This window comes from Gossypium hirsutum, chromosome D01 (assembly GCF_007990345.1).
Source record: "Gossypium hirsutum isolate 1008001.06 chromosome D01, Gossypium_hirsutum_v2.1, whole genome shotgun sequence".
NCBI classification, from domain to species: Eukaryota; Viridiplantae; Streptophyta; class Magnoliopsida; order Malvales; family Malvaceae; genus Gossypium; species Gossypium hirsutum.
In genome coordinates this window covers 14,569,741-14,641,829 of record NC_053437.1, presented here as the reverse complement: position 1 = coordinate 14,641,829, position 72,089 = coordinate 14,569,741, and the positions used below count along the sequence as shown (strand labels likewise).

Sequence of the window (72,089 nt, the reverse complement as noted above, 5' to 3'; positions counted from 1 at the left end):
ACTTGCGGAACAAGTAAAATCACTTCTATTGTTGAAGACTTTCAATTACACCAAGACTCTTATAGAATTATTATCCTATACTGATTTTTAGCTTTAGTTTATAGAAAAGTGATTAGATTATGACTCTTATGTAAGCAAAACTTAAGTAGTATATAAACTTAAGTTTTGTCTAAGTTAAAGAGATATTGAGAGTAACCGAGAGATGAGTTTGAGAGAGCATAAATTTGTTCAAGTTAGGAATGTATATGTGTGCATTGTTTTTGTAAGCAATCAAGAGTCCCTTAAGTTGCAAAACTAAACTTTAGAAGGGAAGTTTAGTGTGAGAGTGATCTAGTCTTTGTACAATGGTAAGGTTGCTAAATCAGTGAGAGTTAGCTCAGTGTTAGGACTTAAATCACTAGTTGTATTGTAAGAAAGATAATTGATCATTCCTCTGGCAAGGCCCCGTAGACATAGTCTGAGGTCAAACTGCATACACAATCTCAGTATTCATCTTTACGTTTTCGCACTTTTGATTTCGTGATTGAAACAATGGCCAAAGTTCCAAATACTATTTTAGCCATAATTTCTATTTGCAATGCAAGTACCCCCACTTTCTACATACCTATTGGATATATGTTGTTATTAGTATTATTAGTTTCAAATCATATGATTCATTTGTTATTAAATGTTATTTGTAAATGAACACATATATTTTAAATATGTGATATCCACACACATACATGTATAATAAAATTACTAATCATTCATATTTCATTTACGAAAACAAAAAATTTTGCCTTTAAAAGCTGAAGAGAAGAGTTTATTATTATATTATTTTGAAAAGAAATATATATTTGTTGTTGTTATGAGTGTCTTCAAGAATTTGACAAATTCATAATTTCAAAAAACATTTATATAAAAGCCGCAAAGTTCGGACCGCATTCCTAGTTCATGTGAAATAGATTTGAAGTTTAAATGGTATATATAAAATTAAGGCAAATTTCATGAATTGAAATTAATAATCTGTTAATTAAATTCGAGTGTATAGATCTGCATCACCTCTGAACTTTTTCTAACATCTGAAATCTGGATTTTTTTTTTTTTTGAAGTTCATTTCTGTAAATCTTGAAATGTGTATCTAGTTTTAATCTTGAGTGGACAATGTCAGTTACGGCGACGGAGACAAATAAAATCACCCTTCTAACGGCGGATGAAGAGGAATTCGTAGTGGATGAAGCCATAGCGATGGAGTTCGGCACGGTGAAGATGTACTACGAAGACAATCCAGACTCGTGCGATGAAGCCATTCCACTCCCTAACGTGACATCCAAATACCTGGCAAAAGTGATCGAATACTACAAGTGGCATGTAGAGCATCGAGCGAAGAAAGCACCGAAACCTGTAAAAATCAAATTCTTACAGTACGAAGAGGAGGAAGACGAGGAAGCTAAGGCGTTTGATAAAGCGCTGTTCAATACGCTGGACAACGAGGGAATGAAACAGATGATAATGGCGGCTAACTATCTGGATGCAAAAGATCTGCTTGAAATGCTGACGCAAGCAGTGGCGGATAGGATAAAAAAATAAGAGTGTGGAATATGTGAGGAAGTTTTTCGGGATCGAGAACGATTATACGCCGGAGGAAGAGGCGGAGCTTAGGAAGCAGAATGAATGGGCCTTCGAAGATTTGGATCCTGACGATGATTGATTTAGGAATGGGTTTTTACTCTTCTAACAAAATAATTACGATTATAAGCCATCATTTATGGTTTTTTGGATAAAATAAAATAATTTATCTATTCGGCCTTGTGAGTGCCTAGAAAGGACGAACTAATTTTGGAGGACATACTAACCAAATTTAAATTTATCCTCCTCACAAGATTTTATCTCCTTTTAATAAGTTCCTCTTGATTCGGAATATAACAATGGTGAGCAAAATCTGATTCAATTTGAAAAACTTGATAAAAAAATTTAAATTTTGAATTAAATAATTCGAGTTAATCGAATTATTCGGATCAATTCGAATAAAAAATTAAATTTCTAATACTCACCCCTAATAATGAATGCATCTTGCAGGATGAGTACCACTTAGACTTCATTTTGCAAAGTATGTTCATTTATGTTTGAGGATGTTGGTTCGAATTTGTGAAGGCATATATGTTGATGGTAAAACTTTAAGGGACCTACCAATATTTAAAGAGGACAATCCCAAATTATACAATCACGACAAGACATAATGGGTTGGGTCAGGCTGTGACAATTTTGTATTTTAATATGATATGTTTTATTAAGAACTAGATTTAATATTCCGCATAATGGTAAGTTTAACTCTTAAAGTTTATCCCTTTTCTTACTTTGATTTTAATTCCTTTCTTCTTTCAATCACTTTGATCCTCAAGTTCTAAAATTTAGTTAAATAACTCTTTTATTTACGAAAAAAACTAGCTAATCTATTAAAATTGTTTAAGGTATAATGATAAATTCAACCATTAATATTTATCTCTTTTTTCATTTTGGTCCTAATTCTTTTTTGTCATTTTGGCTCTCAACCTTCAAATTTTAAACAAATTGCTTTTATTTGGTTGGAAAAGTTTATTGAAATGTTAAAATTTTAATGAAAACGACTAGGTAGCCCACAAGGCAATTCGTGTGTGCTTTAAAAAAATTCAAAAAAGTTTATAAAATTTGCGTAAACTAAACTAGTAGTCACCCAACTATCAATGAATTTCTTTTTTGGTCACCTAACTATGGAAAGTTACAAAATGATCACCCAACTATTAGTAAATTCTTTTTTTAGCCACCAACTATGAAAAGTTACAAAATAGTTATCCAATTATTCAATTTTATCTTTTCCAGTCATCAACCCGCTAATGGTGGCAACTTTTAAAATTGGAATGATAGCAACTTTAACCTTCAACTTTGTCACATCCAAAAATTGGGCCTAGAAGTTTCGTTTTAGTAAATCGGGTTTAGTTTATTTGGGCCGAAATTAGTTCTCGATACCAAATGCTTCAGTGAGGTTTAGAAAATATTTTTCTAACGGGTTTAAAAGAGAAATCAATTTTGAAAAGTGGTTTAGAGGACTAAATTGTAAAAAAAGGAAAAATTAAAAGTATTCCTAAAGTTATTATACCTTTTTTTTAAATCAACCTATTTTCCCTCGAATGAAGCACAGACACTCACGTACTCTCCTTCAAACTCCTACTATGACTTGAAAATCCTTCACTCACCCAAACACTTTGATAGCCTATAAAAACAAAATCTTTCATTATAATTTTACTCATCTTTTAAACAACAAAAACTCTTTCAAAGTTTTCAAGAGCCTTCATCGATTTTCAAGTCTGTTTTTATCGGGTTTTCATAACAAGCGAACACCAGGTCACCATTCCCTAGTGCGAGATAAGGTTATGTTCTGCTTAGTATTTCTGGCGAGATCTAGCTTTCTAAAAACATGTTTTAAACTCATTGAAACAATGTTCATGTTTTAACTAAAATTGAGGTCATCAATGGTGGAATCTGGATTTTTGAATTAATCTGCTAGTTTAAAGAAATTTCCAACTTGTTCTGAAGAGTTTAGAAGTTGAGAACTGATAGCAAGCTATAAGAACAAGTCAATCTAATAGGTTTGCCAAATTGGAAAAGTATAGGTTTAAACGAGCTAGGCTTATTTCTATGTTTTATTTTATTTTTAATGTGTTTAACATGTATGTGTTGTGTGGATTATGTAACACCCTAAACCTGCCCAGACGTTATGGCCGGATCTAGCGATGTCACATGATAGGTTGTTTGAAAACCATGTCAATACGTTAAAACCATTTCCATTGAATTTCTTATCTTAATATCTTATTAGTTCCAAAATTGTGCTGCTCATTTAATCGATAGGTTCAAAACGTTATTCATTTGCGGAAGCTTTTAAAACAAATTAAACAATCATGCGTTTAGGAAAAAATTATTTGTTTCTTTTGAAAACCGAGGTTTCCTACTACTAGCAGTTGTAATCCATAAAGTAAAGATAATTAAAACCCATAACCAAAGTCTGAAAGTCCAATTACAACCTAAAAACTTAGCCAGTAAAAATAGAATAGAAATAAAACCAATTATCGTAAATATGGGTTAAAAACCATGAAAGTCTAAAACCGTGGTCACCGCCAAGTCCTCCGCCGCACCGATCAGTCTAGATCTGGGGATTACCTGTGCACATTTAAACAAAAGGGGTGAGTTTATGAAAACTCGGTGTGTAATCCCAGAGAAAACAAACAATAGCAAATCACACTGCACAATTAAAGCAGTCTTGGGCCTAAGCCTTTTTTCAGTATCAGTAACAGTTTGGGTCTTAGCCCATCTCAATACAGTATCAAATATGCAATAGGGCCTTAGTCCATCATAGTATTAATAGCAGTCATGCAATATTCAATAACAAAGTCCTACCCAACCAGCCTCTACACACTATCTCTGTCTAACCCTACACTCCATGTGGGGATCAAATTAACCCACCCATCCCTACACTCCAAGTAGTACCGAATGCGGCACAAAACAGTAATTTGCAGCTGAGCTGCCAGTATGTTAGGCTTAAGAGCCTTTCAGTACACTTCCTCCAAATATAATTAACCCAACCCCATGCAATGCAACATACAAGTCATGACATGCTATCTCAGGACATCAGTACATATAACCAGTTCAGTATACAAGTATACTACCATCATGCTCAACACATATATAAATCAAATAGTCAGTTCGTACAATTAGGGGTCTAAGTGATGCTTACCGACCCTACAGTAGGTTCATAGTCGACTTGGGTGACCCGTGCAACCTTAGCAATCAATTCAGTGAAAATGGGCTCACATGCCTATGTGGTTTGCCCGTGTAGGCCCACTCGGCCCAAATTGGCCTTGGCCGCGTGGTCCATTTTTAATGTAACCCATGCTAGCTAAATATTCATATATGTTTTCACTATTTACTTATATGTTCCTTCAAAGTTGTCTACTTGAGTCATTGTTACTAAACTATTTATATCTTGAGCTACAGAATTCCAAATTAAGGTCTACTTGATGTCTTTGAAACTAAACTCAAATACCTTTCTATCATAAAATTTTTAGAATTTTTGGTTCAACCACAGTAAAATCTTCAATCTTACCCATGTTTTGTTGTCTGACAGCTTCGACATTTCTTTAGTAAAAATTAATTATCTCTTATTACAAAATTTGGGTGATTTTACCATTTGTTTCTATTGAAAATAGACTCATTAATAATTTAAACGTATAAATTTTAACCCCCCAATTATTTTTCTCCAATTTTTGATGATTTTCCAAAGTCAGAACAAGGGAACCCAAATTCATTCTGACCTTCTCTCTCAAAACTTATTATATCTCAAGATTTACAATTCCATTACTTACACTGTTTCTTCTATGAGAAACTAGACTCAATAAGCTTTAATTCCATATTTTGTTCATCCTCTAATTAGATTTTAACAATTTATGGTGATTTTTCAAATTTAACCTACTGCTGCTGTCTAAACAACAAGTAATTTTAGCTTTTCACCAAATCTCATTTCCTGCATTTCGGGTACACACCTAGTTTTGTTTGATGCTAAAACAGTCCCCGAGCACTCCAAATCCTATAATTAAACAAATAACACTAATTTAATTTCACATAACGTGATCCCAAATCGAACTCGTATCGAGGTTTTAACCCATAAGCGACTAAACCTTACCTTCAAATGATGAACAGTAATTCCCACACAAACTAACAACATGTTTGGTTGGGTGTATTGGCTACTAATCGGTGGGCCCCACTTAAGCCCCCTTTATTCCCTTGTTTGGTTCATGGTAATGCTATTACGGGTGTAATACATTCCTGACCTAATCGGTGAAATCCACCGATTTGTAATACATCCCAAAGCTCAGTTTAGGTGCTGCTTCCTTTACCCTACCTGTTTTACCCTCCCGATTGGCTTCCCCATTGCGTCTCCACTTCCTTCCTTCTGCCTTCTACCGATTTGCTCAAGTTTCAACCGATTTGCTCCCTCTGTCTCTCAACCTTTTCTTTTCTTTTTCTTTACAACCAGTCAATGTCAGCTCGTCCATCGACCGCTTCGACAAAGAACAGAAGTGGAACAGTGAATTTTGTTTTTTAATTTCATTTTCCCTTCTGAATTATATTTCAGATTAAAACCTCGAAAACTTCAAGGATTTGATTTCAAATTCGAGATCATTCAATGGTTGCCCCTTTTCTTTCTACTCCTTTTCAACCCTACGTTTATCAGGTAATATTTTATTTTTTCGCAAAACTCTTTTTACTCTTGTATCGGTTTTCTGTTTGTTTCATGATAAATTTAAGGTAAAACTGAGGAGACTCAACCTTGTTTCTTTGCAACTGGCTTGCATTTCAATGGAATTTAGGTTATGTTATGCCATTTGATCTGTTATGTTTAACTCGCATCGTTGAGAAATAATGATTGAGGTTCCTTTAAATAGACTTGACTTTGATTTCACTGTTGAAGTTGATCCGTTTGTAATAAATTTTTATATCACGTTGTTTATTCCTAAGACTTCAGTGATCAAACTGTGAAAGTAGCTAGTATAAGTGTTGAATTCGGTGAACAACAAATATTTTGTGAGCTTTAGTGGAAATTAGAATGTTAATCTTGTGTAGTCTAAATGCCTCAGCATGTGTGTGTAAATGTATCTTATATATATATCCATAATAGTCTCTTTTTGGTATAAAGTTGTGTAGAGTCAGCAAGATGCTGTGATCCCATTTCAAATATTGGGTGGTGAGGCTCAAATACTTCAGGTACTTCCATGTTCCAAGCTTTTATCTAGAATATTTCATTGAATTTATGCCTATGAGACCCCATGTCTAGGTTTTGAAACCTTTACTTATTTCAATCTTGGTATCGGTTCGTTCTTTTAGAAGATAATGTTGAAGCCTCAAGAAGAGGTTATCGCGAAACCTGGTAGGTGGTTGCTTTGCTCTCTGTTATATTCCTTAGTTTTGTTACTGCTACTCTAGTTTTATGCTTTATATGAAGCAGGGTCTTAAAATTACCGTGATAGACATTCATTGAAGTTTAAATTGGGTGAGTCTTTCAAGATGGTATATAACTGTGCTATTGGTTGCTTGGAGTTCAGATCTGTGTCCTACAATGTTATGACAATTTTATATTGCCAAGAATGTATTGTAGTACAAGTATAGTGGGCAGAGGTGTCAGAAGTTCAATAAAACCAAGAAGATATTTTACTAACAATTTAAACCATTTCTCTCTATCATACTGTTCTTCTTTATAGACACAATCATGATACTTCTATGAATTGGATTATCTGCTAAAGGCGGACAGCTTAGTCAATAAGATGATTCTCTTGCTACATTCTGTTAGTTGTTGTTTGTTATCTTGTTATCTTGTAGACTTTAAGTGCCTGTAACCCTTTTTCTTTTTGGTTTCTTGTTTGCTTTCAGTACGTAAATGCAATGGCTTAGAATGCTTTAAAGAACAATTCTAGGACATATACTTCCCTGATCACTAATAATCACCTTGATTCTATCTTCCAAGTATCCTTTTACACGCACTTGAGTCTGAATCCCAGTATATAAGAGTCAAAGGTCCAGGATACTTTGACCTGGACAAAGTATAAGATACTGGATCTGGTTTACATCAATGGTACATAGATGTATAATACATGAAAAATCCTCTAATACATGAGAAATCTTAGAAAAACATTAAACATACGTTGCCTGCTTTGCCAGCTACTGTCAAGATCAGCAACAGCAAAGCAACTGAAATGGAGATGGTTGTTCAGTTACAATTTTTGCTGTGTATTCAAGTCTTGCTTGCTGCTTTCTTTTCATTTCTTTTTGCTTCGATTTTTCATTGGTTTTGCTTTGCAAATCTGTTGATACTTGCAGCCAAATTTCCAACATAGAGTAACAAAAAGGTTCTGCTTTGGATTTCATAAAAGTATCCATAGGAGGACATGGTGGGCACCCGAATTCAGATATTAAGATTCATACTTTAATTCTTTTTTGACAGCTGACTTGTTATTGCTTGGTTTTAATTCATAGGATCAGTGATGGACATCATTCAGCTTCATTGTTTAGTTTCTGGCATTGGTGCTCATGACATAGGCAGAGTAAGTAGAGATTTGATCATCTTGTATCTCTATATTATTATTAAATTATATGTAATAATAATTATTTTTCTTTTTTAATCTATTATTTGTATTTGATAAATATTTTGATACTTAAAGATAATGGTGTACCAATTTTTGTATTAATATAAAAAATGTGAGTACTACATGGATCAAAAAATGATGAGATCGTTATAATTTAAAAAGGACATCAAACTTTAGTACCAATTCTTGTATTAATATCAATTATGATCTTTATTTAACGATTTTGATACTTTCAAAGATCTCGTTCAAATTTAAACATTATTAAAATAAATTGTGCTAACTCTAAGCTCAAATAAAAATTTGCATGAAGGAATGGTATATTCATGGTACCTAAAAAGATGGGGAAGTAACCAAGAGAACCACAAATGATGAAAGAGCAAAATAATAGCAATAAATGAAGACATGTGGGCATTGGCCTAGAATGGTACCCCCAAATTAATTGATGAAAAAAGAATTAAAAGAAATTTTTATCATAAATTTAATGACACAAAATTATAAGCAGATGCTGAAAAATAAACCATGGGTTCCCACAAACATCTATGTTTGTTGTATTAATCAATTCCTTTACCTACATTGTGGACTTTAGCTTTTTCTTCCCCTAATTTCAGCTTTTATTGCAGTTTGTACCAATTTTTTCATTCCAAAACCAATATAGCTCTTTGCCTCTTAATTCTCTAGCCCCTAACATGGACTACGTACATATATATATACATAAAACCTAGTTGCTCTCATTTTTAATTTGTTTGTTCTCTCAATTATTTTTATAAAATTTATATTTGATACATTGATTGTATATAAGATTATTTCATCTAACCTTTTCTTAATATAAGTTAATTATGTTTATCCAGAACATAATTCTCAAGTTATATTTTGATTTGAGTAATTTTATGAAATTATATATCATTATTAAATTAAATTTAATATTAATTATTTTAAATTGTATAAATTCATATAAGAAAATTTATTATCAAGAATTTTATGAAATTATATATTATTAAATTATACAAATTCATATAAGATAATTTATTAGTTATAATTATTTTAAATTTTATTAAATCATATATTTTAATTAAAATATATTTAATTTTAATTATTTAAAATTATCTTTTATAGTATAATATATTATGATTTGAGTAAATTCATATAAGAATATTAATTATTAAGAATTTTATTAAATTATATATTTTAATTATAATATATTTAATAATTATGTTAATTTATATTTTATAGTATCATATATTATGATTTGAGTAAATTCATATAAGAATATTGATTATTAAGAATTTTATTAAATTATATATTTTAATTAAAATATATTTAATTATAATTATGTTTAAATATGATTAAAATATTTATTACTGATAATAATAATCTTATTAAAATTTAAATAACAATAACAATAATCATTTACCAAAACAATTTTATGCTAAGGGTATTCTAGTCATTTTAGTTTTTTCCATTATGCTATTACACCTCTATTCCATTCAACCAAACACAAGATTACTATTACGCCTCTATTCCATTACATTCAACCAAACAGTGGATTAGCTATTACACCTCTAATCCAATACACCTCTAATCCCAATACACCTCTAATCCAATACACCTCTAATCCAATACAGCGAACCAAACGCACCCTAAGACTCTGATTGGTGATTACGAGCCCTTGAATCCTTCCGTAATTGGCATAAACAAAACACTTTAGAAGAAAGTTAAAAAACAAAGACAAATTACTTATCTAAAACTTACCGAACGATCGCAGACAAACGTAGAGCGACACGAGGCAGAGTGGGAAAAGAAAAATCAAGAAGATAAAGTGTGAAAGAGAGCAAAAATTCGGCAACAATGAAGAGAAAAACGACAAGAAGGTGGAGGGATTTTAGGGAAAGTAAAAAAAATGAACAGAATATTTGATAACCACCAATCCCTTATTTCTCTCCATCAAACTCCCCACTAAATCCACTACTCAGATTTTTAGTCCATCTCAAACTCTCCTGGATGCACGAGCAAAAATAATGCCCACGCCAAGATTCGAACACAGAACCTCCTTCACACCAACACTCCACTTATCCACCAAACCAGTAAGTCCTTTCTGTTAATTATTTGCCAACTTTTACTTAAAAGCCTACTAACCAAAGATATTATTCATAAAAATACCAAAATTTACCCAAGTCCTGGCTAGAACTTGGGACCTCCCAAACACACTCAGAACACATAGCCACTAAAGAAAACAGATATTTTGTGTCACACATTCACAATACTTAAAATTAAAATTTTGGGGCATTACATATTATATGTGTGAAGTTGTGAACCCAACAGAGCCATCAACAAGCAAAGTAAAGGGCATGGAGAAGCTTGTATACAATTTTACGAACCCGACATGTGAGTGTTTTGGGGTTGTCATTAGTATGTGTGAACCATAGTTTTATGGTGAGTTCGCCAAGTGTAAGTTATATGTGTTTGCGATAAGTGTGAATATGAATGGATTATGATATGTGAAAGCATGATTTGTGCATTGCGAGCTATATATGGCACGTGATTGAGTAAATATGATAAGAACTGCTTATACATGTATATTTGACTTTGTGATCTCTGAAACCTTTGGATACCATTGGCATGCCATAGGATTTGTGAGTACTCACCTATATGCTTTGTGATTTGGGTATTGAGGCCCTGAGGATATATAGGGTGTGAATGGAGAGTGTTTACTTTATATGACATTTATGGGATATATAAGGTGTGTTTAGAGAGTTTTTAATTTTATGCTACACTTACGGAGAAATAAATGAATCTTTGATTTTCGGGGTGTGATGAAGATCTTCTTATCAAATGTGTGGTTTTTAAGTCCACTTTTATGTTTCAAGTCATCAAAGAAATATTTATACGCAAACTATGTATATGCGAACCCTTATATGTATGGGAGATAAATGTATGAATGTAATGGTGAATTCATTGTGTGACTTATGTTTTGTATATGCTATATGGTTCTTTAGAACATTCACCGAACTCGTAAGAGCTCACACACTATTTACTAAACACTGCAGGCAGTTAGATCACACGGTGTGTAGCGACAAAACAAGTGGTCCAAGCGAGACATAAAAACTGAATAAGTGGTACAAATGAACTCTTAACTTAAAGGCAATATGGGATTCTGCTTGGGGTTAGAGATATCTTTCTATCTGTTGGCTTCGTTGGTTGTTTTAAGACTTAGTTATTTATGTTTTTCAAGCTTGCAAACCAATAGAACAATATATATACCTAACTGTTAAGTATGTTAATTCATTGTTAGTATGAATATAATTCGAAGCCATGTTTGATGTTTTCTTAATTTACGAGTTCATGTTTAAGTATTTAATTTCTAATCAGAAGGTTTACCATAAGTTAGAGCCTAAGATAATAAAAAATGATTAATTTATATAGAGTTCGCCAAAGTTGCTACGAAGTGACAAAGTTGTCAAACTGTGCAATACGTGAACCCTAACATTTAACGAATAGCTACTTGCGAGCCCTTAATAATTTATGATATGCAGAATAGAACCCTACAAAACGAGTTTGCAGAATCTAAATATAAAGGGGTCGTTCGCTAGACCTACCCTATTTAAAGAGACTTATTCCGCAAAAACTTATAAATCGTGAGCTATGTAAGTTGCGAGCCCTAAAATTAAGTTACTGTGCGTTAGTAGTCTTCTGCATGTTTATGTGCTCGCTTGAGTTCTCTTTTTGTTTACATGACATGCTGTTGTGACATGCGAACCAAGGCCTGTGTAAGTTAAGTATTGTGAGTTTACATTTTTCTTGTTTAATTCACATGGTATGTAACAACCCATCAGACGAAGTCTCTATATCTAGTTACTTTTCATAGTGCTATGGTACTTAGCGTAGTCTCTAAGTAAGAAATGTATAAATTTTAACTAAGTGTAAGAATCTTATGGATGCGCCATTTGACGAATTTTGTGTCCTAGCATGGTCTAAGCAGTGGCGAACTGTTTTATTAAGTATACGCCATCTCAGATATTTAGGCAAATGAGGCTAGTTATAGTTAATAGATTTGTTTATTATTTTTATGAAGGGAATTAGTTAGCCTCCTGAGAATTGGTTAGAATGGAACTAAGTTATTGTAGTTGATAAGACCTAAATGATGATAAGCACACTTAATCACATGAATCAAAGCTGTTAGTGGAATAAAATGGTCTTTCCACTAAACCTTGTCTTTGTGATTAGGTATAAAAGGATAATAGTGACTTCACAGGTAATCTTTACATTTTCTTACTTTCATCTTCTTGATTTTCTCTGCTCTCTCTGAAACTTAAAGTCCAAAAACCTATCTAAAAGTTGTGTTCGCTGTACTCAGCCAACTCCTTCATTGTTTCCTTTTAAGCTTCCTGGTAAATACCGATGAACCTAGGTTATGGTCATGGTTATTTACGTGTTTTTAGCTCTGCATGTTTAGGTGTTAGATCATTATGTAAAGAAAGAAACTTTAGGATTCTAGGTTAAATGTAATGTTTCTTGCATGCATGTTTGGATTCAGTGGTGTAGGGATTTGATAAGTTTAAATTATTTATATTTTAGCTCAAGATACTCTTAAAAGTTCAAGTGACAGGGCAAAGGTCTGACTATCTAGACTTTGTTGTATTTTTCTGGTGAGTTCCTTCTTACTTCCATGTGTGGGGCATTCATGTTTATGTTTCGTTAAGGTAAGTACTTACACTGCAATAAGGTGCAATGTGTATATGAAGAATGGGTGTTCAGAGTTGTCAAACTGAGTCTATTATGTCAGTGTCGAAGTGTAAAGGTTATTTTTCATGTTTAAGCCACTACATTTTGTTTCTAACAAAAAGGATATATTCATGGTGTTGCCTTTAATGGATTGTACATTGAACTAGAAGATTGCGATACATGAAAAATGGTAGTGTAGCCTTTAGTAGGGCAAATGTATATTGCAAACCAGATTGGCAGAACATGAAAAAATGGAACACCAATGAAGTGAATAATATGAATCTGATTATGGATCTAGGTACATGGCTAACATGAAAAAGGATGGTTTGTATGGTCATATGGGCGTATTGTAGACGCCAAAGGTAAAGGAAATTAGTGTATAGTCTATCTGTGCATGGTACTTACCATCCGGAGAACTGTAATTGTAACAGCCCAGTTTAGACACTAGTCGGACAGTGTTTTTGGGACCACAAATTCAAGTTAAAAAATATTTTAATATTATTTTCCATGCTTTTAGTATGTGAATTGACATGTGTGAAATTTTCGTGATTTAATTTATCCGTTTGTGTGTTTAATTAGTAAAAAGGGCTAAATTGCATAAAAAGTAAAAGTGGCATTCTCATTGTTAAAGTGTTAATTTGTTATGATTTGATTTATGGAAAGTCCTTAAATGGTTATTATACCATTATGAGGTTAGTGGACATTTACGTCCATGAGTTAGGTGACTTATATTATCATTTTTAGTAAGGTTACAATAGTAAATAGTAAATAGCTTGTAATTAAATAAAATAAAACATAATATGGCCATGCAAATAGCCTTATTTTGCCGAAACTTGAGAAAGAAAAGAGAACTTTGGAGCTTTGTATTTTCGACACTTTGAAGATTAAAATTAGGTATGTTCTTTGTTTGATTTTCGATAATATTTACGTTTTTGAGATCGTTGCTTTGTATATTACCTAGCTCATGTTTTAATTTTTGGAATTAATGATGATTTCGAGAAGTGTCATTGTTGATAATATGATGAAATTTTTGTTTGATGATGACAAATAAATCTTTGATGTTTGATTATCATGTTTAATTAAGTAATTTTTTTTATAAAAATCCAAATTAGGGATTTGTTTGTAAAATTTGAAAATTTAGGGGCTTGAATGTGAAATAAAAGAAATATATGGATTGCTATGGACCTTAGGAAGATCTGGCTAAGGCATGGTGTTGATGAATTTTGTGTATTTTGTGTTTTGTGAAATAGGGACTAAATTGAGAAAATATAAAATATTAGGGGCTAAAATGCAAAATTCCCAAATTATGTAATTTTGAATGAATTTGAGTGAATATGGTATTAAACAAGTTAAATTTGTATTAAATTAGATCAAGAAAAGAAGAAAGCGAATTTGGATCAGGGGAAATCAAAAGTTGTCGAATAGTCGTCTCGATCAGTTCGTAAGTAAATTATTGAAGTTAAATTTACTGTATTTATTTTATGTATAGTCGAATCTAAATGTTTATGTGTACCCTATTATGCCGAATTGTATTTGACAAATGATGATTAATTATGAGTTTTAATTGGTTGATTTACGACGTCCGAAAGTCATACGAACTACAGAAATGCTGAAATGTGACATCGTGTAAGACCACATCTAGGACGTTGGCCTCGATTTGAGATTTATGTGTAAGACCATGTCTGGAACATTGGGGTCGTATATGATTATGTGTAAGACCCTATCTGGGACAGTGGCATCGTTGTTTGATTACATGTAAGACCACGTCTGGGATATTGGCATTGTACGAGCTTTTTGAGCCGATCGAGTATCATTTCTCTGAATCTGAAAGATATAAGGGGAAATCCTATGGTAAAATCGAATGTGAGTTTGAGTTAAATAATTCAGGTATGTTAAGTTATACGAAATTGAAAGTAAAGGTAGGTAGTATATATAACATGAAAAGATGAATTAATCGTATAAAAATGATTTTATATGTATGTGTACATGAATAGTAGAATTCAGCCTACTGGTGTAATTTTATGAGTTCTTTGAAAATTATGTGATTACAACTTATTAAGTTATTTAACCTTATTGTGTGCTTGTTCATTTATTTTTTTATAGATTTTCGAATCTTGTTACAAGTTCGGGAGTCATCAAGGAAGTCCGTCACACTATCGATCTCTATCTCTGTATTTTGAAATTTTGAAATTTTGAACATATGGCATGTATAGGCTAGTATTCGTCTTGTTTAGTCATAAAGTGTGTATATATAATTAGCCATGCGAAAATGACTTAATCTTGATATTAATACTTATGTGTTCGGTTATGGTATTAGTATATTATGAAAATATATTTCATGGTATTTATATATGTGTGGTATTTGATTATATAGATTTGTTATAATGTTTAAGCTTGTGCATTATGGCTAGAATATGAACCTATTATGAAAGTAGGTTATTGGTATATATATATGTATGAGATGTGAAAATAAATTTTGAATAGTGGATAATTGTATAATTTAGCTTAGTAATATAGTAATGATAGATATGTAATGGATGATCATGCATATATTATATAGGTTTGGAAAAAAAAAGTGAATTTTTAGGTATAGTTCATGATGAAAATGACATGATTTATTTTTGGAGGATTAATTGTGATGATCAAATATGTGGTTAAGGGATTGGCTATGTGTACGAAATTTTTAAGCATGTGATTTAGGTGTACTTAAAGTATTAGATATATATTCGAAATGGTTCAAAATAGCATGGTCTCTTGTGCATAAAATTGTATTGAGAAAAATGTATGATTTGGTATTATAATTTGAGGTATAATTATCTTGGAAATAGTTTGGGGAGTTAGTATATAATGTGTATGCAAATTCGAATATTCAGTAGTGAAAATAAATGTATAAACTAGTAATGTAATCATTTATGGTTGGTTTACTATGAATAGGTTGTGAGGGTATGATATGTTTCAATATGATTGATTGAAATTTGCTCAAAATATTGTGGATATATGCGCATAACCTCATGATGAGTGAAGTGGTAAATTTGGCCTTATTGTAATGGTTATATATATGGTATGGCTTGATTATGGAATTTGTAAATGAAGTATACTATGATTTGTAGTACGTGTTATAATTTGGTTTATATTATTTGGGTAAATTGAGTGTAAGACTATGATGATTAAAATTTCATACTGGTCCACTAGTTGAGGTTGTTTAGGCCGAATATGTTGGGTCTATATGCTGTGTGATATTGCATAGTAGTATAATCTGTATGGTATAAGTTTTATAAATAAAAGCAAATGAGATGAATTTAGGAGTTTTATGCTCTGAAATTTGAATGGGATAAATGTATTGATGTGGTTAATTTACGAAACATGAATTGTAATGAATGCTTGTTATGAGCTGTAATATGTTCGGTAATACCTCGTAACCCTAATCCGACGACGAATTCAGATTAGAGGTGTTACAGTAATACTGTGTTTGAAACTTTGACTGGCTATGTGGTGAAATACCATTATCTATGTGAGATAACTCATTAAGTTCTTTTGAACTTACCTAGTTTCCTTTCCTTTTCAATCTTGCTATTGAATAAAGGACATTTGTAACACTCCTAACCCGTATCCGTCGCTGAAATAGGGTTAAGGAGCATTACCATAAAATTTTAACTTAAAACATTCAATCACAATCATTTATAAAAGACATCATATTCCATTCAAACACATGCATAATGTCCCTTTTTTGAGCCTTTGAGGCCTTAGAAACACTTTAGAAACGATTCGGGACTAAATCAAAAACATTTAGAACTTCATGGCAAAAGATAGAAAAATTTCATACTACAGGGGTCACACTACTGAGACATATGCCCGTGTCTCAGGCCGTATAGGTATTCGAAGTAGAGACACACGACCGTATCCCAACCAATGTCTGTGCCTGTGTAACTCTCTGACTTAGGTCACACGGCCAAGCCACACGCCCATGTGCCAGGCCGTGTAACTCTCGAAATACAACTTATAAAAACCTACAGGGGACACAAGGTCGTGTTGCGTGACTGTGTGTCACACATGGTTGAGACACACGCTCGTGTCTTAGGCAGTGTGGATGAGAAATAGGTCAATTTCAAGCCATTTTATTCACCCTAAACATGCTCACACATACAAACCATTTGTACCTATTTCAAACATTCAAAAATGTACCTAAAACATGCATGATGTAGTTAAATCAAAATGGGATCTATCCATACAACCAATATGTCTTAAAGGCACCTCAAACACAACAATCAAATTTGACTAAACATTTGCTAAATTTAGCCATAAATCAATCAACCAATTGAACAAATTATATACTAAATTTACCATAATGTTCACATATCATTTTTGTACTCATAACCACCAATATGACCATTCACACAACTCAATCAATACCTTAGCAACTTAGCCATATGCCAACCACAACCAAAGCTACCAAAACTAGCCATTTAACAACTCAATGCACTATCTCATTCCATACCAAACCAACATTTCATAGCATACCTTTATATTCGTCATTTCAACTACCATCATTTAAGTACTTAGATACCAAACTAACAACCATTAAAGTTCCTTACATACATGTCAACATAACAGTTATTTCATCACTTAAAATAGCATATTTACAAGTCAAACATAATGAATAATTTCATCAAACAAAGACACCTATACATGCCATTATAACCATGACTCAAAATTATGAAAATCTACGGATATAGCCGATGGATAGTGTGATGGATCTCCAACTAGCTTCCAACCCGATTGAGCTTTCGATAATCTGTAAAGTAAAGGAGAATAACTACGTAAGCAATGAATGCTTAGTAAGTTCGTATAAACTTTAAGCATAATATTCCATTTCAATAATAAACTTTATAGAATAAACATAAATCTATGCCAATGTCATAAGATTCATAAATCGATATGATCATTAACTCACAAATGAGTAAGTTCACTAATGTCATATATATTTATCATTCATATCATGATAGGATTTTATGGGACTTAATAGATAATCATCAACCTTTTTATAAGATTATACACTTTTCAATTTACTCTCTTTTCATTCTGTTCCCAATGCTTATCATAAACCTAAGCAACATTATCAATTCCCGACTTAGTGTATTTATCCATGTTATAGGTATATTCATCCATAGCATACATCAATTTCCACATATAATACATCATTCAAACTCATTACTTCATTTTTCCTCAAATTTCATTTCAACTATGAATTTACCATTTCATTACCTTTCTTCTCCGATTTCATATGCATAACACACAAGTTATAAGCTTAACATCAACCATGACTACAAGCTAGTGCATTTAAACATAGCTCTTTTTGAATCAACCATTGCATAAGAAATTACATACTTGGATTTATTCCACCTTTTCACGGACATAAGTACGTTAGCAATTGAGCACTTACCGTTTCAATGTATTTCATTAAGGTTAAACATGATATAATTCAATCACCAACTTGGCACAAGCCTAAGCACCAACAACAACACATGTTAGCATAATTGAATATAATTCATGTGAACTTAACATAAATAACCATTATACTTGAGCATGATCTAATTGGATTTATCATCCTTCATAACATATCATGTTTTTTATTTATCACCATTCCAATAAATTTCATACACACATGCCTTGGTTCATATTAAACACTTACCATAACCACAAGCTAATGATTAAACACATAACTTAGCGATATCATCACATGGTAAGATATAGAACATAAACATAGAATCTCTTAAATCATACCTTTCATATTCATGAATATTCATACTTTAATCATTGGTACATCATACCTTTCCATATTTGTCATAGTGAAGTCAATCGGAACCCTTACCGGAGCTTACACAAAGTGTGGTAAATGATGGTTGAGGCCATCCCTTTTCTATAATTGATGAATATTGTGAAGACGGTTGAAACCCTGGTACACGTTTCCTTTGTGCCATAGTCCAACTATGGTCTTACATATGCATTATCATGGCCCTGCCATGGTCTTACATTCGTAGTGCCATAACCCAGTTATGGTCTTATCATCAGAATGCCATAGCCCAACTATGATCTTACATATAAACACTGTCATGGTCCAACCATGGTCTTACGTCCATAGTGCCAAAACCTAGATATGATATTATCATTAGAATGCCTTAGCCCAGCTATGACCTTACATATAAACACTGCCATGGTCCAACCATGGTCTTACGTTTGAATAATTGTCATAGCCTCGCTATGGTCTTACGAGCGAATGCAACCTATCTTCATTAATATCAGAAATTATCATTTTCATAACTTTTTACAATTGCTGTTCTATCAAAAAATCAATTTAATATTAGTAATTTTATATCATTTAAACTTTAATATTCATAAACACTTAGAAATATAATTGAGTTCATATTAATTAAATTACAAAACTAATTTGCAACAATGGCTCCAAGTTTCTCAATCAATGATCAACGTAATATCAATTCATTATTTTTGTTTTCAATTACACACATCAATATAATCTAATACTATGCAATTAGATTCATATATTTCACTTAAATATAAACTAAAATTAAACCGAACGAACTTACTTGGCTAAATTGTAGAAATGACAAAGTACATGGTGCATTTTGGTAGTTTTCCATTCTTCTCTATTTTCCACTCAATCTTGATCTAAATTAAGTATTTCATTCAATCTATTAATTTAGACAGTAAAACAATATATTTTATGCAATTTAGTCACTTTTGACATTTTTACAAAATTGCCCTTAACATTTTACTTTTGACATGCAAATTAACCATTTTTAATGCCAATTCACATCAGTTGAATATTCACGGCACACAAAATATCCCATATTTACAATAATTTCACATCAAATCTTTGTATTTTTACTCTTTCAATAATTTAGTCCTTAATCGATAAATTCATCAAAATTACTTAATAAAATACTTATAAATAACAACTAATACTTCAAATTCATCATTTAATAACTAAAATCACATAGATTAATCAATGACAACATTCAATATCTTTAACAGTTTCAAAATCGAAGGTACGGCCTAACTGGACCTAGTTGCAATGATCTCAAAAACATAAAAATTAAAAGAAACTGGTGAAAAACGGACTCACATTCATCAATTGAAGCTTGACCAAAGCTTGGAGCTTATCCCTCTTTTTGTTTTGACTAACAATGGTGAAGAAGATGAATGAATCATCTTTTAATTTCTTTTTATTATTTTATTAACATTATAACATAATATAATGCTTTTATAAATTAATAAACATTAGTTTTTTTAACTAAATAACCCCACTAACCGTCCAACACCTTTTAAAAATGGTATATTTACTATAATGGGCTTATTTGCCCGGGCCCAAGACAAATAAAATCCAAAAAATATATAAATTAAAAGTCCAAATTACAAAACAAAAGAGCAGGCCCAAGACCAATATGGCCCAAAATAACCAAAAAACCCTAGCCCACGACACAAACAAAATTTTCAGAAAAAAAAACCCTAGTTGTAGCCGCGCCACTGCTATCATGCCACATAAAAAAAACACAAATCTTTTACCTTGATCGTCGTCACTTCTCCCTCCGTTCTGGAAGACCGACGAACCCTTGGGGGTTCGCCGAATGGTCGCGACAAAAGTGGGTAGAAACGAGGGGTTCTTTTGTTTCTTTTTTAATTTTGAAGGCTTTTTTGGGCATTTCAAACCCAGATTTGGGTTCTACTCGAAAAAAGGGACAAAAACGGGGTCTTGGAATTTTTCGACCTCTGTGGACGGTAGAGCCATCATCGGTGACCTACGGCGGTGGTTCGCCAGAGCTATGGCCGGCCAAAAGGGATTTTGAGAAAAAAAAAAGAGTTTTTTTTTTAAAGTAAAGGGGTGAAATGTTTTTTTTTAAATATTTAACTTATATAACCATAGTGAAACGGCGTTGTTTCACTCAACCCCCCAAACGCCCAAGACGGTGTCGTTTTGGGTGGCCAACCCGAAACCCAACCTGCAAGCAGATAGGAACCGCTTGTTTTCAACAGAAATGGGCTATTTGCTGCTTCAATCCTTCCGCCTTTTTTACACTTTTCAATCCAGCCCTATCCACATTTTATATATTTAAAATCTTTCTGCATAATGTTATTTTCATTTCATTTCGGTCCATTACGAAACGGCGCACTCTAAGGACTGGGAATAATTTCCCATTTAGTCCTTGTCCCTTTGCGCGCGTTTTATTTAGGCCCTAATTTTCTTTTTCTTTTTAGATTTGGCCATTCAATTTTATTTCATTTTTAATTCGGTCCCTTGACTTGCCAAAGGAAACGGCACGCATAAGGACAAGGGATATTTTCCCTTTCAGTCCCCATTCTTTTTAGCGCGTTGTATTTTGATCCTTGTTAGCCTTTTTTTTATTTACAATTTGTACCCTTTAATTTCACTTAAATTTCAATTCAATCCTTTATTTATTTAATTTCTCCTTGTACTAATTTTTTTATTATTTTATTAGTTGTTTATTTACCTATTTATTATTATTGCCTTGTTTTTATTTAAAATTCATATTATCCATATTTGTTTTATATATTCATTTATTTATTATTCTTTACTTTTTAAATATCTAAATTTAATCTTATTTATATCAGCTTTATCTATTTATCTATTTACTTATTATTCTATTACCTTTTAAATACTTAAATTGAATGTTATTTATATGTGTTTTATCTGTTTATTTGTTTGTTCGTTTTTTCTTTTACTTTTTAAACATTTAAATTTGATGTTATTTATTATTTATTTTATTTATTTATTTATTATTCTTTCACTTCTTTTTATACTATTTATACTCCATTTTCATTAAGCACTTTCATTTTCATTTTTTTTTTGAGCTTCTTTATTTATTTTGTTGTTAATGCCACAAACTAATTTTCTTATTATTGCTATGTTGATATTATTATTACCATACCATTTATCCATTTATTTTTTATTTATCATTCTAATATAATTGCTACCCATATAATCATTTTAAACTACCTCATTATCGTTATGTCATACATTAGGCTTAAGTACCTATTCATTTGTATATTATACCCGAATAAGCTAAAATGCCCATCTCTATAAGCATCATGTTCGTTTTTTGCACGATGAATAAGAAGGAAATTTTTAAACCGAAACGACGTTCATTATTTTTGGAATTAGAAAAGTCATGCTCCCAACTTACGGAATATGTCTTTTTTCTAAAACCGAGATAATTGAATATATTTTAAAATAAATTTTTAGCGTTTATTCTCGTTTTCGGGAATTTAAGGCATTGTATCCTAACTTATGGGACACAATCCTTCCTTCTCGATTAACTTGAAATAACCCTTTCTTTCGAAATTGATTTAGTTAAGCAATGTTTTAATAAGGGATCGTATTTTGAACTCTCTTCAAATTCTCAATTCATGGCACAAGACACTAAGTAATCAATTAGGTACCAATTTTGGGCGTTACGAGGGTACTAACTCTTCCTCGTGCGTAATCGACTCCCAAACTCATTTCCTGAATTTTGTAGAAAAAAAATCTTTGTTTTAGTAGATCAAACCGTTTATTAAAACAATCAATTTACAAGGTGACCCAATCACACCTCATGAAAAAGAATTGGACGCAACTCCCATTTTTCATTTTTTTAAAAATAAAAGTCGATTTAAAAAAAAAAGGCTTCGACATTTACCATTCAAGTCCACTTACCTTTATTTAACAAACCATTTAATCACTCTAATCAAATATTGATCACATTTTACACTTTTTACGATTTAGTCTTTTTTACTTAATTAACCATCGAAACATTAAATTTTTTCAACAAAACTTTAATACAACCTTAATGACACTCTATAAATATTTATAAAAATATTTACGGATCAATTTATAGAAACGAGGTTCCGATACCTCATTTTCTAAAATCACTTGACCTTAAGGTCTTACCACTTGAACTTAATAAATCGCTTATATAACATAAATTATCAAATCAAAAACCTTTTTAAAACCATATTTAACTCGTAAATATTAAATAACAATATTTACAAATTTACTCGTCGAATTTGGTTACCCTTAAACTACTATTTCCGACACGATTGAAAAACGGGCTGTTACAACATTCTATTAGACTACGCTAAAGGACACATGTTGCTGTGAGACTCCTGTAATTTTGTATTGTACATAACATGAAAGGTGTGATGTGAATAGGTTTATTTTGAGAAGAAATCAGTATAACAAACATTTACTTATCAAGATATCTTTTTTGAATATCTATTGTAACTGGAATGATTTGAAAATGATATGTCTGGTTCAATGAAGGTGATTTCCGAAATGGCTATTTCTGAAATTTTTATATAGTTTTGAAAACAACTCACACCACAAGTTTTGTTAATTACATGCCACAATAGGTTTTATGAGTAGTAACACGATATATTTGGATCCTTCATAAGGGTTAAGTTTGGCGTGTTGCACGATATGTTGGTGTGTTGGAGGTTCGGACGGAGATGGAACGGAGAGTCACTCTGGTGACTAATGTGACATTCCGGATTTAGGTCGAACCATCCTAGTTGAGTATGGGGTGTTACAAATTTAGTCTTGATTCTAAAAAATTTTAACCCTCAATATTTATGCATCGTGGGTCTTTTTTTCAGTTTTTCTTTTCTTTTTGACATTAAGTGTTAACTTTTAAAAAGAATGAGAAAAGATGAAAATTATTATCTTAAATTTTTCGGTGTTGCTGTTTTTTTATATTTTTAGTCAAGTTTAAATAAGTAGTTTTTTTTTAGCTTTTTAGGTGAAAGGGTCACAAAGAAAAGCAAAACTACAAAAAATACCAAATTACGATGTGTAAATGTTTAGGGTTAAATTTTTTCAGAATCTAGACTAAATTGACACAATATATAAATATTGAGAATTAAAATTGTTGTCACGCCAATTTTAAAACCTACCACCATTAGCTTAGTGGTGTCAAAAAAAAGCAACAACAACATTGAATAGTTGGGTGATTGTTTTGTAAGTTTTCATAGTTGGATGACTAAAAAATAAATTCACTAATAGTTAGGTGACTATTAGTGTAGTTTACCCAAAAAAATTAATAAAAAGTTCATACTTTTTTTAAAAAAAATCGTCCACATTGACAATGAAGTATACAGGGAATGCCACACAGACTACCATGTCAATGTCCTTAAAATTTTAACAGTTCAATCAATTTTTCCGCCTAAAGAAAAGCAATTTGACTAAACTTTAAAGGTTGAGGACCAAAGTGATCAAAAAAATTAGGGCCAGAGTAAAAAAAGGTAAACATTATAGGCTAAATTTATCATTATGTCAAGTTTTAATGACACTAACATGACATCTTACATGGTAGTTCATATTACTTCATAGAAAAAATTAAAAATACAAGTTTGTTTTCATTAAAATCAAGTAAATTATTCATATCAGTATGAAGTACATATGGACTGTCATGTGAGTTATCACATTAGCATCCTCAAAATTAATAGTTTAGTTAGCTTTTACATAAAAATAATAATTTGACTAAAATTTAAAGGTTAAGTATCAAAGTGATAAGAAAATAATCAAGACCAAAGTGACAAAAAAAACGTTAAGAGGCTAAATTCTATATAAAGAAAAAACTAAAAACAAATTGAAGCTTAAAATGCTTTCTAACCTATACTATATATAAAATGGATGATCGAGTTAGTGTCACAAGTCAACTCGATACCAATTCAGCTATGAAATTACTAAAATAACCTTACTTTAAAGTGTAATTAATATTATTATAACAGTATTTTCATCTTTTCATACTTTTATATAATCTTCAAATAAAACAGTTGGAAAACATTATTTGAGAACTGAACACGAGACCAACAAATTCTCATGAAAAAAAACCCCTTACCACTCTACTACTAACCATTTGTTAAATTTTTTTTATAAATATAAAATATTTTTATTTACCCAGAATTGATAAAATCTAGTTCTATATAAAACATATTACAAAATTTATTCCATATGTCGCATTAGTCGTTGTATACGTGTGTGTATATAAACTCAAATTTTCATATATAGTAACGTCATTAGTTTTAATTATTTACCATTAATTTGACTAATGACAATATTGATATGCACTCGTTTTAGTTAAATTTCTCATTTTAGACACCCATTTATTTAAACAAAAACATTTTAATGAGTAATGATTGAATAAAATATAATTTTAAAATTTACTTCAATTATAATAAAAAATTCATTTTAGTAATTTATTTAAATGAAAATAATTTAATGAACTATGATTGAATTTAAAATAAGTTTAAAATTTTAAGATTTACTTCAATTAGAGTATAATTTCACTAAAATCTTATTTCATATTAATTATGACAATTCTAGATCTCATTTTGCATTTGAAAACTTGGATAAAAATATAATAAAATAATAAATGCATTATTAATATTAACCAAAGTAGGAATAAAAAATATAATAATTAACCAAAGTATGATATTATTTTAATTAAAATTTACTTGGTATATAAATGTCGAATGATTTATGTGTTTTTAATCAATTTTCCAATGGATAAATAGATAATTTTCAAATTACAGAATATTTTTCCCAAAAGCTTAGTAGGAATTCAAATATGTCTGTAGTATTTTCTTGGAGCATAAAAATATTTTTTTTTCCTTCAATTTTATAAAAAAATTCATCTTTTAGTTTTTTATTTATTTTTTTTATAAAATTTAAAAATATTAAAATATATTTTTGTTATAAAATATTTTTATATTTTTTTTAAAAAATTACTTAATTATTAACATGACCATTCACTTATATACTACATCAATAAATTTAACCAACATTAATTTTTTTTTATTACTTTTGAATGAAACGGTTAATTTAAAAGTTAAAAAGATTAAAAAAAAATTTTAAATAGTAATATTATATAACCAAATAAGTGATATTTTTCTTTGAACCCGGAAAAGCACGAAATAAATTTCGATCGTCTCTAGGGCAGTACCAAGCTTTACCAATTACAACTAACAAGCGTCTTCAATAAAACCCTTTGGGAACTATACCCGCTCAAGCAAAGCTAATAATCTAATGGCCAGGAACATGCTTCTTTCAAGCAAACATCATAAACCAACAGCAAATGACATGTTAAAGCTGCCATTGATTGAAACTGGCATCATCAACTCTCAATGTTACAGCTTGTGCCTAACCTACCGCTACAACAACCTAACTATAGATAAAGCAGTGTTTGATTTAATTGCTTGGAAATTTCACTGCTGCGAACCGGTTACAATGCATCAGGCGAATCAAGAATCGCTTGGCTGCTGTTCAGATTGCTGCTGCTGTGGCTGACCCTGAGGCCATGGCATGAAAGCCATGGGCGGTCGAGGCTGCTGGCCAGGATACAATGCAGCTTGATCAATTGGCTTTCCCATTATCATCCCTGGGGATCCCACAGGGTGCTGTGGGACATAGTAATAAGGAATATCAGCAGGTGAACCAACTAAAGGAATAGTAGCCTTGGTGACCCCAAGTCCTTCCTCTTTCAACTCATCCCTTGGAATAATATCAACCAAGAAATCAAAGACATCAGTCCTCGAAATAGCGGCTGCTATATCATTCTTCTGTAGTGTCCTCCTTTTGTTCTCTTCTGTATGGATCCAAGAGCGTAAAGTCAGTTCCAAGATGAACATCTCGCAAGCTTTTGCAAAAATTACAGGAGCCTCCGCTGATATCATCCGCACATCTTTGTCTGCTTTCATTATCTTTTTTATCCGAGCAAGTGGGAGACTGTGATTCTTGAAATCTGCTGTTTGCTCAATTTCATGCATTTGGTTAGCCCAGAACATTTGAAGCTGCTGCTGTTGGTGGTGGAAGTGCTGAGCTTGTTGGTAGGCAAGTTGATGTGGAGAACTAGAGAAAGTAGCAGGAGGCTGAGTTTGTATAGGGACAGCTACTCCTGTAGTGCCAGAAGCGACCATGGAAGCAGTTTGGTAAGCAGTAGAATAGCCTATCTGCCCAGCACCAGGTACAACTCCCATCACAGGCTGTTGCTGCTGCTGCTGTGTTTTTTCCCGTTGATCCATGATTTAAAAAAGAACCCTTTGATCTTCTTCTATCTTCTCATTACCCCACACTGTTACAAATAAATATAGATTAAAACAGGTATCCCTTTAACATAAGCAAGTAGCTTGACCTGAAACTTCCTTCGTTATTGTAAATCATTTAACCAACTTATTCACAGGCATAGACCTACTCACTAACAACTACATAGAAGAAAAGCTTTTTAGAATGCTGATAATTTGATTCCACTATTTGTTAACAATTATACTTTCTTGTCCAAATGTTAGCTCTAGCAACCACATACAAGAAACTAGTCAGTAGTTTACGGCAAATGAAGCTTTCTCTTCAAATGTCCTGCATTATGTAACAGCAACAAAATACCATCTCGTAGCAAGTTGAATGAATTTGTAAGAGCAACAAAATTCCATCTTATAGCCAATCCATTTATTGACAAGTTGCAGTCTCAAGAAAAGGGAAAAAAAAATCTAAACCCAGAGGAAAAGTAATTTTTAAGATAATGTGGGACACTTACCCTTGAAAAGAAAATAAAGCAGATAACCAAACACTTGAATGCCACTAATTTATTCCAACCTGCACAGATAATTGATTAGTTAAAGTACTTTTAACAAAACCCTGAAATACAAACTACCCATCTAATCTACAACATGCAATTGACATGCATGACTAGCCTAATTACAATCAAGTAATTGCTTTTTTAATTCATAGCAGAGAAAAAAAAACAATTAATTAAAATCCCAAAACTTTACTTCTTTTTTCATGCCTATACAACACTAAATTTTTAGAAAGAAAACCATACATGCATGGAAAGGAAGTAACTTCAAAGACATTTCACCCCAAATAATAACACTAACTGCTTTGCTTGATTCCTAAGAACTGAGAACAAGCTTCTTCTTTTCAAGTGAAAATAAAAGGAAAAGAAAAAGGTTTTAGAACAAACCGAGTTTGGTTTAGTCGTCTGAAACCCAAACTAATACAAAAGATATCCAAACCCAAAATAGAAATTTTCTATATGATCCTTTCCCACCAACCAAACAGGAAAGTAAAACCCCTAGAAAACCAAAAAAAATAAAAATAAAAACATTCATAAAATTTACCTTTGATCTACCTTCCCTTCAGCAGTTGAATCTTCTCAAGAACCAATAAAAAAGAAAAAAGAAGAGAGAGAAAGGGAGGGACTGAGAGAGCTTCAATTTGAATAGCTATAAAAGATAAAAACTTTAATTTTGAAAGAGAAAGAGTTCTCTGGAGGTATCTAACAAGCGAACACGTGTCGGTGCCAGGACTGAGTTTCATTTGATTCCATGTGGCAAATAGCAAGTGGACAAAAAGGTCAGAGGAGGAGGCTCACGTCTTCCACCGCTGACGTAACGAGGAAATGACTGCAAATGTAAAGGGGAGGGTTGTTCTGACAATACATGTCAAAATGGGAGGGTATTTAAGAAAAGGCTTAATTATAAATTGGCCCCTGAAATATATCTTTTTGTTCAATTAGGTACTTAAAGTTACAAAACATTCTAGTTTTCAAGCCAAAAATAAACCGCCTTTAAAAAAAGTAGGATGCCATGTATGTAACTTTTAAATTTAACCATTGCAAAAATTAATATTAGAATTACATATTAATTTATAATGAATTTTAAGTTGCAGTGGAAAAAAATTAAGGTTTCAAACCTAGGGTCTTTTCCTTCTGTCCTTAATTCAAATCTTCTATTTTATTTCAATTTTGATTCCAAAAGCAACAAAATATTTACCAAAAGCAGGCAAAAATATTTGAAATTTAATTTCAATATCTGAAAATATAATGTTAGAACAACAAATGTGATGCCTAAGTTAATCTTAACCCCAAAGAGTGCTTTATGAATCAAATAATCAAAACGTCTTTTCTAATGAATAATAAAGATCTTTTTATATAGGCTACAAAATGAAAATCTCATGATTATAATAAAACAAAGTAATCTTAGTTGAACTAACTTTTTAAGCAATTTAAAAGACTTAAAATCTCCTAAATTTTGAAATGAATAAATACAAAAAAATATAAAACTTAATAAATAAAATATTGGGCTTATATACCATCAAAATTAAGACTCAAAATTGAATCCAATATGATTTAAAAGTAAACCAAATCCAAAATTCGTAATTCTCGTAACAAACACGTCCAAAATTTTTTGCTTATGCAATCTTCACTAAAATGGCCATAACATGAGTTTCTGAACTCAAAATAAGGTGATTCAAAGTATGTTTCGAAGACAAAATGTAGTTCTTTCATTAATTAGAAGGTATGTTAACCCAAAAAGGCCTAGATTCCATCCAAAAATGCGTCGTAGGTCAATTGATTTTTCATACTTGAAAATTAATAGCTTTAGTGAATTAAATTTAACAATTTCACCCCATCCGTGCATGTATCAAAGATTGTGGTATTTGTTTTCTTCACACTCCAATGTACTACGATCCGACAACGTAATACAGCTTAATATTAGTTAAACATTTAGACAACTAATGAGCAACATTTGCTTCTATTTTGCTTTGCGTGCAAAAACCATATGAAAACAATTATATAAAGTATATTAATGTAATCAATGAATTTTTTTTATTAACTAATTTGTTCAAAAAAATTTACAAGTTTACAAATGAATATACTACACTCAGGGCACCAGATCCAACACCAGCAACCATTTTTCCTTCTCAAGCGCAATGGAGCATTATCCTTCTTCCCTCCCTCAACAACAGAATCGCTAGCCTCTTCTTCACAGGTGGAAGACTTCATGATCTACTTTCAAACAGGAGAAATAAAGAAAAAAAATTTAAAAAAAAAAGATAAACTTGTTTACTTGAGACTAACAGGGTGAAAATTAACTACTCACAAACAAAAATAGAAACAATGAAATAAAGTTACAAGAAAATGCAGAGACTACCAACAAAGATGAATAGCAAAAATAAAGTAATAAAAACAAACAAAGGGATTTTATAGGATATAGGAATGTAACAGCTCGTTTTTAGTGAAATCAAAATAGTGGTTTCGGGACCACAAATTCGAGTCCAAAAGAAAAATTATTTTAATATTATTTCATGGTCTGCATTACGATAGAAATGTCGTATGAAAATTTCATAAAGAATTTTTACTGATTTTATGCCTAATCTGATAAAAAGGACCAAATTGCATAAAATGCAAAAATTGAATATGGAATTCAAAATTTGAGGTCCTTATATTACAAATAGACCATTTAGAGGAGTTAGTAGATAACTATAATGATTCATTATTGGAAATTTAAGAAAAGAAAAGGATGAAATTTGAAAGTAAAAATAATTAAAGATGATAAGTAATAAAATAAAACAAAATATCATTATATTATTATCTTTCTTAAAATAAAAGACATGGAAACCCTAGTTTGAAGCTTGAAGATAGGCAAGCATATTTTGGCTCAATTAGGTGAGTATTCAAGTCTCGTTTTTAATGATTCTTATGTTTCCGAGATCGTAATAGCTTAATCTAGTTATCTCGAGGATTAATTTGCAAAGTTATCAAAGTACTAGGGTTTTGCCATGGATGAATATGCATGGATTATGAATTTTTATGGTAGAAAATGAAAGGTTGATTATAGATAAACAACTTTTGTAAAGTGAATTTTGATTAAATTATAATTTAGGGACTAAATTGAAAAGATGCAATTCATGGAAAAATTCTGAATTTTATGAAATATATGAGCTGTTATTGTTACATTTAAAAATTTTCTAGGCTTGGAATTAGGATTAAATTGCATGAATTTTATTTTCCGAGCCTAGGGATGAAATTGTAATTTATCAAAAGTATAGGGGTAAAATGGTAATTTTTCCTAAAGTGTGAATTGAATATGAATTGTATTAAATTGAGTTAAATTTACTCGTATAGATCTGGATAGACCAAAGACGGAGTTAGATCGTGGAAAAAAAGTGTCGAATTAGTAGATTTTACGTATATGAACACTTGTCGAGGTAAGTTTGTGTAACTAAATTGTATAATTATGTGTTTAAATTGAATGTTATGTATGCGTGTTGTGTAATTGACATGTATGAAAATCAGTCACATATCCAGCAATGTCCGACAAATATTAAGTCTCGTTTGAATATATAAAATTCAATGGATACAGGGTTCCCGAATTGGTTATGGTCCTGCATGTGTTGCAGACACACCACAGCTCGAAAGGGCGTCCTGATATTAGCTATCATGAGCATCCTGATATTTGGCTCTCACGAGCTTCCCGTTATATGGTTCTTGTGAGCTTCCCGTTAATAGCTCTTCGGAGCATCTTGATTGGCTGTGATCCTGCATGTGTTGTGGACACACCGCAACTCTTATGATCATCCCGATATATAGCTCTCCAGAGCTTCCCGATTAAAGGCTTTTTCATGAGCTTCTCGATTAATGGCTCTCCGGAGCTTCCCGATATTGGCCCGCTTGAACTTCCCGATTATAGCTCTTTTGAGCTTCCCATTATACAGCTCGAATGAGCTTCTCACTATATGGCTCGAAAGATCTTCCCGTTTACATGTTTGCTTGAACATTCATATATATGAATTAATGGATTACAGTTTTGTACACCTTGTGTGGACTACCCGTATATCCATCGATATTTTCAATTATTCAACGGGCAAAATCCTAACATGAGAAAATATAAGTACGAAATGAACTGTTACCCGTATATATCTGAAATACATGGAATTTATATATGAACACAAGATGTGGAAAGTTTATGAATATGGAAATTTGATATTTGATGAGTTCATACATGTTTCTTGAAATTCATGTGAAATACATGACTAACATGTTTGATGAGGATATGTGTATAGGCTATTGGCCAAACTGCTTTAGATGTATTTTGTATGCTTACCTTAAATGTAAAATAATGGTAAGTTAATTTTCAGTTATACGAACTTACTAGGCTTTAAAGCTTACTCTGTTTTATTTTCCTCTATTCTATAGTAATTCGGAAGCTTGTTGGGTTCGAATCTTGCCGGAGATATCATCACACTATCCATCGGCTCATTTCGGTACAAATATAAAACTAATTTTGGTTATAATGGCATGTATAGGTTAAATAGCCAATGTTGGCATGTAAAGGTTGGTTGTAACTGGCCATTAGAATGGTTTGAGTTGGACACGTTTTGATGTGTATATATATGTGTGTGGCCTTATCATGTTTATTGTGTATTTGGTGTGGTTGAGTAATGGATAACTTATAAGTATGTTGATAATTAGATTGAGTTAATATGTTTGATATAAATAAGCATACATGTGAATTTGATAAATTTAGTAAGTTGGATTCTTGGTCATATATGATGAAATGTCATGTATAAGGCTTCGTTTTGGCTTGATTTATATGTCTTGTATTGGCTTGTGAATGTGTTAAAGTGTTAATGTAGGTGGAAGGCAAATATGGGTGAGAAATATGGCTTGGAAATGGTCTTATTTCGTCCACACGGGCAGAGACACAGGTGTGTGTCTTAGCCATGTATGACACATGGCCTAGCACTTGGGCGTGTGATTCGGCAGTGTGTCCTATGCATCATTAAAATTTCAAAATAGAATGCTTAAAATTTCTCACACGGCCTGGCACATAGGCGTGTGGCTTGGCCGTGTGACCCCTACACCTATTCAATACAAATCATTGTGTTCACACGGCCTAACACACGAGCGTGTAACTTGGCCGTGTGACCCAAGTCAGAGAGTTACAAGGGTACAGACACGAGCTGGACACGACCGTGTGTCCCTATTTTGAATGCCTACACAGCCCGAGACACAGGCATGCCTCTTGGTCGTGTGAGCCACAAAGGTCTATTAGTTCTTCCTCCTCTCCTCACAAGTTTGATCATTTTCTAACTAAGATCATACAAACAATTAAGAAAAGAAAATTTTGAAACAGAAAAAACTAAATAAGAATTTTAGGCAAGAATTTTGAAACAAAAGAAAGTCCTAAGAAAAAACAAAAGAACAATTTATAGTAATTCTTCATAAATGCATTGTTTGGGGATTCGAGGACATAACCAATATCATTTGGCCACCTGCACAATGTCAAATGCTCCTCATCATGACCACTACTCCCCAAAAAGGCATTGCATTTATGAAAATTATTCTTAAAATCTAATGTTGTTTCACCTTCCCTGATAAGAAAACCTTCAAGCAAACTGCAAAACATGTCTTGCGAAAAGTCATTTTATAACCTCCCACACGACTAAGGGGGTTACTGTTATATCTGTAACAGCTCAATTTTAGTGGTGCCGAAAATGGTGGTTTCGGGACCACGATTCCAACAAGAGAGTTAGTACTTTAATATTTATTTAATGTCTATAGGGTTAATTTAAGGTCGTATTAAATTTTCGTTAAGAAATTTTGAAGTTTAAATGGTTAATTAGGTAAAAAAGATCAAACAGTAAAAGATGCAAAAGATGGTTTCTATTAATTAAATGGATTAAATGGTCTTAGAAGTATAAATTAAAGGATTTAATTGGTAATTATACCATAGTGTAAGTTAGTGGATGATGTTAGATTGATTATGGTGTAATTTATTAGTTTTTAAAATGTTAAAGTGGTAAATTTATATTTATGTTAAAAGACTAAATAAAGCAAAAGGAAAAATTGTGTCATCTTCTCCAATGAACCTAGACAAAATCGATTCCTCCATTTTTTGTGGAGAAAAACATTCAGCCAAGTATTGCTTGTGTGCATGGTGAGTTTTTTAATCTCATTTTTAATGATTTTTATGTTTTTGAGCTCGTTTTAGCTTAATTTACTTATCCCAGGGGTTAATTTGCAAAACTATTAAAGGTTGAGGGGCTTGCCATGGTTGAGTTTGACTGTGTTTTGATGTTAATTGATAGATTATTAATTTTGATTGTTAAATGAACATGTTTTGTTAGGTGATTTTTAGAGAATTTAAGGTTAAGTGATTAACTTGTTTAAATGGTAAAATTCATATATATTTTGTAAAATGAAGAAAAACGTAGATTGATATGAGTATAAGGAAACATCGGCTAGCTTATTTTAGGTAGAAAAAGGGTGAATTTTCAAGTTATGGGCTTAAGGGCTAAGTTGTGAAAAAGTTAAAATAGGGGTAATTTTGTAATTTCATGATAATATGAATTATAGATTGAATTGAATATTTGAGGTTATTTGAAGTACTTAATTGAATGAAATTATTATTTAGATCAAGATACATAGCAACCGGACTTAAATCGAGGCAAAACTAAGGTGTTGGATTAGTTTTTGACTCTATTAAAACAATCGTAGTGATTGAGGTAAGTTCATATAGAGATTAAAATTTGACATTTGATTTTGAATTGAGTTTACTAATTGTAACATATTAGATTTAATTTGACTCGATGGTATGATAATATTTGAAATGTTGGCGGTTAATTAATCTCGTTTGAACCTTAAGAATTCTTAGGATACAAATGACATATCATTAGGGAATCATGTTTCGGGTGCTAATCTTGAATGTCCTACCGATGGCTGATGTAACACATATAACCCTTATCTGTCACCAAAACAGGGTTATGAAGTATTACCGAACTTTACAGAATAAATACAAACATTTTATAACATTTAATAAACATATCAGAAACCAATCATAAATACTCATATTGTCCTTTGTATGAGCCCTTGGGTCCCAATATACACTTTAGAAGTGAATCGAGACTAAACCAGATACTCAGGAAATTTTTCCCAAAATCTCAAAAATTTTCTTCGGAGCAGGGGACACCCGCTTGTGTCTTAGGCCGTGTAGGCATTCGATGTGAGGCACACGGCCGTGTCCCAGCCCGTGTCCATACACAGATGTGAAAAGTGCAAGGGTCACACGACCAAGCCGCACGCCCGTGTGCTAGGCCGCGTGCAAAAACCTGGGCAATCTGTTTCGAAAATTTAAGATGCAGGGGACACACAACCAAACCACATGCTCATGTGCTAGGCTATGTGTCACACACGGTTGAGACACACGCCCGTGTCTCTTCCCGTGTGGATGAAAATAGGCCATTTTATGGCCTCTTTTCTCACCCATTCTTAACTTCAACCTACGCTCCTCAAAATTTCTTACATATAGGCCATAATAAGATCTCTAAAACAACCAATTCCTAACTTTAATATGGTCATATTATCCCATATATTTTAACATTCTAATTAGAACATAAAATAACTCACACATGCAACCACTTATATCAACATGTTTTACCAATTTATTCATCACTAAGCCTAGGAACTATCCATCCATTAACCACACTAATACTATACCAAACATGATAATACCATTCATATATAAGTTAACTTGAAACATAAACAAAATGCAATTATTAACATTTATACAACCATTTTAATCCCTATACATGCCATATAAACCATAATATCTATTGCAAATTCTACCAGAATAAGTTGGATAGTGTGGCTCGATGTGTTGATCCAACCTTCTGACTTCTCGAAACTCTACAAAGAACATTAAATAACACAAGTAAGCTTAATGAAGCTTAATAAATTCGTTGGCTTTTAAACGTAAATCTTATCGAACATACTATAACAATTCATTTAAATAAATCATTCAATACACTATTCCTGCCAAACACAATTTCAATCGATGAATTCACTTATTTCAAATCGATATCAATAATAACTTTAAATCTTCAGATATTAATTTCATATGTCACTTACCAACCCTTGTCAAATCAAAAAACGTCTTACGAATATGAGTACATAATAAACTGAAGCCCGAAGGCTATACAGAAGCACATAAGTGCTAAACAGAAACCCATAAGGGTTTAACGGAAGCTCATAAGAGCTGAACGGAAACCCATAAGGGTTAAGCTAAAGCTCAAAAGAGCTGAACGGAAACCCAATAGGGTTAAATTGAAACTTATATGAGTTAACTGAAGCTCATAAGAGCTAAACAGAACTAAACACAAAAGTTTGCAACAAATGTTGAACCTCAGTTTACTTGGGTAATTTGTTGTTAATTCCTCCTTTGCACTAACAACTGTACTCAATCATGTGTTCCGTTCGTTCCGAACATTCAATTCAATTTCATAATTTTAACAAAAATTTTATTTTCAAAAATATTATGAATAAATACATAATACCGTTTATCAAATTAACATATAATATTAAATTTTAACCATACGAACTTACCTGGGTTAAATTGTGAAATTTATAGTAGTTCAGGGACTATTCTATTAATTTCTCTTTTTCACGATTATCTACGGGCTCTTGATCTTAAATATAAGATTATTCATTCATTAGCATATATTTTAATTCTAATTCACTTCACAATTAATACCTTTCAATTTTTGAAATTACACAATTACCCCAACTTTTACAATTTTTACAATTTAGTCCCTCACTAATTAGCCTATCAAATGAGCTAATTTTTCTCAATTTTCAATTTATCTAAATATTCTACACTATTATACAACCTTTTATCAACAGAATTTTAGTATCAAACCCTAGTATTTAGTCTTTTCACAATTTGGTCCTAAAATCAATTTTTATTCAAATCATTTCATAAAATCATCATATAACAAAATTAAAGCTCTAAATCCATTTTAATTCATCACAAAAATTCAGCACTCATCAATGGTAACTTTCAAAATTACCCATAAAATAAAAAAACTAATGATATAGACAGTTGGACCTAATTGTAAAAGTATTAAAAACACAAAAATTTCAAGAAAAGAGCAAGAATTGAACTCACTTGATGTAAAAATATGAAAAATCATCTTCGGAGACTCTCCTAAGGTGTTTTTGGTTGAGAATCATGAAGAAATTGCTAGAAACTCTTTTAATTGATGTGTTATTTGTTTAATTTACAAAATTTACAATTTTACCCTTAATTCACATTGTTTCCTTATTTCTTTCATATTTATGCTGCCCCAGCCATATCATTAGGCCAATTTACACTTTAAGTCCTTTATTTACCAGTTGGCTATTTAATCACTATTTCTTTAATTAGCAAGTTTTGCACATTTTTCAATTTAGTTCTTTTTCTTTAATTAACTCTCGAAATGTTAAAATTTTCTAACAAAACTTTAATACTAACTTAATGACACTTCGTAAATATTTATAAAAATATTTATGGCTCGTTTTATGAAATTAAGGTCTCGATAGCTCGTTTCTAGAACCACTTAACTTAATACTTTCTTCTAAAACACAAATCACTATTTCAAAAGTCTTTTTAAAATCACATTTAACTCATAAATACTAAATAATAAAATTTTTGAACTCACTCATCAGATTTAGTGGTCTCGAACCACTATTTCTGACAACACTAAAATTTGGGCTGTTACAGCTGAGGTACTACATTTGTTGCGGATTCTCCACAGCTCGTGTAAGCAGCATTGTGTAGCTAACATTTTGACCCACAGCTCGTGTGAGTAGGCCCATTTCACAGCTCGTGTGAGCAATATTGAAAAGGAAAGGTTATGGTTATATGAAAAGGCACATTATGTGTGAGCATTCCCGAGTATCCAACGTAATTCTAGATGGTTCAACGAGTAAGAAAAAGGAATTGAAAAGGGCCTGAATGCAATGTCATAGATATTTATGTTCATAAGGAAAGAAAGTTAATATGTACCATGGATGAAAAGACTATTGAATATTCATATGAGCAAGGTAAATGGATGCAATTTACTTCATGGTATTTGTTGTGTCCTATGATGTTATATGGTTAAATTTTCTACTAATGATGTGGATTATTTTGAATAGGAATATAAAGTATTTATATGAACTACTAAGCATGATTGAATGTTTAAATGTGGTGAAATGGTAAGTTTACGCTTCTCTTTTATGAGCTTACTAAGCACGAGTTGCTTATGTAGCTATTTTTCCTCTGTTTCATAGATTATCGGAAGCTCGGCCAGTTGGAAGCTTATCGGAGTTTTATCACACTATTCATAATTTACTTTGGTAGTTTTGGTTATTTTTTAATTATGGTTATAAATGGCATATATAGGGTTTGATTTCAATGAAGCTTTTTGATATGTTTTGGTTTCTCTTGTAAATGATTATATGAATATATGGTTAGTTTGGCTTGTATATGTTAAAACCATATGGTTATGGTCATTTTGGTATGTTTATTGTAAAAGGTGAATGGTTTGACAATTGATGTCATTAGGTAGCTAAATTGACTATGTTCTGTGATTAAGATGTGACATTATAGCCTTGTATTGATTGAAAGTGTTTTGGTACAAATGAGGTGCTTTTGAATGGCATATTGATTAGGAGAATTAGATTGAATGAATTGGTATATTTATATGTGTTTGAAATGTGTTTAGGTCTATTAAATGTATGCAAAAATGGAGTAGATTGTTGGGAAAGTTTTGATTTTAAAATAGCTTGTTTTAGGGTTAAATATTGGAGCACATAGCCTTGGACACGAGCTGTCACACGGCCGTGTGACACACACGGTCTGATTACACAGTCGTGTGTCTCTTTTTATTTCAGGCATAATTATCACATGGTTTAAGACATGGCCGTGTGTATCAAGTTAGTGAGTTACACAGTCTGGCACACGGTCTGCAACTCAGTCGTGTGTATCAAGTCAATGAGTTACACGGTTTAAGACATGGGTTGGGACACAATCGTGTGTCTCATTGTTTTAACACTACACGGTCTGGGCCATGTCACACGGCCATGTGACCCTTGTTTTCTAAATTTTCAATTTTTCCTTAGATTTTTTGAATTGTTTCAAATTAGTCCCAGATTGATCCCAAACTGTTCTTAGGGCCACGAAGGCTCGATTTAAGGTCAAATGTGTATATTTACTATGTTTGTAATGAATTTTAAGTAATTAATATTAAACGACATTATTAATATGGTTTGGATTTAATTTTTCTTATTGATACAGTAATACTCCATAATTCTAATCCGGCGACAGAGACAGGTTAGGGGTGTTACAATATCCCTCCTCCAAGTGGACACATGTCAGCACTAGAAGCATTGTTGACCCTTGTGTTGACTTCCCTAAAATAATGTCTTGACAGACCTCTTGACCTCAATATCTCTAAGTATGACCATCCATTTTCACTCAATTGAGTCATCCACCTGGACTTAAGTGTGAATATTGTCTTAATGTGAACACACTTCCAAGCAACAAGGAGTCTATTTAGGCTTAACTACCTCATACTAATAAAGTCCCATGATACGCACCTATGATTATCCATTACGCATTCAACGGGCCTAAATTTATATCTTGACACATCATACCCACAGACAAAAGGACCTCTCCTATGAATACCTTGAGAAATGACGACTAAGGGATCGAACCTTGTAACACCCTAAGGTTATTTTGAACACTCATCCTCTCGATAAACTTGTCCCTTGTCCTTGTTCCAACTCTCGGCCTCTTTAGGTGAACCAACCTCCATTGCACGACCTTGGTCTTCTTCTTACTCCCTCTTATCTACCTCCCTTGTTGTACCTTGTATCAACACCAACAAAAGTTCATCATGATCAAATTCAACTTTTTCATTCTCAACACCTATCACGTCAAAAAGTAAATGGACTTTCTTCAACAATTGTAGTGCCTAGCTAAAGCTTGTTCATAAACAATCTATTGTCGCCGTTGTCCACATTAGGTTCATGAAACCTAAAATGTATATAATTTCTCATTTTCTTAGCATGACTCTTCCATAATATCTTCAAAAGTTAAATCATACAAATCACAAGGATTTATCTTCACAATGAATTGTCAATTGAGATCTTAAATATCCTTAGCATAATAAACTTATTCAGCTTGAGAAGTTAAAACATATGACTCGTTAGTTTCAACTTATGAGTCACAATAACCATTATAAACCCAAACTTATCCATTTCAAATATAGTCTTGCAATAAACATCACACCAAATATCTTTAAACAAAATTAAACTTTTTGTTTACACTAAATAATTTAATTGTAAGATATTTGTCAAAACGTCAAAATAATATAATTTAACTTCTTTCATCATGAAACTGATTAACAAATAATCATTAAATGATATTAAAAATGAAAAATAAAAGATATGTGAGGCATCCATTTGATGTTTTGGCATAGTCATAGCCAGCTTAAATGTCTTGTTACTTGTTGGCCGCCCAAAGGGGGAAATAGGCAAAGACAACAACATCAAGTTAATTAGGGAAGGTTGATATTTTGGACCTACCTTTGTTGAGCTAACCGCCCCAATTTGCTTGTCTTTAAGGCCGGCAATTTGCACTTTACTTTTTTTTTCTTTTATGCTATATTTCTATTATTAATTGCCAGCAACAAAATTCAATGCTTGTTATTATCCCCACCCATGTCCCTTTCCTTCATCCTCTGCCCAATTCCCTTGAGGTTTTAATTCTTTTTTTAATTTTTTATTCAATATTTGACTTACATATTACTAAAAATCATATCGCATGCATACCACAAATATGGAAATGTGTTTAAAAATAAGATACAATAAATAGTGAAACGTATGACTTAAAACTGATTAAGAACAATAACACATGAAATATGTACGATATTAAAATTAAAAAAATTAGATTAAATTGTTCATGAATGGATGTGTGTTTAAACATAACATACCATAAATAATGAAACGTAAGGTTTGAAACTAAGAATAATAACAACACATATGTAATATGTATAAAATTAAAATAAAAAATATTTTAACTTGTGGGTAAAAGAAAATTAAATAGGTAAATACATCATATTAAGAATATTAAATGCACTCCAATTGTTTGTCATGGTATTTTTGTTTTTCTATAGCATGTCAAAAAGTTATCAAAGAAAATTCAATATTAAACTTTTAGTTTTAAAAATTTAAATATCAAGTTGAATTATGATACCAACGCAATCAGTGACACAAATTTAGTAAGAGAACGCGTCTTATGTTAAAAGTTAACTTTTTGAAATTTACTTAAGAAATATTATTGGTGGTGATAAAGAATTTGTTATACATTCATTAAACACGAGTTTAATTTTTAGACATGTTAATTCTAGTTCTTTTATTCTAAAATTATATAAAAGCATGAAAAAACAAAAATGTCATCAAAATAGTTATTTAATAACATGATATATTAATCATTTCTAAATCGAGTTGGTAACCAATTAACCGATCACTTTTCTTGAAAACTTCAAATGAAGTAGAAGTTTATATGACTATCTTATACAACACGTGTAAAAAAGTTATGTGTTGAAATTTTGTTTACCAAATTTAATAGAATGAAATTTTTAATATTTGTATCAAACAGTAGGGAGATTATGAAAAAATATTAGGGATATTGAAATTAAAATTCTATCTTTATTATAGAAATTATTTTAAAATAAAGTGTTGAATATTTTCCAACTAAAATCATAGAAAGCAATTTTTTTTTCTTTTGAATGTACTAATTTGCATGAATCTTGCAAATGTTGTCCAGAGCAAAAGTCAATTTGTAGTCATTTTTCTTGTTGAAAAAGTTGGCATCTGTTATTTTAGGTTTAAATTAATAAAAAATTTAATGTGTTTTGATAATTTTTATGTGTTTTCATCTCGATTAATACCTCGTGGGTACAAGATTTTGATACCCTAAACTAATTTTTAATTTTCTTTTATTCTTTTTACTTTTCATAATTACATCAGAAAATAAATATAAGTTACTTTAAAATTTGTACCAGTAGCATGTATTATATTAATATATATATATATATATTTATAAGCATACATACGAAAAGAATTTAAAAACACAAAAGAATCTGAAATAATACATGATAGCAAACAAAAATCATACGTGAAAATATTACAAATAAACTTGATCCCAAAAGTGTTGTACATGAATTTTCTAATATTAATGTTGTTCTCTATCATTGACATGAGTACAAAGATGTTTCTTCGCCAACCCTCAAGAAATAGGCTTTTTTTTTCTTAAAAAATATATATGATCGATCATATATATAGACATAGATATCTATCTATATATTTAGAGACTAGACTTGACTTAGGCACCACTCACTATTCATTCCCTTGTCCTCCTTAATACCTCCGAGAAGTAATGGAAGGGTTCAATGGTTGGTTGTATGAAAGCTTCAACCATGATTTCGCCATTCGAAGGTTTTGTTCGGCAAGAGTTGAGCTTGAACAATGGGAGTTGGGCGATGCCATGAATAATGAGATTGAGCCCTTTTTTCCTGATGATGAAATTAGCACCCCTCATTTAGCTGCCTCTGAGGTCGATGACTTTGTTGATAGTTTCATTAACATGGATTATGATGTTGATGATGATGGGGATGGGGATGATAAAGACGATCGTAACTCCAAGAAGCAGCAAAATTTCCATCATTTTCAGGACAAAATCGAGGCATTTTCGATTGTCAATGATGATTCGCTGATGATTGAAGGAGATGAATTGGAGATGAGTAGCTCATGTGAAGATTTGGGAGCAAATGAAATGGTTCCTAGCATAGAGGAGGTCAGCCATGGGGTAGACCAAGGGCTTCACCTGGTGCACTTGCTGCTGGCATGTGCCGAGGCGGTAGGCTGCCGTGACATACACCTTGCGACCTCTATGCTCAGCCAAATTGGGGCTTCAGCTACTCCTTTGGGTGATTCACTGCAAAGGGTTTCCTATTGTTTTGCTACAGGATTGAAATCTAGACTGTCTCTTCTTCAAAATGTCAACGGAAACGGCACCATTACAAATTGTGCCATTGATGTGCCAATGATAGCTAGGGAGGAGAAAATGGAGGCTTTTCAATTACTTTACCAGACAACTCCTTACATTGCATTTGGCTTCATGGCTGCAAATGAGGCAATATGTCAAGCAGCACAAGGGAAAGGTTCCTTGCACATCATTGATCTGGGAATGAAACATACCCTTCAATGGCCTTCCTTGATAAGAGCGCTAGCATCAAGGCCTGAAGGTCCCCCAACTCTCCGAATCACAGCATTAACCAGTGATGAAGATCTAGTAGAGCTTGAAGCTAGCATGAAGTCCCTTGTCGAGGACGCCAGCTCACTAAGTATAGCAATGGAGTTCCACATGATATCAGAGCCAGTTACACCGTCTCTTATGACCAGAGAGAATCTCAACTTAAGAGAAGGGGAATCATTATATATCAACAGTGTTATGCACTTGCACAAATATGTGAAAGAGAGTAGAGGATCACTCAAAGCAATCCTCCAAGCCATCAAGAAACTAGGCCCAGCTTTGCTAACAATGGTGGAACAAGATGCCAACCACAATGGACCATTCTTTCTTGGGAGGTTCCTTGAGTCCCTTCAGTACTATTCAGCCATTTTTGATTCCCTTGAGGCAAGTCTACCTAGACATAGTCCTCAAAGGATGAAGATAGAGAGGCTTCACTTTGCGGAAGAAATTCGAAACATTGTAGCTTACGAAGGAACGGACAGAATGGAAAGGCATGAAAGAGCAGATCAATGGCGGAGACAATTAGGCAGAGCTGGGTTTCAAGTGATGGGGTTGAAGTGCTTGAGTCAGGCAAGGATGATGCTTTCAGTTTATGGCTGTGATGGTTACACATTGGGCAGTGAGAAAGGGTGCCTCCTCCTGGGGTGGAAAGGAAGGCCCTTGATGCTGGCATCTGCTTGGCAACTGCACAATGCTTCATCTGCCTACTAATCTACAACCACATTGTCTCAATCAAAACCATTATTTTATTTGGTTTGACATTGACATTTATTAAACTGGTTTTAGAAAACAATAAGATTAAAAAAGGTTTATGTTCTTGGGGACAATCACAATATAGGGCCCCTTGCCACTAGCAATTTCGTTGTCCAAGAAATTGCCTTTTTAGGACTTTGCAGGTTGATTACCTGTCCTGCAGAACTCCTTGGCCGGCTACTTCATATATATTTTTTCTTAAATGCACTTCCTACCTTCCAAATGTTAACTCTCTATATTTTGAAATAATACATAAACTTCAAAAAGAAAAAGTTTAAAGTCTTTCTACCATAAATGATCTCGTCCAAGTTCAATTACATCAATCTTCTAATAGGAAAGGATAAATAACATATCTACATAAATGTTGGTGAATGTAGTTAAGAGTTAGTGTATTATAAGAATTGAATCAAATTAATTTCTCTTTTATTGAATGAATAATTTAATCCTTATAGTATTAAAAAAATTAAATAAGATCAAATTAAAATAAAGTTAATATTTACTGCTTACAAAATACAATTTTTTTTGTTTAACAAAGTTTAGCATTTTTAAAGGTTTTATCGTTTTGTAAATGAAATCTTCTGGTTGAAATTGAACTGCAATTAAAATAATTAATTTTTAAGATATTTTGCATATAGTAAATGTTAACTCTATTATAATTTAAATTTATTTGATTCTTTTTTTATAGTATAGGGACTAAATTAATCTATTTCATAATAGAACTAATTTGATTCAATCCCTATAATACAATGGCCTACTAGGTACTTCAACCCAAAAACATATATTGGTCTTCCCAATATTGGGTTAGATAAGGAAGCTATGGCATTTTTTTGGTAAAAAATCTCTCTAGTTAATCTAAACTAAATAAATTGGTTCCACAATTAATTTAAAAATGAACAATTAAAGACAATTAATCACAACGTTAATGTCTTTCATCAATTGTGCATAATTATAACTGAAATATTACCAAATTTAACCCTCAATGTTTACATATTTGGTTAACTTAGTCTTGATTCTTAAAATTTCAACAAATTTAACTTCAACATAGACACATTTACAAATTATTGCAAACTAAATTTATTAAATCAAGACCAAATTAATAAAATATATAAATGATAAAAACTAAATTTGTTATTACATCAATCAAATTTATTTAAAACTGACAAAAAAAATACTAAAACCATCATTAATTATCCTTAATTGCTCCGATTGTTTTGAAAGACGATTAATTTATTCAAAACATCAAAATTGAAAGAAACTGAAAGTATTTTTACCGATTCTTTTCCTTATATTATCCAAAAGCTGTGAATTTGATGAAGTACTCGACATAGAAAAAAAGTGGAAGATAAACTTTGGGAAAAAGCCAAACCTCGAAATGATATCAAAGTAAATAAAAATGATAGCAATTATTGGAAAAGATGCACAGCGAGTATCAACACAGTTTAAAAGGGAAAAGATAATAAGATTTTTCAAGTACAACATGGTACACTAAATCGCAATTCTTGTTCAATAACATTATTATTTCTTTATAAGAGAAGCCTTCCATTCCAAAAACAATTAGGAAGCCCCAATTTCCTTTCCAAGTGATCATAATCAAATTCTACTCAAATGTGTGAACAATTGAATGAATACCTATCGTGGAAATGACTGTACCCCTTTCAGAAACCATTCTCATTTTGATGCCTTGTGACCCTGCACCTTGCTTTGGCTCGCAGCAGCTGACATTGTACGCAATCGACTAGCAATTTCTGTGAATGATGGCCTGGCTGCAGGATTAGGGGACCAACACTGTTCCATCAATTTCCTCCATTCAGGGTCACAAAAGCTTGGAATTGTCGGTCTCAGTGTGTTGCTTACAATTCCTCCTGTATTTCGACACCCACTTTTAGATCATAGAGAAAGAATTGACTCAACCCTAGAAGTTAAAAAGCATACATGACAAAAAATGCATATAATTATCTTACAGCCAAATCTACATGCAAATAGAAACTAAAGGAGGTGAGATTTATCCAACAACTTCCATTAAATCTTAGGATATCAGCAAAACACCTCCAAACAAGCATATGAAAAAAAGAACGGCTAAAATCTCAGTGTTAAAGCAGATGAGTTTAAATATAATATAGAAGAACAAAGGAATGCATATGTGAGAAAAAGGATATGGCAGCAATCTATGAAAAGATTAACAGAAGATCTTTAAAATGATTTGGCCTTTAGCAATGTAAAATTGCAAATGCGCCAACCTCAGCAAAAAGAAGGCACCAAAGAATGCTAATAAAATAGTCAAATGTAAAGACAAGAATGGTCACAAGGGTTAGTTACATGAAGATGCGCAAATGCTCTTGTATCTTAAAATTATAAGTTAATCAAACCAAGTCTAATAATTTTTTTTGTTTTAAAGGTATCCAAGGAATACATCAATCAAATAAAATAAGATAAATACCTCGTAAGCTCTTACTCTGAGAAGCTATAAGATTAAATAATTAAGATATGTCACAGAAACCAAAACTGGATGATGGATGATGTGTGTTTCAGCTTTTCAGGATGATTGAGTAGTCACTCAAGTTTGGTCAAATTTCACACTTGCATTCTAATTGTGATGCTATTAGAGGTAATAATCAAGTCAAAGACTCTAGGTTTGTCAGACATGCATAGTATATATGCATGTTTATGCACTCTTATTTACACGCATACGTACCAAATGACAGAACATGTTCTCAGTATAGCAACACCAAACACATACATTATTGTATAGCATTTGGCATGACATAGATCATATGCCAGCTGGATACACAGCATATCTGCAGAAAATTGATGTACTGGACTTAATTTTTACTGTGTAAATACAGCTGCTACAGTCTCCTATATAGACACAGTTCTGACCTTTCAAACCAGGAAAACTTATCAGTTATTAGTATCCTAAAAAATTAGAATTCCTATCTGATATGTACACTATTATAAGTGACAGTCCAAAATTCAAACACACATGTTGTCACATTATCTGACAATATCCATGTTAGGAATCAGCATTGAGGAGATATTTTCCATGGATGAAGTCTAAAAATCAAATGTCATTTAACAGGCTCAATGCCTCATGGTTAATAAAACAGACTATCCTTTACGGATTTTGTCAGTGCATCAACCAAAAGTACTTTCATTTTATATTTTGGCTCTAGAACAAAAATTTTAGCCCAAAGGATGGAAAACACAGGTTGTTACTTCAAAACATCATTCTATGAGTGTTATTTAGTTTTTCATTTGCCTCTAAAACTGGTGAGAATTTTCTTGACACAAGCACAACCTTAATAGTTACAAGTACTCAAGTCATACCTATAATTGCACCATAGTGCATATTGGCATAAGGCTCTTCCCCAGTGAGAATCTCCCATAAAACAATACCAAAAGAGAACACATCAACCAGCAGATCGACAAAGAAGTGTAAAGCATAGTACTGAAAAGAGACTTATGTCATGGCTATATATACCCGAGGCAGAATAAGTAACAAGAATATGATGTTCTTCCTCAACAATCAATGCAGCAATGCTAGCGATATCATCAAAACAGATATAAAAGAAGTATACAGAAACCAGATAGGTTTCTGAGGAACTATCTCACCATCAAAATATTTTAATTTTCTTTCACATCCCCATGCACCATCTCTCTCTTCTTTCTCTTCTTTTTTAAATATTTCAGTTAAGGCTCCCATATAAAGGTGCTTGCATATGTGTGCATGTGCACACACGTAGGTTCATGTATATGCTTTATTTAGATATATTAGTCATCAAAGAATAAATGGCAATTAATAGTGTGGTAAAAAATACAGTTCAAAAAAAAATGAACTACCACTTACTGATTCAGACTCAACAATTGATTCTCCTAGACTATTACCAATGTCATCCATCTTTTGAGTCCCATTTCATTTAAAAAGCCATGTTAAAAAATAGTTTGATGCTCTATAGTTTAGCTACGACAGATGCTGCATTATGATATACCACAAGCAAAATCTGTTCAATTTCTTTCCTCTAAGATGACAGCAAACTTGCACATTCTTTCCTTCTTTGAAAAAGTCAGCTGCTTGAAGCCACTACATCTGTTAAATGTCCTTTTAAAATGATACATGGTACTGCTCTTAAGCTCAAACTATCTCGATAAATAAAAAGATGCAGACAAATATTTCGCAAAAATACATCTTTAGCAAAATTCTCTACTGTAATTAGTAAGATTCAGTGGTAAACTGCCTCCTCCTAACCCACTACAGCCAACTATTAAGCAGTAGCAGCCATTTTTATTATCATTATCTTAATTTTCCATTAGATGGTAGCTGATAATGGCAGGAATTCAGAATCTGTACTGATCAGTGCAATGGCTTCTTAAATAAAGAATAATAAGTTAAAGAAAGCCTTCTCCCCATTGAGTCTTAAGGACTGATTTTTACAATGCAATAATCAGATAAAACCTACCAGATGATCAATGGGAAGAATCAGGAAGAGCAAATAGCTTATTGTAACAGTTCAAGTTATTTTCATGAATGACGTCTTACCTTTTCTGAAACCTTATTGCTGCCCCCATTCAAGAGCTCCGGGGCCATCCACGGTAGGGTCCCCCGAACACCACCAGAAACTAAGGTATTACGTTTTATTTTAGACAGTCCAAAATCACCAACCTGGAAAGAAAAATAATATCTTAGAAATGTAATTATTAGCACCAAATTTAACCATCCTAAATTTGTCCAGGGCAGATGACCAAGGGTAACCTTGCAAATAGGTCGTGAAGGATCTTTCAAGTTAACAAGCAAGTTGTCACATTTCAGATCAAAATGCACAATATTTTTTGAATGTAAATATTCCATCCCGAATGCTGCATCCATGGCAATTATGAGCTTCTTACGACGATCAAGCAACCTGCAAATTTAAATTAGGCAGAACGGTCAAACAGGAGATGTTCATGAACTAACAAAGGCAGTTATGAAATTCTAGGATATCTTCAGCCCCCCCCCCCCCCCAAAAAAAAAAAAAAAAAAAAACAAAGACAAACTATTATTAAGTAACAAAATGAAAAGAGAATTCACCTATCCTTGCGAAGTAAAACATGCCTAAGGGAACCATCAACCATGAACTCTGTAACAGTAGCCATTGTTCCTCCAGGACCATCTTGCACCACACCATAAAATGCCACCACATTTGGATGATGAAGTTTGGAGAGAATGTCAGCTTCCCGCCAAAATTCAATGGTCTGAGGATGAAGTGTAAATCTTTTAGTATAGCATTAAGTATGAAATAATACCAAAGAGAGAGAGAACAGCAGTTGCAAACATGCATTAACTAGGTTAGATGACGATGATGATAATTAATAATAATAGCAGCAATAATAAAGAAAATAAATCATCGAGAACAGCCATGTGGTCTATTGGTAGAGTGGCTGAACTCTTAGTTCAAGTTACATATACGAAACCCTGGCAACCCCAAGTATGAAAAAAAAAAGAATAATTACAGCTCTATTTGGACCCCCACCCCCTTTCACACCCCAAAAAATTAAATAAATAAAATGAAATGAAAAAATGATAATAGTTTTAGTTAGTTAACTTCCTTTTAAGATCAAGAGGCTTTTGCCCAATGGTATCATGAAAGCATACACGGAAAATGTATCACATGTATAAAAATATTAATAATTTGCAAGTTAGGCAAATTACCAATCTTTCTTGCTCAGATGATCGACCTGTGAAGCAGCTTTTTTTTATTCTCTTGATGGCAACATCTGATCCCCTCCATTTGCCATGATATACGGTCCCAAATGTACCAGAACCCAGCTCCCTCAACTCTTCAAGATCTTCATTCATTATGAGCTATAACATGATCCAGGACAAACAAGTAAGCATCTAATACATATTACAGAACATTTCAATACGTGGGACACCGTCAAAACAGGTTGAGGCCCAAAGTATAACAAGCCAGTGAGAAGAGAAATGCATTTTTCATTTCAGATTATGTGCATGGAAGTTTTCAAAAGAAAAAAAAGTGCCAGAAACACGTCCATGCAGCTTCAAAGCATTTAATGGCCAGTACATACTCCAAAAGTTTATCCTCATTGCATTTGAGTCCACAAAATTAAGTTTATGATGAGAGACAAATACTGAATCTAAACTTATCAGAAAGGGGGGGAAATTAAAATAGCATTACAAAAGAACAAAATTTCCAAAAAAAAAACTAAGATGTTTTAATGCCTTTGTCAATTTAAGAAACCATTCTAGCACTAGCTATTCTTCTAGAACTTCTATCAAGCAAATTACAGTCATCAGAATCAAAGTATGTCCTTGTTCTTTTCTTGCACACAGAAAGACAAAAATAAAAAGCTTCAAAAGGATCAGAATACATATCTAGTAAGAACTAAAAGCTAGACATTAATATAGGCTGTCCCTTGCATACCAGGTTTTTATTAGATTACTATGTGACGCACATGAGCAAAAGGAAAGCTAATTTCTGCAACTAGAAGCCTCTATAAAGACAAGCAAGCACTGCCCCATACTGTTCCACTACCCAGTGGAAGTGAACCTCGATGCATCTAAACATGCACCGTAGCATTAGATAACAAAAGCACTTCAGACCTTTTCAAGTGAACATGCTTTTTTGCAAGGTAATAAGCAGGAAAAAAGATCTACTTGATTGAAGTTATTTATAACTTCTTTAATTTTTTTATATTTAATGTACCTTTTAAGTAAAAAAGAGATAATATCAAACTCCCTACTTTTCAAAAGTTTGAGTATTCAACAACAAACATGGGACCACTCCATTTCATATGCACCAAAAGTAAAACAACAAAAGCAGGAGAATCTGTGACAACAGTAGCATACCTGCAAGGTGTTGATATCAAATTCTCCCAGAGAAGGATCCAAAGGAGGTAGACCAATATTCCTCTTTTCTGATTTCGTCTTCTAGAAGAACCAATGCAATCATATTCTATTAGGTGACATCTATTAAGAAAGTAAGGTGTACAAAATCAATTCTCATTGACATTAATTACCTCATATTCTGACTCTGGTGTTCTTAGGTTCTCTATCATGGCATCAAACTGCATACTTTCACTGATTTGCACTTGGGGTTGACCATCCTTCGGGTTGTCTTCACCAATTTTTTTATCAGACTCAGCTTGGCTCAATGGAACTACACCCACTGGGGCAAACTGATCTGATACATGATCTTGGTTGATGAGAGAACCATCTTTTTCACCAAAATCTTGCGCCAACTTCTGAAATATGACCAGCGTTTGGGCTCATGGTTTTCCATGTTCAAGCTCAAGCCAGCTCCATCTGTCTGCAGTGGGCTAACACCAGAGGATTCCTCAGAAAGCATTGCTTTGGAAAATATATCAGAAAGGAAGTCTCGAGGAAATCGATCATTGATATCAATAAGAATGTCTCCCTGCTCCGCCCTGATAATACCGCTACTGTGGTTCTCTTTAGAATCATCTTTTGTAGAGCTCTCCGTCCTCAAATCAACCTGAAAATGCACTGGTGGGTTTCTGCTAGTCAAGTTGGCATCATGGGGCAGAGCAAAAGCTGATTCATTTCCTACAGGAAGCCCTGGCCCAGTTTCAGCTTTCACATCAAATGTGGGTTTCTTTTCATCAACTGGAAGGTTATCTTTTGGAAAACCAACCCGAACCCCATCCTTGTTTGGAGCTTGAATATTGTCCATAGGATTTGAAACTGCTTGCTTCAGACCTGTGTCCAACACTTCCTCAGAAGGCTTTGAGTTCATCTGAGAAACAGCAGCAGGAAATTCTTTGTGCTTTTGCCGTTGGGAAATTTCATCATCAATGATTTTATTAGAAGGTTTTGCAGCAGATTTTTCACTATGGGAAGCAATATTAGTATCACATAAATTTCCAACAGTTTCTGTGTTTGGACATTGCTGTGCCATATCAGATTGTGGATGAGCTAAGAGCAACTGAGAACCTAATGAATCATCAGACTTTGATAATCGATTCAGCAAATCTAACTGCTCTCGAGGTATTCTTTCTGAATAATAAACCTTGTGAGGAGGCACTGTCGGCTCATGGTAGCTTAAATCAGTTGGATTAGACTCAGAATCAGCATAACTAGAAGTTGAATGATGGTCATCATTACCCTGTTTAGGAACAAGCACTTCATTCACAGCATCAACAGATGACGCATCTTTTTCATTGTCCTGGTTTTTAGCTTCATTTTTTAAAGTGAAATGCGGCACTTCTTGTGGAACAACTGCAACTGGTACTTCTTCACACTGAAAATGATTTATCACCTTTCCTTCATGCAGCCGGGAAGAAACTGGGTGATCTGTTTCCGAAGGACGATGTTTTTCAAGGTCATTGCCCTGGTGACCAGAACCATCAGGTTTGGGTTTGAACTCGGTCGCCAGCATCTGCAGATTCTGTTGTTGTAGACCATTGTATGGTGGCACTTCAGTCAAGCGTTCATGTTGATTCATAAACCCATTAGGAGGAACGGAATTAGAAAATTCTGCAATATAGGAATAATTAGAAGAATTATGACCATACTGCAATGGATACCCCATCCTCTGGCCATGATAAAACTCTGGACGGGTTTCGTAGGCACCTGAGGAACTTGGTAAAACTGGTTGAGAAGACTGAAAAGTTGATGATGACACCATAATGCCAGGAATGTTAGAAGAGCTAATGACAACCGAGTCTCCAGCAACTCTGCTTGTTTCCCTGTTTATGCTCGTTCCCACTGGTTCTGTTAAATTGTTAGCACAAAAGCTTGTCAACCCATGCAGAGTAGTGCTTGTCCTTGTTCCAAAGTCCATTCCATTAACAGCTACCACATATTGAATCTCGGAATCACCATCCATGTTGCCTAGACCAAACTGAGTATCCTCCAAATCACTCAGTGAGAACAGAAACATTCTAAGCTTTTCAGAGGCGTCTTTGTCTAGAAGTTCATTACATTCCTCCATCATATTCTGCAAATCTTCGTCTGAAGACACAGAAACTAAAGCATCAAAGTCCTCTCCTGGAAGCTGATATTTAATCACTTCTGTTTGATCATAAATTGCTAATATCTTCTGCTTAAGCTCCTGCCACGAAATATCCTTTCTGATGCGAATTATGCGAGTTTCACCTCCAACATACCTTAGCTTTCTGTCACTTGGTCGAGGTAGGATTTTCCCACCAAAGCTGCAAAGAACCTTCATCTTTGTTGATGTGCCATCAGAGGTCCCAATTGACATATATAGAAGTCCTCTATTATTTTCATAGCCTAATGTAGTCTGCCGCATTGATTGATGTGACCCATAATTACTTTGGTTTTCATGTACAGAGTCTTTTCTTTCAACCCCCCTCGGACCTTTCTCTACCGTGTTAAGCATTGAAATATCAGACCCACTTTCAGATTCTGTACGACTAATGCCTAAAAGACCTTTTAGATCCATATATCCTGTTGCATAACTGGGTTCACCCAGAGAATTTTGGATGAAATGCTTCCTAGGATTTAACCGATCCCGCATAAATTCAAAAGAAAACTCCTCACCAGTCTGTATGGAATAATTAAGTACAGGCTTGACATCTGATCCTTTTAGCTCAGGAGGCCTTATACTCATGTTTAAGCTGGTCATAGGATCTGGCATAAATGCTTGAGTTGCATGGGGGAATTCCCCATTTCCATGCTCCACAGAGTTGTATTGTTTACTAACTCTAGAATGTTCCATGAAAATCTTGTTTTGATTTTTCTCCATTCATTTAGTCTCAGTTGAGTCCCTGTGCCCACATGATGTCATTCAAATATAAAAATAAGCTCACAAATTAGTACAGAAATCTTCTACTGACAACCAATCACCATATAGTACAAAAAAGTCAAACTTGCCAAGCAACTGAAACACAATAGCACATTCTATTTGGTTTCCAGTTTCACAACCAAAAACAGATGACAATAGCCGTCAGGAACCTGTATGAGGAGTAACTGCTACTGGACCTGCAATAAGATGGACTTTAAATCAGACTTTAAAGCATGAAACATAATTCAGAACTATGTTTGAGTAACAAGAAAGTAAAACAAATATGAAAGAAACTAGGAACCAATGCGCAATGTTAACCCAAAGTACACCTCTGTAATTTTAACAAGAAAATGTGCTGCTAAATACTCTTAACACCTAATTATTTTTCACTCAGTAACTAACACCTTAATATCAGCTGAATTTGATTAGAAGCAATTCATTAATCAAGACTTGAAATCCTCACTTCCCCAGGACTTAGAACATTGAATGAACAGATAGAAGAAAGGCCTAAAGGAACAAAGGGGCCCAGAGGAGGATAGATCTCTTGATTCAACGCTTATTGTTCACAAAAATCCAGATTGGTAAGCCTAAATGCATTGATGTTAATAGTTGGTACCAATAATTTGAAGCTTATTGTTAACTATTTTAGATGCTAAACCATAACAAGAAGAAATTAATAACTAAAATCCAACTTATCTTTCTTAAGGTTCTACAACTTCTCTGACGCCCAAAGGATATAATTCACAACAAAGACATTAGAAACAAATATCAAACAATAAATATGTTACAACCCTCAAAAACAGAAGCTTAACACTATGCTGTTTTCCCCTACAATGCCTAAGTTACTAATAACCTTGTGTTTCATATTCTCTAATTTGTTTTAAGGTAAAATAAATGATGAAAGCACCCCAAGCATTTGGCTCAATGGTAGGTGCATGTACTCGTCTGCTCAAAGAAATGGGTTCAAATCCCACTTTTCCCCGAATTAAACCAAAAACCAGGCTAAAAAATTTGCTAGAAACAAAAAAAACAGCAAACTTTAAAACAACATTATACCAACCTAAAAAGATAGAATAGATATAATCACCTAAACTCCCAAGCACTTTTAAGATGATCCAACCAAAGACATAAATGAGGGGGCCAAGGACATCAATTAAGACTCCCCATCAATTATCCTGAAATCACAACTGTTGTCTTTATTATGACACGTAGTTGTTTGGCTTGTCAACTGTTTATTGGAATTTCACAACTTTGCCAATCCAAACTTAATTATGGCCAACACATGCATTGGGGTTACTTATCAATCTTCCAATCCCCCAAACCCAGAAGTAAAAATAAGAATGAATATAAGCTAACAATCCAAGTTTAAACTTCAAACTACTTTCTCTTCTAGGTAAACGTTTAGTATACTTAAACCAGAAGCATTAACCAAGTAACAAATCAACTAAAAACTAAATACGCAGATTGCCCTGCTACATAATACCCTCTAGTTTTAAAATCTACCAGAAAACTAAAAAAATAAAACCCTAATATTTGTAGAGAAATTTTTCTTTCAGATCAACAAAGTTGAGCTTATCAACTCCACAAAAAATAACAAGATTTAGAGGAACAAAAGGCGAAAATAAAAATAAAAAAGCAAAACATATGAATAATAACCTTTTGAGTTGAAAAAAAAGCATACCTGAAAGCCGAAAGAGAAAAGGGTTTGTAATTGAAGGTTTCACGAGTGAACCAGCAGAAATCCCTGTAACCAGCAAAATAAAAACCCTTCTTTTCAAACCTCAAACTACAGTTTCTGTGATAATTAACGGAAAAGAAAACAAATTTGAAAATAAAAAAACTTTTCTTTTAGACCACAAAAAGCGTTCACATATGATATAGATCTCTCTTTCTTCAATCTCTGACTTCTCTCTGCAAATCTATTTCATTCTTCAACTAGTCAATAAAAAAGATACTGTTAATGACATTCCTATATTACCCTTTAGTTTTAGATATATTTACATTGTCTTTTGTCCTAACTTACGGTTTTTTTGTTTAGTGACTAGATTACCCCTAATCTTTAAGATCACGTGTTTCTCATGCTAAGTTGGGTTTTTTGTTTTCTTCCTTTAATTACCGCTATCGACTTTCCGGTGAGTAATCAATGGTGTAATTCGCTTGTATGTTGAAGACATAAAAAATTAGTGTCAACTTGACGAAGAACATAAGGATTTAATCAACTATTTATATACGGTAAAGGCCCGAGGGTGCAGCATTAAGATGATACACAATAACGTATATTAGCAAATTGCTGTTGTAGTTTGACTTAGGACCTCTTTTATTATTATGACACTTTTTTTTTAAGAAATAATTATAACAGACTTGTTTTAAAAGTAAGAAATAAATGAAATTTGGAAAAAAGACAAAAAGCTAATTATAAGTAATTTTATATATATATTTCTTATTTTGGGGATGGGAACTCACTCACTCTTGCTTGATAGATTATCAAGCTGGAATGAATGAATATTAAAAGTGATTATTGGAGGGAACCCCTAAACAAATCAACTACACCTGCAGTTATCAACTAAATTTATTTGAAGTGTGTGTTTTTCCTTTGCAGTTCTAGTTATTACAGACAAAACTATTTCACAATCATTACACAATTAACAAATTATATAAATAAATAATATTTGTGTATTTTCTCGAAATGCTGTAATAACTATTACAATTGTGTAACTCAAATTCTAACAATATGTTTAGTTCCCTACTTGGTAGGCCCCACTTAATCCCTGTTGTTTGGTTCATGGTATTGCTATTACGGATCTAATACATTACTGACCTAATTCTCAAAATCCACCGATATCTAATCTCCCTTTTGCTCAATTTAGGTGCTGCTTCGTTTACCCTCCCTGTTTTACCCTGCCGATCGGCTTCCCCTTTGCGTCTTCTCTTCCTTCCTTCTAGCTTCTGCCGATTTACTCAGTTTCTGCCGATTTGCTCCCTCTGTCTCTCAACCTTTTCTTTTCTTTTCTTTTTCTTTACAACATTTTACGCTTGGCCTTCTCAACCAGTCAACCTTCCTTCACCGCTGAATAGCCATTCCATTCCACGGGAGTATTTTTTTTCCCTTTTCATTTTTTGCCCTCAGCTTCATCTTCTTCTTTCCTTTCCATCTCTGCGTTTCCCTTTTTTCCTTCTTATTTCCCTTTTTTCCTTCATTACTGATGTTGAAATTCCGCTGGAAGAACCATAACATATCAGCTTCAAGTATCAGAGGAGAGAAATTCAAGATTGCTCCTTTTTCTCTCTATAAATTAATTATTATTATCGAAAATGGCTATTTCCTTTGTTTATTTGTTAATCGACAATGAGCGATCAATCGGAGGAATTGCCTCTCATGGCTCCCCCACCGACACTGACCCCAACGAGATCGACCTCGAGGCCGGTCCAGCCGATCAAATTCAGTGTCAAATTTGCCTCGAAACCGACGGTATGTTCTACTTTTAAACCCTATTTCCTCAAATTTAACTTCCTTTTTTTAACGAAATTTTAAAAAATTGGTTTCATCGATTGTGCTATGAATCAGGATCACTTTGCATATTTTAAGCCTTCCTCTCGAAAAAAATATGGTCTATTTTTTCCTTCAAAATCCAACTATGTACATCACTCTAGTATAACGTTTCAATTTTTTCGTTTGGCGACCGAACTGATTGGATTATTAAACAAAATTAGAGAAGATAAAAATAGCAATTTAATTATTTTCAATTCCCTTTTTTTTATTTTAAATAATTCCTTCCCAGTAAATTTTTTTGGTCATCCTACACAATAATGTTTAATAATTATGAAAAAAAGAAAACTTAATTTTTGTTTCTAAAGGTGTTGTTAAACTTAATTTTTGTTGTTAAAGGTGTTGTTTGAAGGAACTTGTGCTAATAACTAGTTCAATGTGCAATTGTTTTCCTCAGGTAGAGATTTTATTGCTCCTTGCAAGTGCAAAGGAACATCAAAATATGTACATCGGGAATGTTTAGATCATTGGCGAGCTGTAAAGGTATAAACATTTATACCCTTTTTCTTCATTTTTGAACAGTGAACTTGGAATTCTTTATACTTTATTTGTACTATGGTTTCACTGGCGTCTGTAGGAGTGCTTTTCTTTACAGCTGTTATTTCATTGCTTGAACTAAATTTCAATGCTAGTGTTGTTGTGTTACATTCTTGAAGGCTACCTATAATAAGTTTATAGGTAAATTGTTTGCACGTTTATACAACATTTACAACAATCAATAAAACTTAAACAAGAATTAACCTATGTTACCTTCTTGAAGGCTACCTTTACCTAACAGTAGATAGGACAAAGTTGATTAAGTGCTTTGGATATTTTTGGACAATGTGCATTTGATTAGGCGCTTGCTTGGTGTGCCTAAGCATACTTTTTGTTAAGGTGTTAGACATTAAAAGAAGCAGTTTGGTTGAAGCTCTCTTTAATTTAATTTGTTTTGAACTTTTCTTTTCACTAGATGTACCTTTAAGAGTGAGAAAAGGATAACATCTAACTTATTAGATGTACCTTATTAGATGTTGAGAATGCGCTTGCGAAGTTCACATGGGCTAAAGAAGTTCATAAGAAGATAGTTAAGCTGAAAGAGGAAGGCAAACCAATGCCAAAGAACTTTGCTGAGGTAGGTTCACCACTGGTTTTTTTCAGTTATGTTTTTGCTGATCATATGTTGAATGATTAAAATGTATGAGCTAGTGTATTTATGCTTATCGCTCAATTTGTCTGATCTTAAATTCTCTAAGTTAATGTATTTTTGTCTTTTGGCTGCTGCTCGGTGAATATGATGTTGAATGTAGGATGAGCTATTTGAAAGACAAGTAAGATATTTGTCTAAGAAGGTAGGGGAGTTAGTTATGCATATTATCTGAGTCAAAATGATGATTGTATATCTTGTTGTTCAGACTATAGTTTGAGTGTCTGATATATATGTTTGACACGGGTGTGTTATGTTCATTTTTTGTCCAATTTTTTTAATGTATTTGGAGGATTTTTAGAGGATTATCTCCCTATATTCATTCTGGTCCCAGACTTGCATCAAACATGGATGCATAAAGGAAAAGAAAGAGTCGAACTAACATAGAGTTACAGATGTTTGGTCTGCTGATCTGCGTTATGCTTTTTTGGTTCAATGCCAGATTGCTTAAAAGACTGAGATGTCTGCCTTCATTCATCTTCAGTTGCTGAAATTCGCATTTGATTTCGGATGAATGTTTCTCCCACAGTTTAAAACATCAATGACAAGTATTAGTTTATGCATCTCTCTCTTTCTCCATTGGAAATGTCATTCGTTTTATTTTTTTATCTTTTGTAGGTGCAAAAGCTAATGGGTTCAACACCATTGGATCTTGCCAAGTTTAATATGGTAAAGAGTGGAGAAATGAGCCGTAATGCTCCTTGTCCATGTGGTTCCAAGAAGAGATACAAAAGGTAATTTGGCACACTATTTCCCAGCGATCTGTGTTGCTGTAAGTAGCTCATAACCTGGACGCAGTGCTTAAGAGATTTTATGTCCTCAACCATGGAATGTTTTTCCAGTGCCAGTGCTGTTCCCTTCAAGTATCACAATTTGTTTATCTTCTTTCATAAGAAGTTTTGCTTTGTGAGCTAGTCTCGTTTTGATACTTATATGTTGTTGGGGTCTACTTTAGTATCTAACTTTACAAGTAGGTCTATTTTGACTATGAATTTATATTCCGTCCAAATTTAATGATGTGAGACAATCTTAAAGTGTTATGTTAATAAAATTTTATATATTTCAAGTTCAAAGATTGAAATATATCTAATTGTCAAGTTTAATTATTAAAGTGTTATGTCAATAAAATTTTATATATTTCAAGTTCAAAGATTAAAATATATCTAATTGTCAAGTTCAATTATTAAAGTGGACAAAAAATATACAAGTACTAAAATAAACTTAATTGTCAAGTTCAGGTTAAGAAGTACACTAAATCTTTGGGGTAAATTTTAAAATTATACATGAAATTTAATTTACGGTATGTTTGTTAATATTTTCTAATTTTTTTTGTAGAATAATTAAATTATTTGATTCACTAATGATGATTTAGCACATTAAATTTGTATTGCAGTTTAAAAATAATAAATGAGATTAAATATTTTTTTATATTCTTATATATTATGATTTTAGTAAATTAATATAAGAATAATTTTATTAAGAATTTTATTAAATTATATATTTTTTATTAAATTATATTTAATAATAATTATTTTAAATTATTATTAAATTATTTATTATTTATATTAATAATCTTATTAAAATTTAATAACAATGACAATAAATCATCTACCTACAAAAAATTCTGTTAAGGGTATTCTAGTCATTTTAGTTTTTTTCCTTATGTTATTACGCCTCTATTCCATTACATTCAACCAAACAATTGAATTGCTATTACGCCTCTATTCCATTACGCCTTTATTCCATTACGTCTCTATTCCATTACGCCTCTATTCCATTACAGCGAACCAAACGTGTCGTAAGAGATTGCTTGCAAGTCAAGTTAAACAAAATATATTTTATTTCTAGAAGATTTAGTATTTATTAGTATAATATATTTTGCATTTATTAGCATAGTTTATTTGACCTACTAATTTACCCTATAAATAGGTTCTTTTACAACCTTAGAAAATACACCCATTAGAGATTAGAACTCATAACACATTTAGAGAATTTTGTGTTCACGTTTTGAGGGTTCTTTGTTTTCGAGTTTTCGGGGTTTAGTTTTTATCTCCATCTTTTGTACTCTTCGTTCTTTTGCCATTATAGTAAATTTATCTTTGCCAGTGATTTTTTATCCTCTTTGGAATGGTTTTTCCACGTTAAATTTGTGTGTTCAATTTCTCAATTTATTCCGCTATTTTTTTACTTGTTGCTTAATCGGGTCGATCTTAACAAGTGGTATTAGAGCTAGTTGAATTTTCATAGATCAGCCTGTTCAGAGATGGCAGAACAAGGTTTGAAATTAAGAAGTTTGATGGTGAGACAAATTTCAATTTGTGGTAAGTTCGGATGATGGCAATTCTAGTTCAAACCGGACTGAAAAAGGTTGTTACCGGGAAAAAGCCTGAGAATCTAAATCAAATAGAATGGGAAGAGCTTGATGAAAAGGCCTTGTCTACAATCTAGTTGTGCCTCGCGAATACGGTATTACATGAGGTATTGATGGAGAAGACCTCATCTGCCTTGTAGAAAAGGTTAGAAACTCTTTATGTGACTAAATCTCTGGCTAACCGTTTAGTGTTGAAACAATGTTTATTTACGTTTCGCATGAACGAATGTGAGCTCTTAGAGATCACATCAGTCAATTCAATATTCTTTTAAATGATTTAAAGAACATTAAGGTTCATATTGACAATGAAGATCAAGCTATGTCATTATTGTGCTTATACAAGTCTTTCAAGGAGACCCTGATTTATGACAGAGACAAACTCTTGTTCGAAGATGTGAAGGGCCATTTGTTGAGTAGAGACAAACTCGACAATGAGTTTGGTTTGGATAGCAAGGTAGATAGGCAAGCTTCCGTTTTGGTAGCATCAAAGAAACGAGACAAAATGTGTCGCTATTGTAAAAAGTTAGGTCACGTCAAAGTAAATTGTTATAAACTGCGAAATAAAAGAGTTAATGAAAGTAACGAGGAAGATGTAGTTGGTGCTAATTTGATCGATGAAAGCGGTGATGATTTCTTGTTAGTGTCAACGAGCAATAACTCCAAGCTAACGTCCTAGTGGATCCTAGATTCGAGATGTTCTTTCCACATGTGTCCCAATGGAGAATGGTTCTCCACATACAGTTCGGTTAAAGGTGGAGTTGTGTGCATGGAAAATGATTCATCTAGTAAGGTAATTGGTAGTAGTATTGGTATTGGTATTGGTATTGGTATTGGTATTGGTCCTGTTAAAATTAGGATACACTGATGGGACGATTAGGACACTATCAAATGTCAGGTATGTACCTGATTTACGAAAGAAACTCATCTCCTTGAGTATTTTAGAGTTGAAAGGATGTAGAATCAACATCGAGTCGAGCGACATTAAAGTACCTCGTGGAGCTCTTGTTTTGTTAAAAGGTAAAAGAATCGACAGTCTTTATATTTTGGAAGGTTCTACAGTGACCGGTGAAATCGGACGTCCCTCGTCCGTTACAAAGTCGAAGTCAACTCGTTTGGAGCGGAGGCAACTTGGTCATAGGAGGGAAAAAGGTATGACTATTTCGTTGAAGAGGATTTCTCTTTTGGATACAAGTTTTGAAAAGTTAGGGCACTGTGTTCGTGAAAATCAGACCCGAGTTAGTTTTGATTTGACAGTGCACAAGTTGAAGGTTAGAAGTCTTCCAGATTCTAAGCACAGATTCGACTCAGTTAATTCCCTGCATAGTTCAAGATAGGCCCGTGGCTGGCTTTGGCAAAGATCGCGTTGTAATAATTCGTATCAATGTGGAGATTGTTAGAGTTGTGTGACCCAAATTCTAAAAGATTGCTTGCAAGTCAAGTTAAACAAAATATATTTTATTTCTAAAAGATTTAGTATATATTTGTATAATATATTTAGTATTTATTAGCATAGTTTATTTTACCTACTAATTTACCCTATAAATAGGTTCTTTTACAACTTTAGAAAGTACACCCATTAGAGATTAGAACTCATAACACATTTAGAGAATTTTGTGTTTACGTTTTGAGGGTTCTTTGTTTTCGGGTTCTTTGTTTTTGGGTTTTTGGGGTTTAGTTTTTATCTTCATCTTTTGCACTCTTCGTTCTTTTGCCATTATAGTAAAATTATATTTGCCCGTGGTTTTTTATCCTCTTTGGAGGGTTTTTTCACGTTAAATTTGTGTGTTCAATTTCTCAATTTATTCCGCTATTTTTTTTACTTGTTGCTTAATCGGGTCGATCCTAACAATAACATTGGAGGTGCTTTATAGTTTTGAGTGTCGTTAGCTAATTACAAGATTTTCCTTTTTTTAAGATGTGTTTGATTAAGTGCTTCAAAATTAAGTATTGATTTTTTACTATTAAATTTTATGAGTATTGAATTTATATTAAATTTGTTTGGTAAATTAATATATATAATTGTGTTGCTTGATAAAAGTGAATATTTATTTATTTTTAAATTTTAATTTTATTAAATAATATTTTATGTTATTTTAGATAATTTTGGATAAAAGATAGATATGATAATTTGAATATCTCATTTTTTTAAAAATGTATATAATTTATTTCGATTTTTAATAAAATAAATTTAACTTAATATTTTTTTACAGTAAATTATAATTAGTTTAACTAGCTACTTATATTATTCAATACTTTTTTATTAAAAATTTTATATTAAATAAAAAATTAAAATAATCATCAGACACATTTAAAATACTAAAGGTCTAAAAAATTGTTTTCAATAAAATGAAATTTTTAAATGATTTATCAAATGCATCTTAGATGTGGTGTTATGTTATGCTATTATACAACTATATATATATACAATAAAACCATAATTTTTTTATTGATTCATAAATAAAGTATTAAAAAGACATTTAGCCATCTCTAAATCATTAACAATACTCATTTGAACAAAAGCACTTATAGCATACACCTAACACAAACTATAAAATAATAATAATAATAATAATAATAATAATGAGTACACATCCTATTTGGTTATACAACTTTTAAAGTGTTTTTATTTTGGTCTTGAAATTCTTGTAATTTTGTCACTCAATTTTTAGGGAGTTTTCATTTTAGTCACTCAATTGTTAAATATCTAACGGTGGTTCACAGTACATGCCACATCATATTCACAGTTTAATTTTGATCACCCAACTTCTAGGCCGCTTTCATTTTGGTCACCTAAAATAATATCCTTTTTTGAAGTATTGATTGAGATAAAAAAATAAGAATTAAAGTAAAAAAATAGTAAAAACTAAAATAATGCATTAAAAATTGTCAAATAGTACTTGCTTATCACATTGCCAAAAAATTCTTATTGGGGATCGACCCGTATGAACAACGAGCAAGAAAAGTAGAGAAGATCGAACACACAAATATTTAATATTAAAAACTCATTTGAAGATGATAAAAACTGTAACACCTCAAAAATTTAATAGTTTAATTGTGAGAATTTGCAGTAATTAGGTTTTTGTATCTTTGGTTCTGTGCTCCGCTTCTGGGTCTAAGGTCTGAAGTTTGAGTTGCATTGCTAAAAGTTTTGTTATTTTTAAAACAACCTTTATCCATGTGTTAAGTGGTTAAATGTAATTCTGGGTAAATCAGTGTCAAGAATGAACCTGCTAGTTCACTGGTTAAGCATCTGTCTGTATTCTGTCTGGTTTTGAGTTCAAGTCCATTATATGTGTTAGGAAATATTTCTTTTTGCAAATGTCGGAGGTGGGATGGTGGTTAATTTAAAACATTCTAAGAAATTCTATCGTTCTTTTTACTTTTTCTAAATTTTTTAGTTATTTGTTTTCCTATTCTTCTTTTCTTTTATTTTTCTTCTTACTAAAATTGATTTTTATGTGAATTGGGAAGTCTTCATTGCCTGTAAGGTCGATATTGTGTGAGGATATTGCAAGAGACGTTATTTCACCGTGTTAGTCTGATTCATTCTATTTCGTACAAGGTTCCAGGTAGTCTCCATGTTGTTTCTCCGTCAAAGCGAAATCAAGTGCGTACCAAAAACCTTAATTTTGCAAGTTTCAGGTCGCTGAAAATGGTGGCAGACTGTGTGGTTGGCCCGTGTAACTCACTGTTCATTCGATTTTGGGGCTACACGAGCAACGCACACGGTCATGTGTGGCCACATTAGTGCAGAGTCCATACGGCCAAGAACACGGGTGTGTGCCTAGGCCGTATAACTCACTGTTTGTAGTACAAGACCACACAGCCAGGGATATGAGCGTGTACCCAGGCTATGTAACTCACTGTTTGTGGTACAAGACCACATGACCAAGGACACTGGAGTGCCCAGGCAGTGTAACTCAGTGTTTGTGGTATAAAACCATACGATCAAGGACACGGAAGTGTACCCAGACCATGTGAGTCACACGGGCAAGGGCACGGACGTGTGTTCAGGTCATGTAACTCACTGTTTATGCTTTAGAACCACACAGGCAAGGCACATAGGCGTGTAACCTGGCCGTGTGCCACATTATTGGGGATCAAAATCTGTTTTCGAGGCTGAAAATGTTACTTAAGACTGATACTGGCCTCTTCAATGTATGAATGATTAAAATTGATTATATTAGAACTATCTGATGCTTTGAGATTGATCTGTAAGCAACTTAGTTATAAGTACACTATAATGCTTATTATGCTGTTGAACTATCTTATTTGATTGTGAAATGAATTAGAATGACTGAATACATGATACGGGTACTTGTATTCTGCATCGGCATAGGTTGGGATATTATGAATGAGGAAGAAATCTATTCTGAAATCGTAGCTACGCCATAATGAGTATAAATCTGATTCTGGTGCTTGTCGCATACTAAATTAGCAGCTAAGTTGCATTTCTGTAAAAGTATCAACGAACACTTTAAGGTGTGTAGGGTTGGTTGGGCATTGAATGTCCTTAGTGGTGTGTTGGGATGGATGAAGATGGTGTGTAGCGGATGGGGATAGGAATATTGCATCTGAATCTGATTTGTATCGTATATGAACTGAAATTGCATATATATATACATATGTAGCTTATCTACTCTAAATCTGAACTGAAATTACTTCTATATCGAACCGAATATCTGAATTTGGAACTACGCTATAAATAAGCTTTAATAGAATAAATTTCTTTTACGCACTAAGTTCACAATTCATTCTATTATTGCTTGGATTTTAGGTAGTTCGTAGACTTGAATGGGTCGATGCTGCAGGAGCTCGGTCGAGCTATTAGCTTTTTTAAAATTATTTCAGTAGGATTCTCGTTAAACTATAATAGTATGACTTTGGCAGATTATATATTTAACTAATATTTGTGTTAAAATTTATGTGAATCATGGTTTGGTATTATTGTGTCTTGTGTGGTATTTGATTATTCCTAATGTAACCCTCTAAGCTTGGACTGGATGTTTAAGCTAGGTCTAGAGTGTTACAAAAACTACGGGTAAAGAAAACTTCACTAATTTGGCAAACCAACGAAGATTACAAGATGGAGAAAATAATCCTAAAGAACAAAACTCAAAACCTGAATACAAAGCTCCCTTAAAAACTCTCCCTAAAACTCTTTATCAAATCTCACATAATGGATCTTTTGTTAACTCTTTAAACAGGGTTACATAAATCCTTTAAATAGGCTAATATTAAAGTCCTAATATGAGTAAAATATTCTTAAACTAATCAAAGTTTAACTAGGAGAAGAAACTAGGTTTAAGTTTAATACATGTTGCTACGTCGGAACATCGTGCTCTTCCTCATCGTGACGTTGATTCTATTTCGCCTATAGCTTGCCCGAAAATACGAGGCACATTCCACAAATCTCCACATTGACTCGTATTTTTATAAGCCTTATTTGTCGATCCCCATTAGGGGACTAACTTGATTTTGCAGGATACTTAATCGAGTCCAAACAGTACTTGGACTTTGAAAGTGGAAGACTTTTAGTTTTTTGAATTGCCAAATCAAAGATGACTTGTGTCTACTTCCCATAAACGAAGTGCTCTATCTTACCAACTCCTACACCCTGAAGAGAACCTTTCTTATTCAAAACAATCATACATTTTTTGCTTATATGACCAAGTTGCCTATGCTTCAAACGGGTTGAGTCCAACTCCTTAACAAATAAAGAAATTATTGCTTTATTGGTTATCGTTGAACCCTGCAGAACATAAAGACTAACGGTCTTTTGACTTCTCATTAGAACGAGAGCTTCATGAGATACATTAATTTCGCTTGACTCGATGGCGATCTGACAACCCTTCGAGTCTAAATTTCTAAATGAGATAAGTTATTGCTTAAATCAGGCACATGCCTGACATCTAATAGTGTCCTAAAGATTCCGTCATGCATCCTGATCTGAACGGTACCAACACCGATTACCTTACAAGGTGAATTATTCCCCATAAGCACAAATCCACATTCAATTGGACTGTATGTGGAGAACAAGTCATTGTTTGGACACATATGGAAAGAGCACCCCAAATTCAGAATCTACTTGGATGTAAGTTTAGACCTTTCGGTCATAAACACCAACAACCAATCATCACCATTATCCTCGACTACACTAGCATCAACTACCTCAACCTTCTGTTCCTTGTAGCTCTCAGCAACCTTCTTATTTTTTGTTTTTCAACGTATATCATTCTGCCTTTATGCTACCCAACTTCTTGTAGTATTTACATGTCTTGTGACGATTGCTTAACTTCGATCTTAACCTAAATTTGTTCTAACTTGAATTCTTAAATTGTTGCTTGCCTTTAGTAACCAAAAGCGAGGCTTGACTACGACTTGCTACCCGAACCTAACTCATTATCAAGTTTTTCTTTGCTCAACAAGTTACCCTTCACATTTTCAAATGAGAGTTTATCTCTATCATAAATCAGGGTCTCCCTAAAAGTTTTATAAGAAAGAGGCAAATAACACAATAATAGTATAGTTTGATCTTCATCATCTATATTGACCTCGACATTCTTCAAATCGTTCAAGAGAGTAACAAATTGACTAATGTGGCCCCTAAAATTCTCACATTCGTCCATACGATACATGTATAATCGTTGTTTCAATACCAAGTGAGTTGTGATATACTTTATCATATAAAGGGCTTCTAATTTTCTCTATAAGGTTGCTATCGTTTTCTCTATAAATACCTCTTGCAACACATTGTTTGTGAGACACAATTGGATTGATGACAGAGCCTTCTCATCAAGCTCTTCTCATTCTGACTAGTCAAGAGTTTTGGGCTTCTTCTCGATGTCGAATCTTATTGTTGCCATTCTGAATGGGTCGATTGCGGAATCCGAGCCAAACTCTTATACCAATTTGTTGGGGATTGACTCATATAAACAACGAGCAAGAAAAGTAGAGAAAATTAAACACACAAATATTTAGCGTGGAAAACTCCTCCAAAAAGGATAAAAACCACGGGCAAATAAAACTTCACTAATTTGGCAAACCAATAAATAGTACAAAATGGAGAAACTAATCCCAAAGAACAAAACCCAAAACCTGAATACAAAGTTCTCTAAAAAAACTCTCCCCAAAACTCTTCATCAAATCTCACATAAGAGATATTCTATTAACTCTCTAAATAAGGTTACAAAGACCTTTTAAATAGGCTAATATTAAAGTCATAATATGACTAAAATATTCATAGACTAATCAAAGTTTAACTGAGAGAAGAAACTCAATTTAAGTTGAATATACGTCGCCATGTCGTGAAGTGGCATATTGCCTCATTAAGACATCGTCTGTCGCGTCGTCGTGATATCGTGCTCCTCCTCTACATGACGTCAATTCTGTTTCTTCTCTGGTATGCCCGAAAATGCGAGGCACACCCCACAATTCTATTTTTTTAATATTAAAATTTTAATTTTCAAAACATGAAAATAAATTAATTAAATTTTTGAAAAAAAAATTATCCATTGATAATGTTAACCAATTTGTTATTGTAGTATTGAAATTAATTAAATTAATCTCCTAAATTTTAAAAATTTTTTATGTTTCCATATTATTCTTCATAAATCAACTCGATAGCTTATATTTAATAATTGTCTATAAAACTTAAATATCTTTTAATTATGTAATCTTGAAATTTAATTAATTACAATGATTTTCTTTTTTTTTTTTTGCTTTTAGCTTAATACGGAAAACTCAAGATCATATGATAAAAAAAATTGGGTTTCACGTACAATTATTAAAAATGATTTGTTTGAGTTTATTTTAATTTGGAAACATAAAATAAAAATTTAAGATTTAAAAGGAGAGTAAATTAATTAATTTAATTATTTTCAATATTATAGTAACAAATTGGTTGACAATATCAAGGGATAAACAATTTTCAATAACTTATTTAATTGATTTTGATATTTTGAAATTTAAATTTTCAATTAAAAAAATTAGAACATTCGACATGGGGTAAACAAGTACAATTTGACAATTTTTAAAGCCTTAATTCTTATTTTTTAACCTGATCAATATTAAAAAAATATTTTCTGGGTAACCAAAATGAACCTAAAAGTTAGACGACCAAAAATGAAAGTACAAACATAATGTGGCATGTACAAGCTAACTATCATTAAATATTTAATGATTGGGTGGTTAAAATGAAAGCGCCCTAAAAGTTGAATGATAAAATTGCAAAGATTTCATTTTAGGTAATCAAAATGAAAGAATCCTAAAAATTGAATGACCAACTAGATAATTTAAAAAAATCATTAATTTAGAAAAATAGTACAAAATTCCAAGTAAAATGAATTGTGAATAAGCAAGAACATCAAGCCACAACAACATCAAAGGTAGAATAAATTGATTTGTCAACACTATTGGTTGATAGTGAATACAAACCAATTAATTTTAAAAGTTTATACTTTATGATTTTGTGATCAAATGAAAAGTTAAATAATTAACTTTTTTTTAATTTATGATAGTTAAATTCATATTAATTTTAAAAGTTTATGATTTTGTGATCAAATGAAAAGTTAAGTAATTAACTTAATTTTTTTTAAAAAAATTATGATAGTTAAAATCGTATAAATTTAAGAGTTTATAATTTAAAATAATACAATTGAAGGTGTGTTTTAGAAAAAAAAATATATAGATTTTTATATAATTTAAAAATATAGGTGATAATGTGCTACTCTAAGAGAGTGTCATCACCTCTTAACGGTATTAAAAATAATTAAATTGTTTGACGAAATTCAAGTTTAAAGATTAATGTGGACAAAATAAAAATTCAAAAGCTTCGTTTGTTTCACAGAGAATAACTTCCGAAAAGTTATTTATGGAAAATGAGTTACTTTTTTAAAAAAATTAATATTTTTCAGTGTTTGAATGAAGTTGTATAAGATATTTTCTATTACTTAACAAATTTTTTAAAAATATTTTTGCCAACTTTAAGGGTTAAACGTTGCTTTATCCTTGTCTTTTAAAAACTATTACATACAACAATGAATTATCAATGCTTGAAAATGTAAATTTTGATTTAATTTTTTTAAAATTTTAAAAGTAATTTTGACGAAATATTTACAAATTATTTTACATTTATTCTCCATTCAATTTTTAAGACCTATATATATGATCTATTTATGAATTCTTATTTTTTTAAATTTACTTTTACATAAGGAATACATTTATTTTAAATGATTTTTTTAAATATTCTACATGCTTTACAATTGAATTTATTTTCGGTATATGTACTCCTTATTAGAAAAAAAATAAAAAATATTTAAAAAAAACTTAAAAAATTAAAACTTAAAAAGAAACAAACCACCATGAGTCAGGCAGTGAAACTACATTATTCGAACATTGACAATTCAATTTGAATGTAATGAAAATTTGAAAATATTAGCTTTTAACATATATCGTTTATAAATTTAATTAATTTTTTAAAATCATATTTTCATTAGTGGGTTCATTAATTTTTAGTATTCTTCGTGGACTAATTTTCTTCAAAATGTCGATTTTTTATCAAAATAGGCTATTTTTTAGAAAAATTATGGGAATATGCCGATTTATGAAAACGCTTCCAGCTTAGGTGATTTGTAGACAAATGCTTTCATGCGCTTTCTGCCAAATCACCTGAAAACACTTCTAGTTGGAAACGTTTTCCCCCTATTTCTTAAGGGTTAGAGTTTTTTTAGGATTAAGGTTTATAAAGTAAGGTTTTTTGGATTTAGGGTTTCTTATATTTTGGTTTAAAATTTTAAAGTTTATATAAAAATCTATATATTTTTTTAAATTATATAAAAATCTATATATATTTTTTTGGTTTAAAGTTTATATAAAAAAATAAATATTGAATTTTTATATAAACCAAATTATATATTTTTAGGATTATTTATTTTTTTATAATTTTTTGAAATGTTAAATAATTATTATTGAATTTGAAATTTAAAAATATCGTAGTTTCACCAATTGTATATTCGAGTTGCAAAATGCAATTCAATTTGTAATTGAAACTCGGAGTACTTGGTTGGGATGAAATATTAATTATTAATTTTTTTCGCAATTTTAATCTTAGTTTGATTCGATTTTTTAGTAATTTATTTATCCCAGTGCAATATTTTCAATGAGATGGGTTCAGAAAATATATCATGGGAATCTTGGGGATATATGATGGGTTTATTGGGAAAATGATAGGATTGAAATTTGTAGAGAGAAAACGCTCCAAGTAGGACGCACTATCAACAAAAGCACTGAATGTTGGAAAATATGGGCATCACATATATAATAAGGATAATTACATGTTATTATTTACTATCATGATAGGTTAGCTCAAATTAAAAGTGATCTAATTTGGTTAAAATTTTATTGAGATTTAATTATTAAATAAAGTATGGGTCAAATATGTGTAGATACTCTAGTAATTGAGTTCTAAACAAATTCTAATTAGTGATGGGCTAATTAGGAATTAGAACTAATATGCCAAGGTTATAAATATTAGGGTTATGGTCCCCAAATTACACACAAGATATCTTTTCTAATATCCATCCTTAGGAAAGAGCAAATATTTTCTGAATTTCTTGTGTACTAATTTGGAAGATCAAATCCTCAAGATCTGGAAAAATTTTAAGGAATTCATGGATTCTGAATTTCTTATATGCTAATTTGGAAGATCAAATCCCCAATATCTGGAAAAATTTCAAGGAATTCATGAATTCAGGTACGCTTCCGCATCTAGTTTTATTCTTGATGATTTGACATGATAGATCCTGATTTACAGTTTTAATTTTATTTTAGATTTATTTTACAATTCTAACAAGTGGCATCCGAGCTTTGTCATGTTGAATTATTGAGAACGAATTGATTCTTTATTAATTTTGGATTGATTCGTTTTTCTTTTTTAATTTTATGGATTTGATATTTTAATTATATATTATGTTGAATCTTTGAGATTCTTGATAAATTTTTGGGTTTTGATTCTTCAAATAAAATTGTAAGGTTTTGAATGAAGTTTTAAGGTTTTAATTTTCGTATAACTGGAAAGAAGTAAAAAACTGAGGATTTTATGTTGTTTATACAGTTTTAATAAATATTTAAAAAGCTGTGTAGGTTTGGGTTTCATCAGAAACTGTTTATGATATATATTTGATTATATCAATAGATGGATTGTTAATCGCTAATCGCTTGTTTTACAATTTTAATGTATAGTTTACATGATGATATATGAATTCCTTATATATGTTGAATCCTTAAGGTTGACAGTAATATTTGTTAGTTTTAATTTTTTTTATCGATTCAATTTTAGGGTTTCATTATAATCATTTTTAATTCAAATTCGGTTCAACAATTGTACAATTAAATTCAATTTTTATAATCATTAATTCATAGAATATATTATTTATTATTGAGTTTATACGCTTATTCTTTTCATACTATTCAATTTAAGAATATATTTTGAATTTGGATTTACTTGGGATATGTAAAGCAAGTCTTATGGTTTAATTATGATGAAATTAGATTTTGATGCAATTTGATGTTAATCATAATATGTGTTTATATGATTTTGTTTTTGAGATTTATTGACTTGAAAATATTTTCCAAG

General features: G+C 32.1%; 4 protein-coding genes, 1 long non-coding RNA gene and 1 other non-coding gene across 10 annotated transcripts; 4 read left to right on the top strand and 2 right to left on the bottom strand.

Annotated features, from left to right (window-relative positions):
- Positions 1 to 1,204: 1,204 nt before the first annotated feature.
- On the top strand, positions 1,205 to 1,789 carry LOC107921953 (SKP1-like protein 1A). Its single transcript, XM_016851748.2, has one exon. It carries the CDS (start codon positions 1,228 to 1,230, stop codon positions 1,567 to 1,569), a length of 342 nt encoding a protein of 113 aa, XP_016707237.2. The 5' UTR covers positions 1,205 to 1,227; the 3' UTR covers positions 1,570 to 1,789.
- Positions 1,790 to 5,978: 4,189 nt separating this feature from the next.
- On the top strand, positions 5,979 to 8,109 carry LOC121213862 (uncharacterized). Of its 2 annotated transcripts, none has more exons than XR_005909344.1 (3): positions 5,979 to 6,244; positions 6,707 to 6,774; positions 8,041 to 8,109. It is a non-coding gene; the product is annotated as an uncharacterized lncRNA (long non-coding RNA). The 2 variants fall into 2 exon arrangements; XR_005909343.1 differs by lacking the exon at positions 8,041 to 8,109 and adding an exon at positions 6,895 to 7,539.
- A 17,699-nt stretch (positions 8,110 to 25,808) lies between these two features.
- LOC107920899 (nuclear transcription factor Y subunit C-2) lies at positions 25,809 to 28,201 on the bottom strand. Its single transcript, XM_016850723.2, has 3 exons — positions 28,053 to 28,201; positions 27,470 to 27,528; positions 25,809 to 27,010 (listed from the first exon to the last, which is right to left on the bottom strand). Exon 3 carries the CDS (start codon positions 26,958 to 26,960, stop codon positions 26,181 to 26,183), a length of 780 nt encoding a protein of 259 aa, XP_016706212.1. The 5' UTR covers positions 26,961 to 27,010; positions 27,470 to 27,528; positions 28,053 to 28,201; the 3' UTR covers positions 25,809 to 26,180.
- A 13,532-nt stretch (positions 28,202 to 41,733) lies between these two features.
- Positions 41,734 to 43,803, top strand: LOC107917141 (GRAS family protein RAD1). Its single transcript, XM_016846525.2, has one exon. It carries the CDS (start codon positions 41,961 to 41,963, stop codon positions 43,545 to 43,547), a length of 1,587 nt encoding a protein of 528 aa, XP_016702014.2. The 5' UTR covers positions 41,734 to 41,960; the 3' UTR covers positions 43,548 to 43,803.
- Positions 43,804 to 45,027: 1,224 nt separating this feature from the next.
- On the bottom strand, positions 45,028 to 55,273 carry LOC107917890 (uncharacterized). The gene is made up of 11 exons (XR_005909341.1): positions 55,032 to 55,273; positions 53,440 to 53,547; positions 52,174 to 53,333; positions 50,601 to 52,077; positions 50,431 to 50,511; positions 49,273 to 49,425; positions 48,652 to 48,815; positions 48,337 to 48,484; positions 48,124 to 48,246; positions 46,914 to 47,001; positions 45,028 to 45,451 (listed from the first exon to the last, which is right to left on the bottom strand). It is a non-coding gene; the product is annotated as an uncharacterized protein (transcript).
- Positions 55,274 to 56,082: 809 nt separating this feature from the next.
- LOC107922675 (protein translocase subunit SecA) lies at positions 56,083 to 59,156 on the top strand. 4 transcript variants are annotated; one of them, XR_005909342.1, is made up of 4 exons: positions 56,083 to 56,819; positions 57,295 to 57,380; positions 57,850 to 58,011; positions 58,702 to 59,156. XR_005909342.1 is itself a non-coding variant. In XM_041087106.1 (4 exons), exons 2-4 carry the CDS (start codon positions 57,353 to 57,355, stop codon positions 58,819 to 58,821), a joined length of 252 nt encoding a protein of 83 aa, XP_040943040.1. In that variant the 5' UTR covers positions 56,151 to 56,819; positions 57,295 to 57,352; the 3' UTR covers positions 58,822 to 59,156. The 4 variants fall into 4 exon arrangements, 3 of the variants coding, with proteins under 3 accessions (XP_040943039.1, XP_040943040.1, XP_040943041.1); XM_041087106.1 differs by having other exon boundaries at positions 56,151 to 56,819; positions 57,908 to 58,011; XM_041087105.1 differs by lacking the exon at positions 57,850 to 58,011 and having other exon boundaries at positions 56,103 to 56,819.
- Positions 59,157 to 72,089: the final 12,933 nt, after the last annotated feature.

Bases quoted from the DNA above. Each gene is read 5' to 3' on its own strand.
- LOC107921953 (XM_016851748.2), top strand. From the start codon at position 1,228: ATGGAGTTCGGCACGGTGAAGATGTACTACGAAGACAATCCAGACTCG.
- LOC107920899 (XM_016850723.2), bottom strand. From the start codon at position 26,960: ATGGATCAACGGGAAAAAACACAGCAGCAGCAGCAACAGCCTGTGATG.
- LOC107917141 (XM_016846525.2), top strand. From the start codon at position 41,961: ATGGAAGGGTTCAATGGTTGGTTGTATGAAAGCTTCAACCATGATTTC.
- LOC107922675 (XM_041087105.1), top strand. From the start codon at position 56,663: ATGGCTATTTCCTTTGTTTATTTGTTAATCGACAATGAGCGATCAATC. The intron at 56,820-57,294 runs GTATGTTCTACT...TGTTTTCCTCAG, and splicing joins AATTTGCCTCGAAACCGACG to GTAGAGATTTTATTGCTCCT. The intron at 57,381-58,701 runs GTATAAACATTT...TATCTTTTGTAG, and splicing joins ATCATTGGCGAGCTGTAAAG to GTGCAAAAGCTAATGGGTTC.